This window comes from Pteronotus mesoamericanus, unplaced genomic scaffold, assembly GCF_021234165.1.
Source record: "Pteronotus mesoamericanus isolate MK-2021 breed Mesoamerican mustached bat unplaced genomic scaffold, CSHL_Meso_final contig_25, whole genome shotgun sequence".
Classification (NCBI taxonomy): Eukaryota; Metazoa; Chordata; class Mammalia; order Chiroptera; family Mormoopidae; genus Pteronotus; species Pteronotus mesoamericanus.
The window spans coordinates 20,588,059-20,660,147 of NW_026555105.1; the positions used below are offsets into that span (position 1 = coordinate 20,588,059).

Consider the following 72,089-nt stretch of genomic DNA (forward strand, 5'->3'; position numbering starts at 1 on the left):
GTCTGCGATTGATGTCTTTTAACAATATTTATCTTCTTATGCATGTCTTTACATTCTTGTGTGCTATAAACTGTATTTAAAAGAACTATAGAGAGTAGAATAATTATTGTTTTCACTCAGGGAGAGCATATCCTCTTCCCTCTGTTAGTTGATACTGGTTATTAATATACTTCTGAAAACCTAGACAACAAAAAGTTCTTAGTTCTTATAGGTGTCAGACAGATATGAGGTAAATTTTAAAATTCCAAAGTAATACTTTATTTGATAGTAATGAGGGTACAGAGCTTAATAATATAATTAAAGATAGCTTGTAAGAGCATAGTAGAATTACTGGGAGCAACCTGAGTTAATCTCTGCAAGTGAACATGTACATACTTTGAGCCTTCTACCTTAAAAAATTCTAGAAACATATGAATACATAAGTACACCTTTCATTAGCTGCCAGAACCATGGTATCATCATGTCATGTAGAGTCCTGAAAATTCCACTGCACTCTTGTGAGAGAGTGAGATTGAAAAACGTGAATAAGGTTTTATTGTTATTACGAAAATAGTTTTGACTTCACCAACTACCTGAAAGGGGAACTCCAGGGACCTGGAGTGGGAAGGAGGGGTAGACTGACAGACTAACATGGGAATCAGCTAGAGGGGTTTATGTTACTTTATTTTATTAAAATATTTTATTTATTTATTTATTTAGAGAGAAAGAGAGGGAGAGAAACATTGACATGAGAGGGAAACATCGGTTGCCTCTCGAACCCACCCAGCCAGGGATGGAACCACAACCCAGGCATGTACCTTGACCTGGAATTGAACCTGCGACCTTTCGCATTGCCGGAGGACATCCAACTGAGTCACACTAGTCAGTTTATTTTTAATTTTTTTCTTTTTTTATCCTTGCTCAAGGACATTTTTTTCATTGCTTTTACAGAGAGAGGAGAGAGAGAAACGTCGTTGTGAGAGAGAAGCACCAACTGGCTGCCTCCCATACTTGCCCAGACCAGGGATTGAACCCTCAGCCCAGGCATGTGCCCCAACCAGGAACCAAACCAAAACTTCTTGGCCACAGGATGACCCTCTAACCAATTGAATCACACTGGTCCAGGGCCAGAGGTGTTTATTGACGGAACTCAGGAACTCTAGAGCGTGGGGGAGTTAGACTCAGAATAGCCTCCTCTGCATTTTTATTATGGCTTTAGGCTTCAGAGAACTCAAAATGACCATGGCTTTGTTCTTTTTGGCTGGAACTTGAGCTTCACACAGCATGGCTTATTATTTGTGCAGTAAACATACATCTTTTCCTTCTTGGGGCATGTGCGGCGGCATTTGCCATGAAGATTCCAGCATTTTTGGGTGTCACCTGACACAAAAAAAGACAAAAGAATGGAGACAATGTCAGTCCTAAGAAGAGGTAGGTTCTGGATTTGAAAGGTCTATAAAAGGATTAAAACAGGTATGATATGGGATCCACTGTTTCCCTGGTCTTTCACCCCCGCCTTCTTTCTTCCCCTCTCTTTAAAAAAATTTTGGTAAAATACAAATAATATAAAATTTACCAGTTTAAGCATTTTTAAAGTGTACAGCTCAGGGTCATTAAGCACATTCACAGTGTTGTACCACCATCACCATCTAGTTCAAGAACTTGCAAAATCATCCCAAACAGAAACCATGCACCCCCATCTTCTCATTTCCTCCTCCCCCCGGCCTTGAGCAACCACCAATTTGCCCTCCTTTCTCTAGGTTTGCCTACTCTGGATATTTGATGCCAAAGGAATCATATATAATAAAATGTGACCTTTTGTGTCTTCTTTCACTTAGCATAATGTTTTAAAGGTTCATCCGTATTATTTTTTAAAAATATTTTTTTAATTTATTTTTTAGAGAGAGGGGAGAAGAGGGAGAAAGAGAGGAGAGAAACATCAATATGTGAGAGAAACACCGATCGGTTGCGTCTCGCACGTGCCCCGACTGGGGACCTGGCCCGCAACCCAGGCATGTGCCCTGACAGGGAATTGAACCGGTGAACTGGCAACCTTTCACTTCATGGGAGGATTCCCAACAAGCTGAGCCACACCTGTTAGGACTATACTGGGTTTTTAAAAAAAATTTTTTTGTTAACATTCCATCATAACTCTCTTCATAATTTTATGTTTATTTTATTTTGTTTTTGCCAAGGTCTCTCAAGACGGTGGCTATACCTAGGTTTTTTGTGTTTTTTGTTTGTTTGTTTGTTTGTTTTTGTTCTTTTACCTGTGGCAAAATACGCTTAACATAAATTTACCATCTTAACCATTTTTAAGTCTACAGTTTGGTGGTGTTAAATACATTGACATTGTTTTGCATCCACCATCACCATCTATATAACTTTTTTCATCTTGTAAAACTGAAACTCTATACCCATTAAACAATAATTTCCCATTCTCTCTTCCCTCAGCCCCGGGCAAGAACCCATCCACATTGTTCTTGAAACTTTTTCTGTCCCAGAATCTTGACTAACCGACAAACTAAAAGGCTTGCAAAAATAGCTTTTGAAAAAACTGTTCTGACAATTCTGGGGGTGGGATTGCACCATCGACACCAACCAAGAGGTACAAAGTCTGGAACAGTTCCCAACTATTCCAACCACAAGTTTTGCAGCAGTTAAAGAGCAGTTAAAATATCTGCTACTTGAGCCAGATAATGACATCACCCCCCCTTTCTTTATGCTATAGAAATTCCAGGCCTGCAAGGACTTGGGGTTGCAGGCGCTCCCTGATGTCCTTTAGCTGAAGAAAGACTGTGACCTCTACCTGTTCCAGTCAAACTACTTTCTGTAGACAGTTTGGCGCCACGACCATTCTTTATTTCAATAATTTGTAATTTATTCTTTGTTGTTTCCTTCTTTCTGTTCAAGATTCAGGCCAGGTTTATTTTGTGATCAGGAATAAGTTTTCTTTGAGATTATCTTGTGACCAACATGGGGAAAAATTTGCGCTCAGTGGAAAACTATTCATTGTCTGGAGCAGTCCTTTCAACTGGGGCGATTTAGATCCCCAGGGGATGTTTGGCAATGAAATATCTGGAGACACTTTCAGTTTTCACGGCTGGTGGAGGGGCGCTACAGCAATTACTGGGTGGAAGCCAAGGATTCGTCTAAACAACCTACCATGCACAGGCCAGTCACAACAGAGAATTACCCAGCCCAAGTGTCAGTAATTGCCAATAGTGTCAATAGTCCCTGGTCTAGATAGATTGCAACCTTTAGAGCTATCTGATTTTGATTATATGGGAATTATTTTGTGAACTTTTAATAAATGATAGTAATGCAAAATAATTATTTTCTACATCTATGTAAGTATGCTCTGCTCCACAGAGGTTCTATAGGCTTCCTCCTTCAGCATGGGGAGTGGGGAGCCAGTTTTTTAAAACCTATTTGTAAATTCATTTCAACATTCCTTTATTCCATATATACATTTGTGCTTTGACCCAGTTATAAAATCTGCCTTATACTGTCATTGTGGGTTACTAAAAAAATTTTTAACACATTAATTTTTAGATAGCTTATGAGACCCAGGCATTTACTTTAAAAAAAAAAATTACCTTTAAAAACTTCTTTGGAACCTTGAGCAAACTGAACCCATAGGCACTCCATTCTGAGAGATTAAACTGAGGGAAATGAGGGTGTTTGCTTCGATCAGATGTATTATGACACGTGTGTTTCTGGGCCGTCTGAAATGGGGCGGGGTGAAAAATCCAACCCGTCACAGTAAAGAAAACTTAGGGAGCTATTTTAAGGAAGCATTGGTGGAGAAGTTTTAATAGGATCATGAGGCTAGTTCCAGTATTTGTCCCACCCGCTATTTTAGTAACTCTGGAAGAACAGCGAAGTTGGCACGTGGAAAAGAACCACCAGCTCCCTCAATCTCAAGCATTTGAGTATTTACTTAAGAAGTAAATACTGAAACTCTATAGAAGTAAATACTGTCTGCCTTTTCTGTGAATGACTAGATGCTTTTCCTTGTTAGAAAGCAACAACAGCATGGCCTGTGGCTAAAAAAGAATTGTTGTTTGTAGTTCTAGAAAAGGCCAAACTAAAGTGACAGAATACAGACTAGTGGCTGCTGGTGGCTGGGGGGCTGGGGTGGTGACTGATTGCAAAAGGGCACAAGAAGTCTTTTTGGGGATGATAGAAATGAATTATACTGACTGTGGTGGTGGTTATATGAATGTATGCATTTGTTGAGGCTCATACTGTATACTTAAAATGTGGGCATTTATTTTCTATAAATTTTAACTCAGTAAAACTGATAAAAAGGAAATAATAAGAGAAAAATTCAATAGGAAGTGACAAATATTGAAGACAGGCAAAGGAGATTCAACATAGAGGCAAGAAGTTACCCTGAGGGTGGAAAAACAGAGCAAGATATCAGAAAAACACTCAAACTGCCAATTAAGAAGTTCTTTAAATAAAAGATGACTTGAAAATGGCAGAGTATATGGCGTATCTGAGAATGTTGGTGTGGAAGAAGGAAAATACAGAAAGGAAAATGAAATATTTTAAGTACCAATCCTATAGTCCAATAGAAAGTATCAATGTGAATTCATGAGTTATTTAATATACATTTAAATGTATTGATTTTCCCTCCTAGGTCTGTCTACTGAAAAGATAAAGAAAGGACCCATTTAGTAGCATTGGCTATCTCTAGCAACTAGATCCTAGTTCTGAAATACCATTTTCCTATTAAAAAAAATCAGCTTCTTAAAGAAATGGCTTTCGAGATCTGTGGCAGTAATTGCACAAGATGATCCAAGAATATCTTGTCACACCAGATAACCATATAAATGATAAAGACAAGAAAGGGATGAAGATGTAACAGTAAATTAAAAAACCTTAAGGGGTATCAGATTTTAAAAGTGGACATGACAAAAATAAGGTGCATATGGATGCATCCTTAGCAAGGAAACTATAAAGAAATGCAAAGAATTGATGGCTATAAAAGTCAAGCTATTGTGTAATTTGGGGAAGGGCGAGAGTTGTCATGGGAGGTAGGCGGGAGCTGGGGGTTTTTTTGGTGACTGTCAATGGTCTATTTACTGACCTTGACGACGGTTACAAGGTTGTGTGCTTTCTAACAATTCATTAGGCTGTGCATCTGTTTCATGTGACTTTCATAATCTGTAACGATGCATTTTATTTTACAAAAAAGAAAACGAAAAACCCTTCACCATTTAACGATAAAAGCTCGATTTTACATTCAGAGCGTCAAGATGAATTGCTGGTGAGAGCGAGAGAAAAGATGGTCTCATCCACCTTGTTTTTGCCTCTTTGGAGGCTACGTAGCAATGATTCACACATTTTAAAATCGGGTGCAGAATTTGCCTAGCAATTTTCATTCTAGGTGCCTCTCTTAGGGAAATATTCACATGCATAGACTGAGAATATAGTTGTATTGGAGATAAAATTAGAAACAAGTTAGAGGTAGACACTGCCCTCAGAGGCTTTCCAGTCTAGCGGTGGTGGAGGGCGGGGCAGGGGGCTGTAAAAGAAATAGCTTCCCAGATATTTGATTGACTAGAGTTAAAATGAGTGTTATAAATGAAGAACTGTGGGTGCTGTGTATGAGGACGTAAAATGGAAAATAGGTGACATGTCCCACCTAAGCCTAATACCTGTTGGGTTCTTGGGCTTCACACGTAAGTCCAGAATTTTGGCAATTAAAGTAACTTAAGTATTTTGAAGACATTAAAGTAATACATATTTTATTCCCCTTTAATTTTGGTTGCCAAAAAGCAGAATCAGGCTGCTTCTGGGCTTTCAGGAAATGGTAAAGAACAGTTTAAATGACAGTTATTGCTCAGTTTAAATGAGATGAGTTGTTTTAGTTTATAGCAAGACAATAATTTTTAAGAACTAAAATTTATCAAGAACAGTCCGGATTTCCAATCTCAAAGGGCTTCTGTACATATTACTAGGTGAGCCTTGTAGATTCAGATAAGACTACAGAAACTTCCATTCAATCTCTGTTACCACCATCACACCCAACAGGAAGTCGAAAGGAAACACTCTCCGTAGGGGAAACTGTGCAATTAAATCCACTTTCTGCAGCAACAGCAGCAGCTGCAGACCCGAGAGTTCCATTAGAACCTCATAATTCATCTTGGCCAACCAGGCTGATGGCGGACTCACCAGCAAACTAGGGACCAAGGCTTTCCACCCTTGCCTCACTACTGGCCTGCTGGTCGACCTAGGACATTGGCTAACTAACGTGAGAAAAACAGGGGCAAGAGAGTCTTTTCCTATGAACACCCAGATTGGCCTGGACAAACTGTTAGCATTGTACCCCTTGCCTCTTAGAGCATACAGAGCCCAGTAGTTGCTGACAGGACACAGAATATCATGGTGTCACCTGGAGGAGGATTATAAATGGCTGAGGGGCCCGGGGCAGTGTGGCTCCGTTGGTTGGAGTGCCATCCCAGACACTGAAGGGTTGTGGGTTTGATTCCTGGCCAGGGCACATGCCTGGGTTGCAGGTTCAATCCTTGGTCAGGGGGCCTACTGGAGGCAACCAATCATTGGTGTTTTTCTGTTACATCAGTGTTTCTCTCCTCGCCCCCCAACTCCTCTCTCTTGAAACAATGGAAAACTGTCCCCAGGTAAGGATAAAAAAAAGAGAGAGAGAAATGTCTGAGGCAAGTGGCTGAGCATCTCCCTCTGCCCCTCCTGTGGCATAAACTAGATCCAGAAGGTCCCTGAGTTTCCTGGGTCTCTGGTGGAGGAAGGAAAACCAGTGAGAAGCAAAAGGCCAGAAGGATTTGCCAAGAGTAGGCCCCCATGCATGAGACAGTGGGGAGGTGTGTGACAAGCCTAAACCTAAGGACCAGATGGAAGATTTGGCTGAAGAAAAGGGCTAAGTCAGTGGGGCTCTCAACAAGACTGACATTTCATTAGCCATGAGACCCAGTAGCAAGTGCCAGCAGGACACTCACTGACCACATATTGATATAATGAGGGACATTGTCCCAAAAGCTAGTGAAGGTCCAACACAGGGCCTTATCCCACTTCCTTATGCTCCTGCCCCAGGGCCTTTGCGCCTGATGTTTCCTTCAGCTTGAATGTTCTTCCCTGCAAATCCACATGGCTATCCCCTTATCCTCCCTCAGGTCACAAGGAGCCATTTCTGAGCACATCTTGAAAATGGCAAACCTACCCCCAATATTTGCCATCCCCTTTTCCTGTTTATTCTTCTCATTATGTTCATCATATGACATTCCATATGTTTCACTTATTTTAATTTTTTTCTGTCTCCCTCAATAGAATGCAAGCTCCAAGAGGACAGAGATTTTGCTTATGTTGTTTCATTCTGATGTGTTCACTGTTCTACCTCCTGCACCTGTCACAGTGCCTGGAACATGAAATCTGTTCAACCATGTTTACTGAACAAATCAAGTAATGAAATTATGATATATTAAGTTACTTTCTCTTAAACTCAGCTGCTATCCTGGGAAGGAAAAGGGGAGAGAAACAAAGGAAAAATGCTGAAAGACTGAATATTTATTTGAAAGAGACAGAATGAACTTGGTAACCATTTTAAACCAGAAAAAATGAAGATTTAACTGTTGAGTTTACACACAGTTCCTGTGTCCCACCCTTAAGGGTCCACAGCACCCTTTCCCCGATGAAAGTTCCTGGGGAAATTCAGATGAGCTCTACAAAATAGAGAGGTCATTTATATTTGTGCACCAAATTTTTAGTGTGTTCATTGTTTTCCCCTCAACCTGTTCTTGCTGTAACAGTTTGAGAAATGAGGAAACTGAAACTGAGCAGCCGAGCGGCCCACTGGAGGTCAGAGTCAGAAAATGCTGGGTTCGCTTCTAACCAGGGTTCTGGGGCTTCCTCTCTACCCCAAGAGAGCAGTTTCAGGCATTTCTCACCGGCAGATATGAGGGCTGAGGTCAGCTTGTTTAAGGAAATTCACACATTGACTCTGTGGAGAGGTTAGACGAAAGCCTGGGGGTGGGCAGAAACTTCTGGCAGTTGAGCAAGAGGGGCCAGGAAGCTCGTGTTGGAGCTGGTGGAACGGGCAGGTCTGACGCTGGTCCTTCTCCACTTGAGCTTGCCCATGGTCCCTCACCGGGCATTCAAGGCCCATCCTCCCCTTTGCCCCTTGCCGGGCCTCTGACCCACGCCCCTAGCCCACACTGCCATTTTGTGCTGAAGGCGCCATGATCTGTCCCACAGCTGGACCTTTGTGGAAGCTGACTTCTGCCTGGGACCCTGTTTCTATCCCCACCTCTTTTCCTTCCCCTTTAACTTCTACACACCTTTCGGGATGCCCAGTGTCCCCCTGGGAGGACTCCCCTGGCCCTCGGGCGGGCTGGTCCCGCCATGTGCACCCCAGCCTCCTGGCTCCCCTCTAGCACAGCTCGGGTCACCCTGGGTTGCAAACGTCATTTATCGTCTCCCCCAGGGCCATGTCATTTATCTCTGTGATCCCAGCTCCCAACACGGGGTCTGGCACAGAGGCAGCAACAGTGCATAGGGGCTTTTCTCTTCTATTAAGGTGGTTGTGACCTTTACCCAGGTTGGATTTTTTCTGGGGACTATTTTGCAAGAGGGTCACTGCTGTCCTCTCCTCTTCCTGCTTCTCTTGCCCACCTCTCCCATTCTTTCTCAGCGCCCTAGACCACCTGGGCATGCTCCCTGGGGGGGGGCATAGATAGGGTGGCTGGCCAGAAGTTCCGGATGTCATAGTTGGTACCTGAGATCTGGCACCTGCCGCTGGCAAGGATGCCCTCTCTTCAATGGCTTTGAAATGTGACCTGAGGCCTGGCAGCCCGTCCTTCCTACCCTTGGGATTCCATGACCAGGCCTCAGTCCCCAACCTCATCCCTTCCCTGAAGGGGTCCAGGTTACCTGGAGTGAGCTGGGACAAGAACAGCAGTGCAGTCAGAATCACCCAAAGGAGCTTCATGGCTGGGAGCGGCCCAAGGTAAAGTTGCAAGTCCGACGTGATGGCAAAGCTAATGAGAGCTGTCGCCTCTCTGGCGTGCACTCCCTTTGACCAATTGGAACATTTGCCACCCACACATACCCTCAGCTGCCCACGGGTACAGCCCCCGCACAGCCCACAGTGCGCAACCATGACTCCTCCTTTTGTCATTTAGGTCAGCTGGGAGAGGTCGGCCAACAAACAGGATCCGCGGTCCAAGACTTGTACACCTCCTTCCACCCAGCACTAAAAGGAGGAACCACAAGGGGGCGCTATGCACACAGAATCCACTGCGGGGGTAGGGTAGGGTAGAGTGAGTTGAGGTAGGGGACGGTGGGTGTAGACTTCACAGAGAAGGTGAAACTGAGCAGTTTTGAGGTATAAATACCAAAGCACCAGCCAGGTGAACCAACATGGTTTTCCAAAAAAAGGAATCTATGCAAAGGCACATGCTGGTGTTGAAAATGAGAAACGTGATGTAACTGGAAGGAAAACGATAGTGAGAGATGCAGCTCCCAGCACCAGCCTGGCTGTGCCCTCTCAGAGGTACCAGCAGCCACAGCCCCCTGCCGTCTGCGTGCTAACCATGCACTAGACAGGCCTTCCCCACAGGGTCCTGCCTTCTGGGCACCAAGGCTGCGCCCCTCTCAGAGATCCAAGAGCCAGCTATTTGGAGTTTCTCCTCTGAACTCTTAGGTGTTGAAAATCTACCCTCTTCCTTTTAGTTCCTGCAGTGGGAGGGGTACCCATCCCATAGTTACAAATTTCTGTTTCCTCAGGGTCCTATTTTTGCTCTTTCAGCTTTCCAACAACAATGTAACCCATTTTTTTAATATTAAGTATCCTGTGTGGCTTCCACCTCCTGCTTGATAGGGAGGTCAAGGATACAAGCCGGTTAGGATTTTTGAGACAAAATAACATTGAGAACCAGGTCTGTAGGTGCAGATAACATATTGAGGAGGTTGAAGACTGAGAGATGAGTGAAAGAGTGAGGTCACTGGGTGTCAACAATTCTAAAACCTTCAGCGTGAAAATGCGACAAAGGCTAGGAAGGGACTTGGGGCCGCCTGAGGCTGAGACATCTGCCCTACTGGGTGGTTCATTTCCCTGAAGGAGGCTCATTGTTTTCAAACATGTGTTAGCTAAAGCTCAATCAGAAAAGCCACTATCAGTACTATGGAATAAGGACTTTATTATAAGATTTAGACTCCATTCAACCGTGGAAGACCTGGGAGAGTAAAGATATATCCAGGGCTGCAGTGGTGAGGCAGGAGATAGTCGAAAAGCAGGAAACTCCAGAGGTGCCTCAGAGCTAAGATAAAGAACATGGGTAAAGGGCAGAGACTCTGTTCTAAGACTCGTAGTTTCTGCATCTGGAAAATCATTGAATCCTAGTGAATCAGGAATGCGCCTGTGCAGAAGATGCTACCTGACCCCTGCTTCATTATAATATCATTATAGTAAATTAGCATTGTGGGAGACCCACCCTAAGGAATAAAGGCCCTGTAGACCCTGAGTTTCAGGGCTGCTGCTGCTGCTGTTAGGCTCTGCTCTGCTCTTCTCTGCTCCACTCTGCTCCACTCTGCTCAGAGTTGGCCTGCTCCCATGTTCTGTGTGGCTTAATAAATCTTCTTTTTCTCACTTTCTGCTATAAATTCTGTGTGTTCGGTTCAATCTTCTGTCCGTGATCACCAAGAACCTGGTTACCTGTGCCCACCTGTGACAGTAGGGTTGCTGAGGTAGCTGACTTAGAAGTCTGAAAGGCTGGTGTTTCTTTAAGGCTTCTCCCTGTTTGAGCTCCTAGAGAAGGGTGTAGTGGTAACCCTAGGCCCCGGTGGCTCCTTAGGAGAGCTGACCAAGGGAAAATGGGAACCCAGAGAGATGGGTGGGGCCCTGAAGCTGCTTTTGCCCTGGGGGCATCTGCAAACGTGGTATTTTGATGGGCTTGAGGTGAGAGGAAGAGAATTCAAAAGCCAGGGGCCCCTCAGGGTAAAAGTTCAAGGAGGGATTCTGTCCTCACATTAAGCTGGGACCACAGAGGTCTAGACATTGAGAGAAAGGGGGAGCCACAAGTAAACCTGCCTACCCTACTCAGATGCTTTTCTTGCTGTTAAGCAGAGCAAGACAGAAAAGCCATGAGGGTGGTGTAATTACAAGCTAATTTCCCAGTGCTTTTGTGGCTCAAATACAGTATCATCTGAACTGTAAAGCAACAAAGGGAAATACAAAATTCCAAGCCTTTGAATTGTGAATTTATTTGAAAATGTTCCCAAACTGGTCATGTTCCAAGCCTCTGACAGAAGCAACACGAATGCTCTCTAAAGGAATGCACTCCTGTCTAGGCCCTGAAGAAATCACAGATAAATTCAAGGACAATTAATAGTACATATTCAAAGATCATGACACGCACAGAGAAACAAGGTGCCATCAATGAAAACGTAAGAGCCATGCTTCTGAAACTTCAGTTATGAGAACCATCAGATTGTGTGTGTGGGAGAGGTGTTTACTATAACATTTAATCATACTTCCAGAAGGAGTGGAGAGAGAGTGGTCCCAAGGTTATTTTGGAGAGTTAATGGCTGAGAACTTTATAGAACTGATGAAGTACATAAATTCACTGATTCAACAAGCTCCATGAATCTCAAGCAGAATAAGTAAAAAGAAGCCAACCTTCAGACCCACCATACTGAAACCTCAGAGTGTGCATGCACACATGATAAAAACACCTTAAAAGCAGACAGAGGGAAAAGGCAGATAACCCTCAGGAAGCAACAGTTACACTGACACTTGACTTTTAAAAAACAATAGTAATGGAACACAGAAGAGGGTAGAATGATAGTTTCAGTATGCTAAGATAAAGCATTTGTCTAGCTGGAGCTATATAACCAGAAAAAAAATCTTGTAAGAATCAGGGTAAAATAAAGACATTGCTCAGCAAACAAAAACTGATCAAGACTGGTACCAACACATCTTTACTAAAAGAAACATTAGAAGATGTGCTTTATGCAGAAGGAAAAATAATCTTGTGTGAATGGTCTTATGTTCAAGAAGAAATTTAGCAAATAAAATGATATGTTTAAGAATAAGCCTAAACTATATAAAAACAACCTCTGTGTCCATGAACAGAAAATTAGGTAAGGAAGATGCGGTGCATATATATACACAAGGGCATATTACCCAGCCATACAAAGAATGAAACTTTGCCATTTGCCACAATATGGGTGGACCGAGAGGATATTATTCTAAGTAAAAGAAATCAGAGAGAGAAGGACAAATACCTTATGATTTCACTTATAAGTGGAATCTAAAAAAAAGAAAACAACCAACCAACAAAACACAACTAAAACAGACTCAGAGAGAACAAACTGATGGCTGTCAGAAGAGAAGAAGGTGGGGGAATCTTAGACACAAAAAAGGCGCAATCTTAGAACATGGGCAAAGAAAATCAGGAAATATGTAAAAATGTTAACACTTTGTGACTAAATTGAGTTTAATCCAGGAATGCAGGTTTGATTTAAAATTAATAGTTTTGGGTTAAATATCAAATATAAAAATTAATAGCATTTTTAGACCTCAGAAGTAAAAAGAAAATATAATTAAAAAAAACACACTATGGAAATTTTGGGTAAAAATGGTGGGTAACATACACACATCTTTAATCGTTCACATCCAAAATCCCACCTAAAGTATAGCAACTACACAGTTTTTTAATGATTATGTAGATTTTATTATTTTAATTTTAAATTATTTATTCATTATTTTTTATTGAATTTATTGGGGTGACATTGGTTAATAAAATTATATGGGTTTCAAGTGTACAACTCTATAGCGCATCATCTGTATATTGTATTGTGTGTTCACACTCCAAGTCAAGTCTCCCTCTCTCGCCACGTATCCCCCCTTTACCGTCTTATACCTCCCTCTCTCTGCTTTCCTCTGGCAATCACCACAGATACTGTTACCTGTGCCTGTGATTTTCTTTTCTTAATTCTTTCACCATTTCCTCTTAGCCTTCAAACTCCTTCCCCTCTAACAGCCATCAGTCTGTTCTCTGTATCTATGAATCTATTTCTTTTTTGTTAGCTTACTTTATTCATTAGATTCCACATGTAGGTGAAATCGTATGGTATTTATCCTTCACTGACTGGCTTATTTCACTTAGCTTAATACTCTCCAGGTCCATCCATGCTGTTGCAAGGGGTAAGATTGCCTTCTTTTTTATAGCCGAGGAGTAGTCCATTTTATAGATGTACCACAGCTTTTTTATCCACTTATCTACTGCTGGCACTGGAGCTGCTTCCAAATCTTGGCTATTGTAAATAACACTGCAATGAACATAGGGTTGTATATATTCTTTTGAATCAGTGTTTCATGTTTCTTCAGATATATTCGCAGAAGAGCAATCACTGGGTAATAAGACAATTCCATTTTTAATTTTTTGAGGTAACTCTATACTGGTTTCCATAGTGGTTGCACAATCTGCATTCCCACCAACAGTGCACAAGGGCACCCTTTTCTCCACATCCTTGCCAACATTTGTTTTTTGTTGATTTATTGATCATGGCCATTCTGACAGGTGTGAGGTGGTATCTCATTGTAGTTTCAATTTGCATTTCTCTGATGATCAGTGACGTTGAGCATTTTGTCATATGTCTATTAGCCATCTGTATGTCTTTTTTGGAAAAGTGTCTATTCAGGTCCTTTGCTCATTTTTAATAGGATTTCTGTTGGGGGTTTTTTTGGTGTTGAGTTTTATTAGTTCTTTATAAATTTTGATATTAACCCCTTATCAGATGTATCATTGGTGATGATGTTCTCCCATTCAGTGGGTTGTATTTTCATTTTGTTGATGGTTATATTTTCATTTCATTTCCTTTGCTGTGCAAAACCTTTTTAATTTGGTGCAGCCCCATTTGTTTATTTTTATTTTCCCTTACCCAAGATGATATATCAGAAAAAATATTGCTATGAGAAATGTCCAAGATTTTACTAAGTTTTCTTCTAGGAATTTTATGGTTTTGAATCTTACATTTAAATCTTTAATCAATTTTTGAGTTTATTCTTTTTCAAAAAGACTTTTACTCATTTATTTTTAGAGAGGGAAAGGGAGGGAGAAAGAAAAAGAAACATCAATGTGTGGTTGCCTCCAACACGCCCTGCACTGGGGACCTGACCTGTAACCCAGGCATGTGCCCTGACTAGGAATCCACCTGGCGACCCTTTGCTTTGCAGTCTGGTGCTCAGTCCACTGAGCCACACCAGCCAGGGCTGCAGTAGCACACTCTTAAAGACGAGTACATATTTAAGGATCATTAGTCATGTGATCCTTGATAAGAGAAAAATATCTTATTTAAAAATAACCAACCAACAACTTATAGGATATAGATTACGCAGGGAGGAAAATATCATTGAAATCCTCAGAGAAATTAGGAAGGCTCCTACAATCATGAAACCAGATGCTATAAAAAGGAAAAGTCAAGGAATAAATAAGAACTCTTAGAACTTAAAAATACGATAGCACAAAATAGAAAATAAAAATTAATAGTAAGGTTGTAATATACATTTGTTAAAATTTCTCAATAACTAGAAGGAAAAAATCCAAAGGAGTGGAAAACAGGAGAGAAAATATTTAAAAAAATTAAAGAACCAGTCCAGGTAGCCCAAGAACTGAAAAACAAGAATTCCAGAAATAAGAAAGAGAAGAATAAAACAATGGAGAAGAAATACCAAAGAAATCTTGTAGAAAAGTGAACAAAAAAATGTAAACTGACAATTTACAAAAAGATAAAGGCTCTTAAACATATGGAAAAATGTTCAATTTCACTCCTAATGGGAAATTTAAAAAACCATCTATTGTGGGTCGAATTATATCTTCCCCGCCAAAAGATGTGTTCAAGTCCCGACGCCAAGTACTGGTGAATGTGACTTATCTGGAAATAGGATCTTACCATGTAAGAGCAGGGTCTTCTATGATTCCTCATTAGTATCCCATGAGCTCTATCCCGAAACAGCCTGGTGTGGTGAGACCCAGTCAAGGACCCTGGAGAGGATATTAAGGTTTTATAATAACCAGAGCAAATCTTTGTGTGTAGGCTGCACAAGGAGCAGGCCCAGAGTGGGACCGTGGTTGGCAAGTGCCATGGAGCGTATTGGATGTCAGCAGCGAGGGAAGAGGCCTCTGACCTCAGCGTGTAAAGGGAGTTGGACCCTGACGAGGGCAGCCTTGAGAATCGTTCGGTGTGAACTCAGTTAGCCTGGCTTGTGTTGGTGGGGAAAACGTGGAGGTCTGCAGCACTCCACGTTCTGTGCCTTTTCAGCATCCAGAGAACCATAACGTCCTACAGCCTCTCTGTGCCAGTCTGCTCACTGGTGAGGTCGAAAGCCCAGAGAGGGGAAGTGACTCTCCTAAGGTCACACAGTGAGTGGCACAGCCAGCAGGAGGAGATGAGTATTTTCAGCTTTTCCCTCTCTCACTCTCAATGACAAAATCCTTCCTGAAACTGAGTATTTTACATAGAAACAGCAGGGACTTTCCTCTTGGAGAGAAAATAATCAGATAGACACATCCTTTCCAAGGTCCAAATGAATGTCCTCCTTTCTCTACTCCTCCGCTCTCAAAACGGAATGTTGTATTTAAAAAAGGAGTTTGCTAACTTACACTTAAAGCACAATAATGGTGGCTCTCTAGACCAGATAAGGTAGGGCTTTGTAGGGCATAGTAAAGACTGCTTTTTTTTCCCCAATGTGTGACGTGAAGCCTTGGAGGGTTTTGAGCTATAATAGGGGCTGACCATCTTTTTTTAAAAATCCCTCTAGCTGTTGTATGACTTCTCCCTGCTGGTCCCTAAAAGCTGAAGGGAGGTAACGGGAGATGGATCAGCTCAGGGGTGAGATGGGTAGGTGCGGGGGCATCGGGACAGTGACTGAGAAGCGTGAGGGAGGCCGTGCTTCAGGGCAGGCTGTACCCGTGGGCAGCCGAGGGCACGTGCAGCGACTCAGTTGATTGCATCCCAGTTGATGAGAGCAAGCAGAGTCCAGAGCTTCCATCCACTCGCTTGTCTCCGCGCCAGACCTGAGACTGCTCCTCGGGCTACCTGAAGTCATGAAGCCTTTCTTGCTAACTTTGGCAGTGCTGGTGCTCTTATCCCAGGTCATTCCAGGTAACCTAGACCTCCCCCGGGGAGGGGTGGGCGTGGAGTGCAGGCCTTGGTCAGGGCATTCCAGGGCCTGGGGAGACGGGCTGGCAGGTGACAGTAACACCGCTCATCGGGGGAGGAGGGAAGAGCTCCCAGGTCCTGGGTCAGACCCTGCCCCACCATTTATTAGCTCTGTGATGTCCCAGAAAACAACTTGGCTCCAATTGGTTTCAACTTACCCATTTATCAATTTGAAGTAATAAATCAGGTTGGGGAATCAACGTGAACCCACTGGAGTTTTGGTGTGTCACAAATGTAGCTTCTTTATTTTCTAAGCTCACATAAGAAGGGACATGGCACATAGACAGCCATCTTCGCCAGATCTTAGGAACCGCCTGCAACGCCCAAGCCCTTCCCTCAGCTGCCCACCCCGACCCTGTTTCTTTGGTCAGCAGGAGGGATCAGAAACGGGGGGACTGGTGTGGGAGGTGGGTGGGGGTGGGCAGGGAAGATGGGAAAGGGGAGGAAATAGTGACCCTTTCTGCCAATAGTCCCTGGAATCACTTGGGTTTTACACTGTTCACAGCTGCCTTAGGGAAACAGGATCTCAAAATCGCTGTCACCTGTTTGTACAGCGCCTGCTCCAGAGCCACGGAAGAGTTTTAAGCAGAGAAGGGCTCTCATCATACTTGCCTAGGTCATGTCCTAGCACCAGCCCCTCCTCAGAGAGGAGCCCCCCGCCTCCCGGCCCAGACACCTCTCACCTTTCCGCAGGACAGAACGCGAGTGGATTGCTTGGAAACACGGTGCCCCACCTGGGAGGGCAGAGAAGAACCCCCAGACCTGGGGTTAGAACCTGCTCCATTTCGCGGCTCTGAGTTCCACTGGACTTGTTTCTCAATTTGAAATAGAATGTTAGCTTGAGGAGTCAACATCGAATACACTGAAATTTTTGGTGTGCAACAAATGTAGCTTCTCTATTTTCTGTAACTCATCTGAACTTTCCCAGGAATTTCCACCCTGCTGGTGGGAAAGCTGGAGGTTGCAAAGGGCACAGGGGCTGTCAATAAAGTCCACAGACAATTACAGCAACCTTTTCCGGTTTAACACGGTGTTTTAGATTAATTCATTTTGCTTTGGGTAAATGTTTAGTTCCTCAGGGTTTTTCCTTTCACCCCCTCCCCTTCTCCTTCCACTGATGGCAGCTGGCTTTAGGGGACAGCAGATATGTCACTGCTTAGTGAAATAATTCATTGATTCTGTAAATACTGCTGAGTGGATGCCATGCGCCAGGCGCTGTGGTAGATGCTGGAGATGGAGCCGTGCGCCAGCCCACCAGCCGACCACCCACCCACGCACTCACCCAGCCACCCAACCAAACACACACGAAAGTCTGGGGGGAGACTATGAGCAGAGTAAGCAGGAAAGGAAGAGCAAGTATCAGGAGAGATGGGTGTACAATTTTTTAAGGGAATAGCTCCCAGAAAAGGTGACATTTGAACAAAGACTTGGAGAAAGTGAGGGGGTGAGCCATGCAGATACATGGGGAAGAGCATTCACTTATCAGCTGAACTATTTATAAAAGAGACACTTCCCTTCATCTTCTACTTGGCTTTCTTGGGGTTTAGGAGCTTGGAAAGGAAAGGCAGGCTAAATGTTTGACTCTATCTGCACTTATCAGTTTGCAAGAGTTTGTTTTCTCTCAGTCTCTGAGGGTGAGCAATTAGGTTTTCCCTAAATATTATTTTAAACCCAATGGTTCTAAGCCATGAGCCCAATTTATTGCAATTAGCCCTGTTGAAGTAAACTTGTCTTGTTCTTGACCGATGGGAATTCTCCAGTTCGGGCTTCTGGTATGCCAGTGTTTTTGCACTCCCCTTGCACTTTCCTGTCCAAGCACTGAAATAAGCCTTATACCTCGGAGGCCCTGGTTTCTCGTATTTTCCTGGGAAATGGTGTTTTAAGAGAGCCATATGGGTGCTAGGGATACTAATGTCTATTGGTTGGTCAATGTTTCTAGGGTTTTTCAGTGACCAGAGTTGGAAAAAATTATCTACCTATCTAAAAACAAAATACCGGTGTACTTTCAATTTAAATTAAGAACTTAATTCAGAACCAAATTGTTCTACATCGCATCAATATTTTCTTTCTTGTACTGCAATTTCTGGTTCTCAAGGTCATAGAGCACGACAGAATTAGACTATCCCATAATTACTCATTTGATTTATTCCTCATTACATATACAATAGTTTTGGTATAATAGTACCAACACTTCCACAAAAATAGGATTATTCAAAGTAGCTAAAATAAGAATTTTGGGAGATTGACTATGGGAGCAGGGGGTGGGCGGGGCAGCGGGGAGCAACGGGGGAAGAGCTGGGACAACTGTAACGGAACAACAGGAAAAAATTTCAACATGAGTAATAAAAAATTTTATACACATGCTCTCACAATTTTTCTCCCATTTTCATATTGTATGGTCTCTATGTTGTCAGAATATGTATCTATTACATACTCTGTTCCCTCCTTTTTAACATTCATTTAATTCTAGTTCTATAAGTAACTCTCTATTTTACATTCATTACTCGCTTTTCTCATTTGTTGTCCAAAAAGAGCTCTTTCCCTAGTAGATTCCTTAGAAAGTGCTCATGGAAACAATGTTTCCTGCATTTCAATTTGTCCTTTGTACTTTGTCTTAAAAGTCAGCTTTGCTTTTTCCTTACTTTTTCTTTCCTTGAGTATCTTATGTATGAGACACCATTATTTTTCTGGCATGAAACAGTTGTTAAAATATCAAATTTATTTTTTTCTTCCATACCTCACTCTGTGTGTGTGTGTGTGTGTGTGTGTGTGTGTGTGTATTACCTAAATGTCCACGCATTTTTTCTTTTTCTTTGATTTTTACTAGAATATATCTTGTTTTGGGTCAATAGTCTCATGCATGCTGTATACTTTTTTCATGTGTGTTTTCAAATTTTGTTCTATTTTGGGAAAATTTAGTGAACACAATTTATAGTATTCTGTTGCCTTGATTTTGTTTTCTTCTTTAGGGCTTTCTGTTATTTGTATGTTGGAGTTCTTTTGCTTATCAACAATATTTGTAACTTTTTATTGATTTCTTTTTACCTCTTTGATGAAAGTATCCTCTTTCTCACCTTGTATTCCTCTTAAGTCATGATCTGTTGCACTTATTTGCTCATGTGTTCCTTCTAATTTAGTCTTTATGGGATGGGCTTTAAATTTTATAATTATTTTTGAGGTCCTGTCATGTCATATCTGAATTTACTTCATGGTTTTTTTATAGATCATTTCATTTAATCCCCACAACAACTCTCTGAGGCAGGTGCTATATCTTCTTTCTAGAAAAGAGGAAATTGCTACTCTGAGACAGTGGTAACCTGCTCAAGGTCTTCCATTTGCTTGTGGTGTAGACAGATTTCTAGTCCAGACATTTGAGTCCCAACCATCTGTGCTCCCAGCCATCATGTCCCACACAACCTGTGAGAGGAACATTCAGGAAGGGCTGGTGACTCCTCCATCTTCTGTGGCCCCCCTTTCGCCTGGCTGTTAGTCTTCTCAAACCAGGACGTGGGTCCCCTCAGGGCTGATTTTGGCTCCCTTCTTTTTTTTTCTCTTTGTATCAGGCACCACTGAAAAATGCTGGAATCTTCTTGGCTCCTGCCGTCAGAAATGCACCAAGAACGAACATGTCTACATTTTCTGCTTGAGCGGTAAACTTTGCTGCGTGAAGCCCAAGTTCCAGCAAAATATGTCACCGCAGCCAATTACAGGCTGAAGGCTGAGGGCACAAAAATGAAGATAACCTTGGCCTGAGTCTGACCTCGTAGATTCCTGAGTTTTATTAAAACACCTTTGGCTGGCTTCTGTGTTTGTTTCTTAGCGTACCTAATCAAAGTCAAGCAGAAGAGGTGCGGGTAAGGAAGGATTTATAGGAGACGAAACTGGACCTACACATATCACCTCATCCATTTCTTTCAACTAATCTGGGAGGGAAATGTTGTCATGAATTTTATGGATGAGGCTTTGACTGGTGAGGCAATTTATCCAATGTCACAAAACTAACCTGAGGGGGTGCTGGGATTAAATATCGGTCTGTATATAAACTTGCAATTAGCTCCTTGCCTCCTGGACTATTGCTAATATAAGTAGAAATATGTACTATGTTCATTTGAATCTCTCAAATGAAAAGCCAGGGGTAAACAGCATTATACTGGGGTCCTATTTTCTGGGATTGTTATAGAAGGTGAAAAATTAGGCAGAAAACTGTATTTATTCCTACGCCTAATTCTTACTCTGTTGTTTCTCTCTATGTATGTTATTTTAATTTCTCATATTTAGTTTACATTTTCATCAAAACAATACATCCGCATGGTTTTAAGGGTTAACTTTGAATAAATGAATATAATAAAGTATATGAGTTACCCATTTCCATTTTTCCATTTCTTGCTTTCTAAAGAAAACCATCTTCACATTTTTTGGTTTGTTTCTTTGGATTTTTCTTCCATACCTATAAATAATGAGCTCACTTAAACTTCTTAATTTTTGTTTCTAAGTTTTAGGCACTACCCATTACATTTCTACTATGGAAGATGAGAATTTGGCTTTTTCATCTCCTCTGAAATGTTCAGAATCATTAGGTACTTTATCCATTTTATCTTGTTGGAAAACTCTCTTTCTGGGCACTTGGAAGGCTCTACTCTGAACCGGTTATCTCTACACCTGCTGACCTGCTGCCACCTTGGATTTCCATTCACACCATCTGGCAGATTCTCTTTGATCTTCTCCTGAGGTAAATGCCTTGCTTTCTGGATCCCGGGTCTACTTGATATGCTCTGTTTTGTCAGAGCACCTCCTGGGAGCTTCCTGGAACTGGCTCATCTCAATGTACCAATCTCACAGTTAGTAGTTTTGTTGCTCATTCTGTATTGTAAATGATCTCCTCTCAGAATTTTGAGGTCATTGTTCTATTGTCTTTCAACATCTAGTGTCACTGTGGAGAAATCTAACGTCATTCTGAATCTTACCTCTTTGTACGTGACTTGGTATTTCTCTCTGAAAGCTTGTAAGATTTTTCTCTTTGTCTACAGGGTGTTAACCTATACACCCTGTGCTTAAATTTCCTGTAAGATTATTTTAATCAATTTCACTGAGCATTCAATGGGCCCTGCCAGCCTGGAAACTCATGTCCTTCAATTCCAGGACATTTTTTTTCTGGATGTATTTCTTTAATAATATCCTGCCTTTCGTTTATCCTGTTCCCTACTTCTGGAATTCATATTTTTCAACAATTGTGTTCCCTGACTTAGTCTCTAATTTTCTTATTCTTTCTCGACTGCTTTTATCTCTGTCATTTTATTCTAATCTCTAGAAATTTCATCTTTGTTCTTTTGTTCTCTAAAGTTTTTCTCATTCCTTATTTTCCTTCTTCTTCTTCCTCCTCCTCCTCCTCTTCTTCTCCTTCTCCTTCGCCTTCTCCTTCTTCTCCTTCTCCTTCTTCTTTTGGAAAATAGCATCCTGTTCTTATTTCATGGTTTCAATAGCTTCTTTTACTTTTCTGACAATTTTGATAGTTTTTCTGATGATATTATTCCCTGCATAATCTACATCATTTTAGGTGCTACCTCCTCCCCCCTCCCTGCCCTCTAATGTCAGAGCTTTCCTTATCTGATTACTAGTTCTTGGTTACATGCTTATATTTTGGAGCGGGCCATGACTAACTGGCTTATTTTATCAGGCAACATACAGTGCCTGTGTCTTCAGTTTTATTTTTCTTTTCCCTTGGACTGGCCAGATTTTTCTACAAACGTTTTATATTAAATGTTTGTGTCCCCCCAGAGTTATATGTTGAAATCTCAATTCCCAATGTATTAGGAGGTGGGGCTTTTGGGAGGTGCTTGGGTCATGAGGGTGGAGCCCTGCCAAAGGCGATCAGTGCCCTTCTTAAAAAGACCCCACAGAGCTCTCTTTCCTCTTCCAAAAAGTAACGACACAGTGAGAAGGTGAACCAGGAAGTGGGCTCTCACCAGACACTGAATCTGCTGGTCACGCAATCTTCGCAATCTTGGACTGGGCCCCAGAACTGTGAGAAATAAATGTTCAATGTTTAAGCCACCCAGTCTATGGTAGTTTATTATAGCAGCCCACACAGACGAAGATACCCTCTATCTGTGTCTTCAGGTGTTTCCCCTGAGATTGGTCAGATTTCCCTGGGAGGAACCCTCCGCAATCCTGCTTGTCGCTGTCCTCAAGCTGAGACAGGAAAGAAGGCTGGGTTTTAACATTAAGTATGCAAAACTTCACTTAACTCTCCTGTGTTCAATATAATACCCCTGCTCTCAATGGCATCCTGTCCCTTGTCCCCCTATCCAGAGACTCTGAATGAGCCTCCTCAGACAACAAAGCTCTGGTTATCTGCTGGGATAGGAGAGGGGTGGCCAAAGGAATCAATCCGCTGGGCTGGACAGCAGGAGGTCAGAGAGAGGTAGAGAAGCGAGGCAGAGCTTACAGCAACCAGTGTTCAGATCCTGGTGGACCACGTTCCTTATTGCCATGTAGCCTGGACAGAAATCTCAGCCATCAGCTCCACTCATCTGCAGAGCTGAACTGGTAACCCGCTCTGCCCAGGAAGCTCAGCTAGCAGATTTGGGTCCACAGACAGTGAGCTGTGAAGCCCATTTTATGGCTGCCCAGGCAGGGGAGCAAATTTGCAGTCCTGCTTAACTTTTGAGTATGGCTTACAGTCCTGTTGACCAGGAAGCCTGACCAGAGAAGCTGGGCAGCCACAGAGCTCATCCTGGCAACCAAGGCAATTGCCCTGCCCAGCTGTTAAGTACAGTCTCTGACCCTACATGACCAGAGCGCCCGAAAAGTGACCCTGGACAGCCTTGGAATTCGGCCTATGGTACTGCCCAGCGGTAGAGCCTATAGTTCTGCCCTGAAGCCTGGCCCAGCCTATGGCCTTGCCCAGTTGCTGAACACAGCCTGTGGCCTCACCCAGGCGGGGAATCCAGCTAATGCCCCCACCCCAAAATAGAGCAGAGCCTGTAGCCCCACAAGGGAGCCTGAGCAACAGCCGTACCAGACCGTGAAGTACTGTCTCCTGTCCCACCCAACCGCGGCATACACCTGGAGGCCTCTCCCTACCAGAGAGCTTGGTCAGAAATATCGCCCAACAGCGGAGCGAAGCCAGTGGGGTGCAGTCAGTGGCCTACCCGGTTGTGAAGTCCAGCCTACAGGTCCGCTGAACTTTGGGACATAGCCTTTGCTCCTGCATGACTGCAGGGCACAGCCTGAGGCCTCATTGGACTATGGAGCCTTGCCTGCAGCCTCACCTAAGCACAGAGCCCAGCTAGTGGCACCGCCTGGTTGGGGAGCACAGTCTGGGACCCCTACCTGGTCCAGAGCAAGTGCAGAGCATAGCCTGTAGTCATGCTCAATTGTGGAGTAAAACCAGTGGTACCACCCTGCCAAGGAATGCAGCCTGAGAGCTTGTGCAACCAGAGGGGCCTGCAGAGCCCTTTCGGTGGTCCCATCTGTGCATGGAGCCTGCTTGAATGCACAGCCCAGCCAGCAGGTCTACCCAGCCACGGAGTCCAGTCAGAAGTAACCCCCCAACCCAGACCGCCGAGCATGTCATACTCAGTTGTGAAAGGTTGAAAGCCTTCCTGCAAAGATCAGTAACAATACAAGGGTGCCCACATGTGCCATTTCTATTCAATGGAGTACTGGGAGTACAGACTCGGGCAATCTGGAAGGAAAAGAAATAAAAGGCATTCAAATTGCAAAAGAAGAGGTATAATTTTCAGGTGACATGAACTTATATATAAAAACTCTAAAGGCTCACCAAAATGTTGTTAGAACCAATAAACAAATTCAGCAAAGTTGCAACATACAAAAGTCAGTTGTGTTTTTATATATTAATAATGAATTATCTGAAAGAGAAATAAAGAAAAACAATCCAATTTACAATAGGATCAAAAGCAATAAAATACTTAGAAATAAATTTCTAAGGAGGTAAAAACCTGTACACTGAAATCTATAAGACTTTGTGATAGAAGAAGTGGAAGGAGACACAAATAAATGGAAAGATATCTTGTGTTCAGGGATCAGAAGAATTAGCATTGCAGAAGTGTCCACACTATCCAAAACCATCTACAGAGTCAATGTAATCCTATCAAGATTCCGATGACATTTAAAAAATATATACATTTATTGATTCCTGACAGAGAGAGAGGAAGGGAGAGAAACATTGATGTGAGAGAAACATCTATTGGTTGCCTCCCTCATGTGCCCCAACAAGGGATGGAACCTGCAACCTAGGTATGTGCCCTGACCAGGAATCAAACCTGCAAGCTTTCAGTGCATAGGACGATGCTCCAACCAACCGAGCCACACTGGCCAGGCTGAATGACATTTTTTACAGAAGTAGAAATTCACATGAAACCACAAAATATCCTAAATATTCAGAGCAATCCTAAGAAAGGACAAAGCTGGAGGCATCACACTTTGATTTCAAATGATATTACAAAGCTACAGTAATAAAAATAAGGTGATACTGGTATAAAAACAGACACATGGACCAACGGAACAGAATTAAGAGCCCAGAAATAAACCCACACAAAAATGGTTAACTAATATTTGACAAAAGGGCCAAGAATACTCAATGGAGGAAAGGCTGTCTGTGTTGGGAAAACTGGGTACTCAGATGCAGAAGAATAAAACTGACCATTGTCTTTCACCACTCACACAAGTTTACTCAGACGAGAGCAGGCACATTCAGGGTAGTATGCTTTTTGAATTTGTTTAATAGGACTTCTAATAAATTTAAAAAAATTAACTCTAAATGTATTGAAGACTTACATGTAAGACCTGAACCCCTGAAAATCCTAGAAGAAAACCTAAGGATAAATCTCCTTGACATTGGTCGTGACATTGATTTTATGGATATGATAGCAAAAGCACCGGCAACAAAAGTAAAAATTAGCAAGTGGGACTACATTAAACTAAAAAGCCTCTGCACAGCAAAAGAAATAATCAAGAAAATGAAAAGGCAACTTACAGAATAGGAGATGACTGAAGAGGATAATGCTTATCTTAAGTTAATATCAACAATGCTGTACAGAAAAAGCTCTGTTTCTTCTCTATGACTCATACGGCTTCACTTCTGGTCACCAAATGTGTGGGTTTCCCCCCACACTGACCAATTCTCCAACACCAGGTGGTGCCCTACAATTCAATTCTGGAGTTAGTGTAAGACTCCACACGGTAAGGGTTCAGGACCACAAGACTATGCACTTCAGGTACCAACTGCAAGTCCCAGGTTGCTGCCTGTACTTCTGACCAAATAGCTATAAATCGAGGTTCCCATGACTCTGTCTTTGGATTTGATAATTTGCTAGAATGGCTCACAGAACTCACTCAGGGTAACACCTACTTATACATTTACCAGTTTATCATGTAATAAAGGACACAGTAAAAGTGCAGATGAACAGCCAGAGGAAGAGATGCGTACGGCAAGGTCTGGAAGGACGCGGGGCGCGGGGACGTCTGTCCCCGTGGAGTTGTGGTATGCCGCCCTCTGTCCCGTGGATGTGCTCGCTAACCTGCACGTTCTCTGGACTCCATAGCTCAGGGATTTTTACGGAGGGTGCATCATGCTGTCATGATTGATTATTAACTCGATTTCCAGAATTCTTGCTAAACTTGGATATTGCAAAGACAAACACAGAAGGCCAAAATTTGAGACATAGTTGAAAAAGAGTTCAGGGCAGCCTGAATAGAGTTTGGTAAAGGAGAGAAGCTTTGCTAATTTATGTAATTGATACAATAACTGTTTGCAATGCATACGATTATTTTATTATCACCGTTGTCATTAGAAGTAGTGGATGCCTTGACCAGACTCCTACATGGGCCCGGACACCCATCCCCAGCCTTAGTGGGTGTTGCTGTTGGGGTCACAGCTGCCTCTTTTAATCCCCTGATTTTGACCCGAGAATCAAGTCTAAGTATCTTAGGTTTGCATTCAAGGACTTTAAAAACCTTGTCACTGTGCAGTTCTCCAACCTTATACGGTGCATGAACACCCAGCTGTAGCCATGCAGTATTTTCATTGTTTCTAAATGGTTTACAAACATTTCTCCCACCACTCCTCTATTCACGCTGCTCCCCTAACTGGAGTACGCTCTCACGCCTTCCCCTTCTTTGCCATTTCCCTGAAATCGATCTTCCTTCAAGGTTCAGAGAAGGTCCTCCATGCAGCCTTCTCAGATCCACCCTGACCTTTGGTGATTATCCCCACATTTCATTCTATTGCAATATGTTTTTTAATTCTGATTCATCACAGGCTACTTTGTGTTGTTTTTACTCACGTGGCTATTTGGCCTGACCACCGTGCTTGTGTATTTGGAGGTCATTAATACAATTCATCACATATTTCTGGCTTTCTGCGTGCTAGGCCTGCGGCAGAACAGCACTCCTTGGCCCTCTTGTGGTATAATGAGGCCATGTCACTGCAGTGGCCTCTGAGTTTCAAGTTACACGTGACTTCCAAGGTCAGGCCAGATATAACGGCCAGTTCAAGACCTTCCAGAGCTCTCTTTCCCTCTACCATGGTGATGAGCAACAATTGAGAGGCTATTGAGTCAGTCTGTGTTCCAGAATAAGAAGATAGGGAGCAGTGTCTCCAGCCAATCTGCAATGAATATGCAGCATGTGTGAAGGGTCTTATAACCCACTGAGATTCTTTGTTACTGCATCGTGACTTGGATGTCCTAATAGGGGACTGTATCCTATCATGTTCTATATTTCTGATGCTCAATAGAGCACCTTCACATAGTAGATACTTAAAAGATTTGATTTATTTAGCAAACATTTCCTGAGTGTTTTTGGAAGGATAAAAAGTTTATTTAAAAATGCTTGCTTTTTATTTTCCTAAGGAAGCTGTAAGCATTTTAAGGATTGAAACCCTTGTAGACAGTTCTTGGGCTACCACCTCTTGGGCACTTTCATCCTCAGTCCACAGGGAACTTAAAATGGCCTGGGTGGTTTTGGAAGTGGAGGGGGAGGCCAGAGAAGAACATTCTAGAAGGGATGAAAACATGACCAACACAGACAGAGCAGTGGTTGGTTCCTGGGAAAATAGACACATGAAAAGAAGGGTTCAGGGGGAAAAACAGCTTCTGGGACGTTTCGGCAACAGTGAAGATAAGAAGCTGGTGAAGACACCCTGGGAGGCACGAGGAGAGCTAGGAGCAGGGATAAGCTGGGAAACAGGCTCTGATAAATAGTTGGGAACCTTCTCTCTCATCTCGCGCCAGTGCTCAGGAGAGCTACACTGTGTACACTCCGGGCACAGAGGGGAGAGGCCTGCCCTTGAGCTTGCATTCTGGGTAAGCACTCTGCGTCTCAGGCTTGAGACCCAAGGTTTTGAAATTTTCCACCTTGATTTGAAAATACTCAGCAAGCAGAGAAGCCTCTCAATCACTGATGATCCTTGTCTCTTTTATTGAATATTGCTTACGTTAACATGGAAGGAGGGTCAGGAGAGCTTCAGGGAGGAAAGAGATCAGCAGTCAAAAGCTCCAAGAGTGAGGAAAGGTGAGAATCCATAGTAATAACAGTGGTTGCCACTGTTATTGGCAGCTACCGGTCTGTGTGCCTTACAAGCGTTGCCTCCTTTAACCACCACAGCACATCTCTGAGATCAGCAATGTTGTCTCCATATTAGAGAAGAGAAAACTGAGGTCCAGAGACAGTGACTTGTTCAGAGTCACTTGGTTAATGAGTAGCAAAGAGATGTTTTTAATCCAAATTTGTTCAGCTCCAAAGCCTATTGTCTTTGGTGATAGAACATTATTTCAAATAACTTGAAGCAGAAGCCTCAGCCTATCCACCATCATTGCTAATTGCAGCACCAGGAGCTGAGAGTGGGAATGCAACAGAAAGCCAGAAAAATCTCCAAGCTTATTTGGACCAGTAGTTTGGTCCTCTTTCCCCACCACGCTCCAATGTCCCCCACTCCCAAAGACTACAGGGAAGTGACATGTAGATGAGGTTCCTTTCCTTGCTGCTGTGCTGGAAGCAGAGAATCACCAGGGGTGGGTGGCAGAAGTCTGAGAGGGGAGTGGAAGGGAGCTGGCCAAGGTGGACTAAATCCCCTGGAAGCCTAAGAAAGTTCGTTTTCTAGGTGAGGTACCCTCCACCCAGGGTGGCTTATGGTCAACACTCAGTCAAAGCGAGAGCAATGGCGAGGCAGGGCACAGACTCGGCATTTTCTGAATATCAGATGCCATCCTACCTGCCTCTAGGCCAGAGATGATAGCGGTACCCACTTCGGGCCCAGGAAGAGGCAAACGGTGTTCAATGAAGGGCCATAGCACTACAGGAGCCTGTTTAAAGGGGCCAAGCACATTTGGCTGGCCTCAAGGGCAGGTTACTGAGTACACGGTCAGTTTTGGGACTCAGGGCTCCTGGTCACTTCACAAGGAAGTCCCTTCATCACTGCACACCCCTTTCTGCCGGAAGCCTCCAACCTTCCCACATCTCCAGATCATCTTCCTAAAGAGCTACTTGCAGACTCTTCCTTTCTAATTCTGTAATCTTGTCTGAAAAGCACACAGTCCCTCCTCAGTTCTTTGTTCCTTTCATATTTTTCTTGCTCTGCTTCCATAACTCCCTTTGCTCTTTTTGTTCACCCACTTATCCAGTTCATGTCTCATGTTTAGCAACAACAACAAAACAAAGCTCAAGTGTGCAGATATCAGTAGATTGTTCCATAGTTTTCTGTCTTTTTACAAAGGTTTACCTCTATTAGCCAATGAATCAGATTCTTTTTAGCCCATTATATTGTTTTCTTTGAGAGCTTTCAATGAGAGCCATGACAAAACAGTTGACTATCAGTAGAAGTGCAATGGAGGAGGAGATGCTAACTGTTAAGACACCCCAAAGGTGCAGATCAATATAGTCAAGTGTGTGGGAAGCCCTTTTTAGCTTATAGAGAAATCAGGGTATTTGTCTTGCAGCACCTTCTGTCAGAGGGGTAGGAGTTTCCTCTACTATTTAAAACCATTGTTGATTCTGCAAAATACTGCACAGAATGGAATCAGACCCTCCCTTCCTTAGCCCACCTTATTCTGGTAATTAGCGCCCACAAGAAGAAACAGGCAGAACTGTGACGGGGTCTGTGCTGGAGGAGAAGTAGATCTCCGAACAGGAGTTCAGTGTGGGAGGGTCTTGGTGCTACTGAGGGTTCCTTGGATGTGCAAATGGCTGTGTGCTCTTCAGGTTTGTTTTCTGCAGCCCTTTCTGGAAGGAGAGGAAACGAGTTCCAATCCAGAGGGCTGGCTTCCTCACTAGCAATTCTTAGAAGTGAGCCCCTTGTCAATAGAACACTTTGTTTTCTTTCTTTTTAGTCTTCTTTAGTCAATGATTGAGTTAATTATTTATGGCAAATTTGTCTTCATTGGTCTGATGCAAAGCCTTTTTCTTATTTTATTTTACTGATTTATTGATTTTTATCCCTATAATCAACTCCCGTCCATAACCCATCCCACATAGACAGCTCTTCCAATGTTTTAAGTTGTACCTTTTAATGTGTGTTTTTATTTTATATAAGTTGTTTTATGTTGTATACCTCATTCTGTTGCTTAATTTTTAAAAATTAACACTAGTTTTTAAGGAAGTCAACTTTATTGTGATATAGTTTACATAAAATGCACCCATTTTAAGGTATAAATTTTGATGAGTTTTGACATCTGTGTATAGAACATTTTCATCACCTGAAAAGTTCTAACAGTCCAAAAGTGAGTATTTATTTTAAATGAGCTAAGAAACAACAATAGATTGCTGGGATCTCTTAAGGCAATTTACCTGAAATGCTCTCTTACTATTGTTTCCTGATTGCAGTGTGGTTTCCTCTCCTTACTTAGAACATTCCAGAATTCCTAGCACTTAGAAGAGTCCAAGCAAGTGAGGAACCTTGAGCCTTCATGCAATTCACAGCCATTATGCTCCTGATCTATATACCCCACCAGGAGTACATGAGTATTTCTCTATCCTCATTTTCCTGATATCATTTGGCATTATTCAGATTTTTAATGCTTGCCAGTCTAGATTTGGCCTGAGCCTGATTTTGTATGGCCTGGGAGCTAAGAATATTATTTACATTTTTAAATAGTTGCAAAAAAACCCCCCAAAAGAATAATAATTAGTGACATGTGAAAATTATATAGAAATTCCAATTTCAGTGTCTGTTGAAGTTTGGGTGGAACACGGCCATATCATACATGTGTTATGTGCTGTCTATGGTGCATTCATGCTACAGATGCAGAGCTGAGCAGCCGTGACAGAGACTGCATGACCTGCAAACCCTAAAATATTTAATATCTGGGTATTTACAGAAAAAGTCAGATGACTCTTGGTACAGAGCATTAATTTTTCTTGGAGACAATAATCTTCTTCTATATCAGGAATAAGATATTCCTCCTGCTAGTATGCTTTTGTTTTGGCCCATTTTGGAATAACAGGCCTTGCCATTATTGTGCTCAAAAAGCATCTGGCTCTTTTCTGCTCTACCTGCTGGTTTCAGGTATGAGTAAGCCACTGCAATGGAACATTCCACTCCAGAACTCAGTGGCTTAAAATAGCAATGCTTCATTGTTGCTCAGGTGTCAGCAGGTGAACTAGAGTCTGGCTGCATCGCTGTTTGAGGCTGGGGTGTCGGGGGCAAGTCTGTCTCTCACTGTCAACCTGCGGGTCATCTGGGAGGGCTCTGCTCCATGTATCTCTCCTTGTCTTTGCACCACTGGGTGCATGGGGGGTGGCGAGGGCACAAACGGGCAGATGAAAACAGTTGTCACCTCTTAAAGCCTATGCTCAGAACTGGCATGCTATCACTTCCGTCACTTCTGCCCATACATCATTGGCTAAAGGAAGTCACACAGCCAAGACAAAAAGTGAAGAAGCAGTGAAGGACATTCCTCCTAGGATGAGATAGTGGCCAAAATGTGGATTCCAGTAGGGGTGAAGAACTGGGGTCCATAATGCAGTCTACCATACATTTCAAGAAATGCCACAATGGTAGTAAAAGGTTTTCCCTTTACCATCGAGGAGGATGCTACTTGTTTGTAATAAGCATGCGCTATGAAAAGTAAGGTCTGTGGCCTCCCTGCTCGTCTGACTTCACAAATGCTGTTATCAGTTTCCAGTGGTGACGGCTATGGAGCTATCGAAGTGTTTTCTTCTGCTTCTGCTCTATAGTTTTCTTAGGATGAACCACCAACATTTGGGGTGACCTAAGATGTCCTTACTGCTGGAAAGAATAAAAGGAACAGAGGAGTATCATCTCTTTCTTCCTCTCTCTCTTTCTCTCTCCTTATTTACCAGATATGAATTAATAATAAACACATTTTCCCCCTTCTTGGCCCTCTAGTTGTATTATAAAACTCTTCAAAGATATCGCTGTGTTTTCTCTTTGATCCCTCCTCTTCCCCCACTCCCCGCCTCCTCTGGAAGTGCAGAAGAGGGTGAGGTATCCGGATATTAGCCATTCAACAAGTGCGGTTGATTACTCGCCTGCCCATCTAATCTTAAATGACCGTTTGCTTTCTGGTTCACTAATCATGGCTGTACCAGGCTCCTTGGGACAATAAATGCCAGTCTGGACTGCCTGGAGTGGAGACCCCTTCCTAACTTGCCAGCCCAGGAGATTCCTATCTTCTCCCATCATTCATGAAGCTCGTTCTTCTGGCTTTGACTGTTACCCTGCCACTGGCACAGGTCGCGAAAGGTAACTAGGTTCTCTCCCAGTGGGTAGTAGGTCAGGGAGCCTAATGTCTTTTCAGGGAATGCTGGGGGCTCTCACAGCTTGGGCTGGGGCAAAGGCCTGGCAGGCTCCCCAGAGACCTTGGGATCTCTCTCTAGCCAAGGGGAAGTTTGAGTTCTGGTACCGACAGTTTTTTCTGGGGCCATTACTCGACCATCCTGAACTGCCCTCCCTGGTTGGCTTCGAAAAAGTTGAACATGACCTGGGGACCAGGGTACAAGGAGAAGGAAGATATGGGCATGGAGTATAGAGAAACTGGGAGCTTTTCCAAAACACTCCTCAGAGGATTTGAACTTTGATCTCTTATTGCCTCATGAAAATGGTTCCTGAATTTCTGATTGTTTGAGGCTTCTGATTCTACCCTCTTACGCGGCCTCAATTTATCTGGGCTCCTTCAGGTAGTGCGTTCCCCAGAACAATTGTTCTTAATTATCTTGGCTGCTAAGACCAGCAAAAAGCCCTAGGGTGCTGTGGAGAAGCAAGTATGATATTCTGGGGAGCTTTATAGATACCCTAGAAGACTGGCCAATGTCCAGATGGGTATATTTCAGGTTCCTGTCCTTTTTCATTGACAGGGTCAGAAAGGGTATTCAGGACAAAGGGAAAAGGTAACTAGTTGATACTGGATACCTGGGTACATTATAATATAGGAGAGGTGAAACCCTGGAGAGAGGGGGACGTCTTACCTCATCCGAGGCAGCTGGCCAGGGGAAGCTGCCTAGTGGTTCTAAGCCACTGAGTTGGGGAGGACTTTGAGATTGTGACTGGGGATGCAAGTGGGAAAAGAAAGGATAGTGGCCTATAATTGCTCCTAAACGTGGAAGATGCCTTACAAGGGCTTCTACCTCTCATGTCTCTTTATTTCTCTTACTACTTCTCTACTTTGGCCTCCCGCTTCCCCAGCCCTCTGCTTTATTTCAAGACTGAGCTTTCTCCCTCCTTTCCTTTTAATTTCAGTCAAGAAGTGTTGGGGTCAGTTGGGAAGTTGCAGAATCATGTGTAAAGAGAGCGAAGTATTCTACATATTATGCAATGCTGAGACTAAGTGCTGTGTGAATCCAAAGCACGTGCCGGTCAACACTAAACCCTCAAACTCAACTGAAAGCCTGAGATAACCTTCTGCAGTATGGCAGCTCTTATCCAACCTTGAGTGTAACATCGCTGGGTCCTGCAGTTCTATTAAATCATTCTTGGCTGTACCTTGTTTGTGTCTGGAAGTTCCACCAAGTTGCATTTAGAAACACATAAGAAGGAAGAAAGGTGTACGGGGGTATTAAGGAGAACAGGATGGATCAGTGGGTGGTAATAATCTCAGTCTTGCACACAGCTCCTAGCCTGCTGCCCCTCCTCCCCGCACTGGTCCCAGGTGATATAAATAAAAAAAGTTCATTCTATCCATTTGATTCTTGTTTTCTAGACGAGTACAATAGAACTTTCTGCAACGATGGAAGTGTTCCACATCTGTGTTGTCCTGTATGGCAACCACTAACCACGTGTGGTTATTGAGCACTTGAAATGTGGCCAGTATGACAGGAAAACTGAATTTTTAATTTAATTTAATTTACATTTAAATTTATACAGCTAAATGTGGCTAGGGTTATTGTATTGGACAGTGTAGGTTTACAGCCTAGAGCTATAAGGCTGAGACAGGTTATAAGGTTCAATGTCTGGGTATTTCATGGGAAGTCAAGAAAGCAAGATAGCCTGTGTGATGAACACAAGAACCCATTAGCTTGCTGCTTCTCTTTCTCTACTTTCACAATGAAGGCTGTGGCACTCCCATAGCAATACCTGCAGCTCTGTCTTGTTAGAAACTCCAGGTTGGTGTCTCCTAAGTTCTCTTGGAGAGAACTGGCATCGGACCCTGTGTGGACTCCTGCTCCATCTCTTTTTTTCCCCTCTAGCTGGGCTGTATCAGACTGAACTGTTGGCTAGTCCTTTTCCAGGGTAGATCCTGAAATGGAACAACAGGATTTTACCATCACTAGCCCCATGATTGTGGTTGTGGACCCAAGTATCCCCAACCCTTGCTACTTATCCAACTAATCAAAAAGAACTTGATTCAGCCCTGGCTGGTGTGGCCCAGTGGATTGAGCACCAGCCTGCAAACCAAAGGGTCACTGGTTTGATTCCCAGTTAGGGCACATGCCTGGGTTGTGGGCCAGGTCCCCAGTAAGGGGGATGTAAGGGGCAACCACATATTGATGTTTCTTTCCCTCTCTTTCTCCCTCCCTTCTCCCTCTATAAAAATAAATAAATAAAATCTTTAAAAAAAAAAGAACTTGATTCATTACCCTGAGTTTGTTCAGAGTCACCTGCTTACTATTCAGTCCCTTCAAATGAAAACACTGAACCTTGTGTCTTGACTTAGTCATTCCCAGCACAAATTTTTGATGAACACTTCCAGTCTCAGAGTCTAAGTACCACTGAAGCGGTCAAAAGGAAGAACATTAAACTCAGGATCAGAAGCTCTGGGTTGATAACGTGCTTGATCACACATCAACGGCATGACCCTAGACAAGCCATGTAATCCTCACTGCCTTATTTTCTCATCCATAAAATGAGGATGTGTCTCACCCAAGGCACAGGGTCTTCATAAGGATTAAATGAAATAACAGACAGGAAAGCGCTTGGTACAGTCTTGCACACATCCAATTCCTGATAAATGTAAGTTGGATCTAGATTGATCTCACTCCCTAATTTCCTCCTTTTAGACACTGACTGTAAAAAATTAAGATACTCCTTTCCACTTTGCTCCAACTCCTACTCCTCAGTTACTTGTTCTTAAAATTGAAATGAAGCCCTTGATCCCACTGCTTTTCCACTAATCGCCTCAACCTCCCGATTCCACTTCCCTCTGTGCTCAGCCTGGACAGCATGAGCCAGCCCCGTAATAGTTCTCTGCGGACAGCCTCAGTTTCCATGTTCCACACTGCACGGTATCTGTCTGTCAAAGTCCCACCCTGGTAGAATGCTTGCCTTCTCCGTTTGCACACTTCAGAAGCTGATTATTCTCAGAGGAAATTAGCTAACTGGCCTCATGGAGCTCACTGGAAATTCAGGGCCTCAAACCTCAAACAGCATTCAGCACGGCCCAGCTGATCTCCTGTTTTCTTCCTAGAAGCTTGATTCCTTACTCCCTGAAATGACTATTGCATGCTGTCTCTGCTCTCATTAATCTTCTATCACTTCCCCTCACTAAAATAGCACTCCTTGCCTCATATTTCAAAAGACAGAAACCATCAGAAACAACTCCACTTCTCTTTACTAAGTGTACATGCTCCTCCATCTGGTCCTACGATGCCTGTCTTCCTTTTGTTTACACAGGGATAGGTGCCTACGCCAGAGAAACCAGCCCCTCCACTCATCCATATCCTTGCTCCTCTCCTCTACTCAAGGACTTTATCTTCAATTATTCTTTTCATTCTCCCCTTCTCTACTGGATCATTTTTATTATTATGCAAACATGCTCTAGTACCTCCCATCTTAAAAGAAAAACATCCCTAATTCCACATCCTTCTTTGGACAATGTTCCATTTCTTTGCAATTCTTCAAAGAAAAATTTCTCAAAATGTTGTCTTCCTTCACTTTCTCCATTTCTCATTTCCTACCATTTTTCTATTCAATTCAATTTGGCTTTGACCCTGCCATTGAAACTTCTCTGGTAAAGGTCACCAACTGTCCCCAATATTGCCAAACCCAAGAGAGAACCCCAATTTTCCTCTTACTAATTTCTGAGCAGTATTTGATATAGGGCCACTAACTTCTCATTAAATGCTTTCTTCTCTTGACTTCTAAATTATCAGACACTCATAGTTTTCCTCTGATTGGCAAGACCACTCTCTTCTAGTTTCTATCCAGGCTCTTCCTTCCTTTCTCAATCACCAGGGCTTGTTTTTAGGTTCTTTTCTCTCTATTTTTTTTTCACTAGATGCTTTGAACAAATTCAGTCTCTAACCCCAGATTTTCTCAAACCTATAGACTGATACATTCACCTTCTTAAGTGACATCTCCTTTTGGATGTCTAATATATTCAGGATGGAACTCCTGGTGGAAACCTTATTTCCCCAAGCCTTGTTCCTACTTTATGGTTACCCTTTTCAGAAAACAGTAGCAACAAGAACCCAGTTGCTCCAAACCTAGAAGTCATCTTTAGTTCCTTACTTCACCTCACTCCATTCAATCTAGCAGCATGTCCCGTGACCGTGTTCTCAAAATATACCTCAAGACCATCCATTTCTTTCCATCAAATTCAAGCCACTGTCATCTTAATCTAAAATCTCACAACAGTCTCCTGATTGGTTTCTCATTTAATCCCCTGACTGATTTCCCACACAGCAGTCAAAAGGTAATTTATGTCTTATCGCTGCTCTGTTTAACAGCCAATATTGGCTTCCTGTTTCACCAAGAATAAAGTCTACATTCCCTGCCATGACCAGTGAGACGCTGACCAGCCTGGCCTTGTTTACCTCTGTGGCATCTTCCTTCCTCCTTATACACAAGTCACATCCACCTCCTTCCTTTTCCTTTGGGTCAACAGCCTCTTTCTTGCTTTGGGTCATTGCTACATGCTATTCCTGCTGCCTAGGAGGGCTCTTCCTCTGGTATCTGTATGGTTGTTTTGTCCCATCCTTCAGGCCTTAATTTAAATGCCATCCTTGATTATCACATCTAACAAAGTTCTTTATATTGCTCTGCCAACTTCTTTCTTAGCACTTTTCAAAAATCAGTAATTATTTTGTTAATTTACTTATTTGTTGTCCCTCTGCCCAGCAGAGATTGAGTTTCATGACAGCAGGATCATTGTCAGCTCTGCTCACCATCCCACCCTTGGTTCCTGGAGCAGAGTGGGAATGTAGTACAGACTTGCTAACTCCATGGATATTTAAAGTCCAAGAATGTTACTTTCCCACTCAAGCAGGTCTCTTTCCCAAATGCTCCCACTTTACCATTGTCTGACATATAAGGCTTTATGAAACTTTCCTCCAACACTTCCTGTATCTATCAGAAATTACTTTAAATGTAAATGAATTAAGTACTCTAATCAAAAGACATAGGGTGGACTTCTGGTCAAGATGGCGGCATAAGTAAACACGGCACACCTCCTCGCATACCCACATCAAAATCACAATTAAAATATAGAACAACCATCACTCAGAACCATCAGAAATCGAGTTGAATGGAAGTGTGACAACTATGGAATTAAAGAAATCACATCCATCCAGGCTGGTAGGAGGGGCAGAGATGCAGAATGGGCTGTGCCCATATCCATTTGTGGTAGATAAAAATTCAGGAGGGATATCTCAGGAGCAAGGCATCCCAGCTCACATCAAGCCTCCCAGAGCAGGGTTCCAGTACCAGGAAGATAAATCCTCATAATTTCTGGTTGCAAAAACTAGTGAACATTAAGTTGGTGGAAGAACTGCTGAAGTCCCAAGCAGTCCCTCTTAAAGAACCCATACATGACTTACCCAGATTCACTCCCTCTAAGCTCCAGTACCAGGGTAGCAGCTTGAAAGGCACCAGTGGCATATAGGGAGAAACCAAAGTGTCTGGCATCAAGATAAGAGCTGGGGAACAGCTTTCTCCCAGACGGAAAGGCGGGCAAGGCCATTATCCCTTTTCTGAACCCTCCCCCACAGAGTCACAAAACCAGCAGGTAGGTGCCATATCTGAGACTCCATCAACCTGGCTTACACTGTTTGCCCTGCCCTGGAGATCCCCAGAGACTCCACCCTACCCAATTTATGGGCCCACCAAAGCTGCTTTTCCGTATGACTGGCTGGTCTTGATTCGTGCTTCACACCTATGTCCTCTCAAAAAAGCAACAGCTGGCCTCAGTGAGCCCCCCACCCCCCACACCTTTTGCTGTGTGGCCCCAGACCCAGCACTAGTAACAACCGGCCTAGATTCACAGCTTGGTTTCACTTGGGAATCTCCAAGCCCAGCACAAGTAGCAACTGTCTCATATTGCTTTATAGCTCGGGCAGGGTGGTCCTGGGCAAAACACAAGTCAGGACTGACCTTGGCCTGTACCACCCAGGAAACCCCAGAACCTGTGCACCCAGTGGACAGCTACAGACCATGTAGCAACACCACCACCCTGCCCCCATGCAGCTGATCTTCCACAGAGGGTGGAGATTGGTGATCCATGGTCATAGCCAATCCTTGCAGCTGACTGGCATGGGTAAATCTCTTCCATTGACCTCCAATGGAAAACAAGGCTGAACTACAAGAGGAGGGTGTACTCAGTGCACATGAAGAGTACACCTAGAGTACCCAGCTTGGGTGATAGGGAAGGCTGTGCCACTAGGCCCTCACTATCAAGACAAAGAGTCATAGCAGCTCTACCTAATACATAGAAACAAACATAGGAAGGCTGACAAAATGAGGATACAAAGAAATATGGCCCAAATGGAGGAACAGATCAAAACTCCAGAAAAAGAACTAAATAAAATGTAAATAAGCGATCTATCAGATGCAGAGTTCAAAACACTGGTTATAAGAATGCTCAAGAAACTTAGTGAGGACCTCAACAGCAGAAAAAAGATCCAGTCAGGAGTAAAGGAAACACTAACTGAAATAAAGAACAATTTACAGGGAAACAACAGTAGTGTAGATGAAGCCAAGAATAAAATCAATGATTTGAAACATAAGGAAGCAAGAAGCAACCATTCAGAACAACAACAAGAAAAAAGAATCCAAAACAATGAGGATAGTGTAAGAAGCCTCTGGGACAACTTCAAGAGGTCCAACATTTACCTCATAAGGGTGCCAAAAGGAGAAGAGAAAGAGCAAGAAATTGGAAATCTGTTTGAAAAAATAATGAAAGAAAACTTCCCTACTTTGGTGAAGGAAATAGACATGCAAGTCCAGGAAGCACAGACAGTCCCCAACAAGATGGATGCAAAGAGGCCCACTCCAAGACACATCATAATTAAAAAGCTAAAGGTTAAAGATAAAGAATCTTAAAAGCAGCAAGAGAAAAGCAGCCAGTTACCTACGGGGAAATTCCCATAGGAATGTCAGCTGATTTCTCAAAAGAAATTGTGCAGGCAAGAAGGGATTGGCAAGAAAAAGTCAAAGTCATGAAGAGCAAGGACCTACAGCCAAAATTGCTTTACCCAGCAAAGCTATCATTTAGAGTCAAAAGGCAGATAAAGAGCTTCCTAGACAAGAAAAACTAAAGGAATTCATCATCACCAAACCATTATTATATGAAATGTTAAAGGGACATTTTTAAGAAAAGATCAAAACAATGAACAATATAATGCCAGTAAATGCATATCTATCAATAATTGAATCTAAAAAACAAATTAAGCAAATAAGAAGGAGAGAGACAGAATCATGAATATGGAGAACATTTCAATGGTTGTGAGATGGGAGGGATGTATGGGGGAGTGGGTGAAGAGGGGAGGTGATTAAGAAGTACAAATAGGTAGTTACAGAATAGCCAAGGGGATGTAAAATAATGGTAAACAAAATGGAGTAGCCAAAGACCTACACATGACCCTTGGACATGAATAATAGTATGGGGATTGCCTGAGGTAGTGGGGGAGCTGAGTCCTAAGTGACCATCAATAGATAAATGAATAAGGAAGAAGTGGTGCATATATACAATAGAATATTACTCAGCAATGAAAAAGAATGAACTCTTGCCATCTGCAACAACATGGATGGACCGAGAAGGTATCATGCTGAATAAAGTAAGTCAGACAGAGAAAGACAAATATCATATGATTTCACTAATACATGGTATCTTAAAAAGAAATAAAGGAACAAAAAAAAACAGAAACAAGTTAATAAATATAGAAAATATCTTAATGGTTGCCAGATAGGAAGGGGTAGGAGGAACGAATGAAAAAGGTGAAGGGATTTAGAAGTACAAATGGGTAGTTACAAAATAGAGGATGTAAAGTATTGTTTAGGGAATATAGTCAATAATATTATAATAACTATGTATGGTGTCACACAGGTACTAAACTTATCAGAGTGATCACTTCAAGAAGTATATAAATGTCGTATCACTCTGCTGTACACCTGAATCTAATATAAAAATATTTTTAAAAAGCCATATGCATGACATTAAATCATCATTAACTGATGTTACCCCAATAAATTTTATTTAAAAAATTAAAATTACCTGGCCTGGGTGGGGCCACCTGGGAACCTGACACCCAGTTTCTGACCCCACTGTGGAGTTCACACTGCAGAGAGTGAGCGGCCCCTTAGGAACTTAAAAATGCAACTGCACAGTTTTCAGGGGGTGGATGCTGTTGGTGTTAGAGAACTGGCCAGGCCTGGCTGTACCCACGTAGGAGGCATTACAAAGGCGGAGGTTACAGTCTCTTCCAGTCTTTGTGGGTCTCAGGAGATAATAACGAGGGTACAACCTGGCTCTCAGACCAAAGCCTGCCGCTTTCCCTGTCTCTTGGCCTCCTCTAACACTGCGGCTTCTGCTTACTGGCCACCTTAGCAGCTCCTGTTCCCTGCTCCCTGCTCCCCTTCGGGTGCTTCCCTTAGCTTTGGGCCAGATCTCCCCGCATAACAGAAAAATCAGCACACAACTAACTTGTTCCAGAGTCATAGAATGTAGGGACTCGAGGGAAACAAAGGAACTGAACTGGACAGAACTCCAGGTTGTGGCATTTGATGATCTAAGGACAAAAACACATATAACTATGTACTCAAAAATATGCAGACACATACCCATGCACTAATACATGTCTATACACAGCTACATGCAAGTATAAACATACTTACACATATACATACAAATACATACACAAAATACTACAAATAACACATATACACAAAATATACAAAAAATGCACAAAATTTGAGCATATACAAATGTGCAACAATTTACACATATGCAAATATAAACCCAGGCACTGAAACATAAATGTTCTGTAGCAATTAAACCATCTTTTTCAATTTTCCCTTATCTCAGTCAAGGGCATTTCTCACTTCTTGGGCAATCTGTGGATATAAGGATTATGTAAAAGGGCTTATGAAATATTGCAAAGAGTTGTAGTTAGAAAGGGCCTGAAATCTCCACTTTTGTGGGGTCTGTTGCAGTAACAGCAGCAAACACTTGAATTGCAGTCACTCTGTGTCCGGGGTTGTTCTAAGTGCTTCCTGTGTATTTAGTCAGAGAACCCTCATTAGCAACCTTATGAAGGAAGTACTATAATTACCCCCATAATATACCTGAGGAAACAGGCTCAGAGTTAATTAAATTTTCCAAAGTAACAAAGGTAGGAGACTAACTTCAAAATACAAGCCTGCTAACATTCTGCTATGTTGTCTCATTCGATGCTGAGTCCTGCAGACGCTGCATGACATAGCTGAGGACACGTGGCTCCCCCAACCCTGGACCAAACCAAACACCTGGCACCTCCATGGCACTGCTGGGCAGTGCCCCCCAAGCTCCCTCATCCTGATCAGCAGTCCTCAGAAACACCTTGAGTCAGTGACTTTCACACAGAGAGGTTCATGGTCTTACCCCAGCAGAATTCAAAATAAAACAACACTCAATTCTGAAATAAAATTTCAGCTGTGAAATGATACAAAACATTCTTGTAGGCTGAAATTAAAATGGGTTCTTGGGATTTTTCTGATTTTAGCTTTGACCCACCCCTTGCTGGGGCCCTGAGCACACACGCGATCAGGTATCTAATTGGGCCATCCAGCCCCAATCACAGGTTCCGCCCTCTCAGATCTGTGTCTGGTGATTCTCTTGTGTCACCCATAGTGGCTTTTCTAGACTGTCCATTTTCTCCAAGCCCCATCCCCCTGACCCAACAGAGGAACTTAGTTCCACTTTCACTGAGACAGTAGAGGCTGAACCCAATCAAGGTTCCCATTCCCTTCACTCACCCTTTAAAACAAAGAAAGTGTAACTCAAGTGAATTGAGCAGTGACTACCAGCCAGGCACTGTGCCAATCATAGGACAGACATTTTGTTTTCACTTAAAGGTCATAAGAAATCATGAGGCAGATATTATTATTATCCCCCAAATTAAACAACTTGGCCGTGGTCACTGTATCAATTTGAGTTCTTAGCAAACAAACCTGTTGGCCGTTTGGAAGCTCAGGGAATGCATAGTTAGGCTTTAAAAAATGGGTTGAGAGGTGGGGTGGGTAGAGCCAGCGTGAAAAATCGCCCTAAGACCCAGCTCAGGGCGGATACAGCTCCCACTGAACCCCACTGCTTGGGACCCTGAGCGCCGCTCCTGCTTGCTCGGCTTCTCTGCTGTCCCTGGACACTGGATGCCGCTGTGGGTTCTTTTGCTGAAATAAACCCTCCACGTTCCTGCTTCCTGGAATCATAGGCCCCTGATTCAAAAAACAGGAGGGCATCTGATTGGCTGAGGCTCTGTCATGTGCTCACATCCCAGCTGCAAGAGAGGCGGGAAAATAAGTGCTGGTGTTTGAACTTTAGGAGCTGGCACTGCCACTCCCCAAGGCTGTGGTGAGGGGACTTCCCCAAAATGGGAAGGTGGGCACAGGTGGTAGACAGACAACAAAACAAAATGAAACAAAACAAATAAATATCTACAGCAGCCACGTAAGTAACAGAGGCAGGATTTGAATTCAGTTCTGTTTGACATAAAAGCTTGAGGCTTTAAGGACAGCACTATGCAGTCATTCTACAAAACCCCCTTCCTCTCAAAGGGAGCTCTCTCTGCTCCCTCTTTTTTATTTTCAAAAGTCCAGTGTTTCCATGTAATTCTTGGACTCCACTTCCTCTGCTCCCCTTGGATTTTACTCTATCAATAAGCCCCTCCCTCTTTTTTATTTTCACTATCTCCAATTATACAATGTATTTCTCCTCAGCTTCAATAATGTTACATCTCTCCCATCTTAACAAACACATTTCCTCCGAACCTTCTCCTTGGTCTGGGCCCAGAGAGTCCTGGGTTTGAATCCTGACCCCCATCAGTGACCCTGGGTCAGTCATTTCTGAGCCACGGTTTCCTCGTTAGTCATACATATCTCCTTGTGAGGATTAACCCCAGACAATGGTCAGTGCATAGTCGATGGTGTTATCATAAACATTGGTTTCATTACAGCGAGGAGTGGGAATGGGTAGTGACTACAAACTTGTACGGGGGATACTTTTGGGGTGATGGGAATGTTCCAAGATTAGACTGTAATGGTGGTGGTGCAACTCTGTAGGTTTACTAAAACTCATTGCATTATACACTTAATGAGTGGGTTTTATGGCATGTAAATTATACTTCAATAAAGCTGTTATAAAATAACGAAGGGCACCAAACAGTGTTACTCTAGTCTTACCACCCCCTTCTCTTTGTAGAGACCCCTCAAATTTTCGTAGGCAAGAATCCCCAGAGGCTTCCTTCAGGCTGCCTTCCTCACGCTGCTGGGGCCCTGCCGTCCCAAGTCTGAAGAAACATAGGAGACAGAGCTGTGAGTAGAAGTGCCATAACTGGGAGCCAGTCAGACCTGGGCTCAAATCCTGGATTCCGCGTGTGGTCATCTGGGCAAAAGGTTAACTTCAGAACTTCCGTTTTCAAATCAGTACAATGGGGGAAAGAAAACGCTTTCTGGTCGTGAGGATAAAAGGAGACTATACTGTGGAATACTTGTCACTAAACCTAGCAGAGAGTCAACGCTCATTAGCTGGTTACTAGGGCTCCTTTCCACAGCCTGGGGAGGGCTCCCTTCTGAGGGGCCCAGCTTTTAGCGATGCTTTTCTTCTCTCACATTCTTTTCATATGCTCTCTCAGCTACAAAGCAGGCCCTGCAATATCTCCCGCGAGAGAAACAGCCTCCTTACTAACCATCTTCTCTCACGTGCCTCTGCCCCGGTAATTATCTTCAGCACCAGCGATCAGAGTGATTTTTCGAGGTAAAAATAAAAATCTGGCCACCAGGGTTCCCTCTACAAGAACTTCCTGTACTCCCAGTTTCTTACAGGATGGACTCCAAAGCCTGAGCAAGCGTTGATGCCCCCTCCTCCCTTGAGGATTTGCTGTCTGCCTCACCTGCCTCGATGTCTCCCCCTTCTGTCGCAAATAGTCACAGCTACAGCTGTTTACTGACCATTCTCCTGACCTTCCTCTGTGGAAATCTGCTTTCTATTCTCCATTCTTCTCCCTGCCAGGAAGCTCTTGAGCAGTTTGCTTCACCTAAGTCTTAGTTTTATCATATGTGAGTTGAAGGTTTATGATTTCCACTTCCAAGAATTGTTCTGAAGGTAATGATAAATACGAGGATGACAATAACAAAAATGAAAAACAACAATAATAATTCATAAGTATTCAGCACCAGCTATGTGTCAGGTACTAAGCAATTTACAGAAATTATCCCATTTTATTAAATCAGGTACAATTATGATATGTATTTTATCATAGGACGCTCAAAAAATTTGCCTTATTCAAGATCAATAGTTACTAAGTGTCGGGGCCAACACTCAAATCCAAATCTGTGTGATACCAAAACCTATTCTCTAATCCTAGTACTTTAGGGTTCTAGAATTCTCTTCTTTCTTTGTCTTCCCTCAAAGTCTCTTAAGTTCTGCCCGAGGCCCAGCCCTTAGTCAGCTCCTTCAGAAGTTCAGCTGAAGGGGCACAGTTCACGTGCTTTCTCTACACTCTGGAAGGACTTGGGTTGCCTCCCCGTTAGATCACTTCTCTTAGCCTTACTAAATGTATGTTACTTATCCAGCCTGCACGTACTTCCTAAGTACCTGCACTGTCCCAGATGTGTCAGAGACTTCTAGCTGTCCTTCAGGGGCTGTCTTCCTCTTCTTAGTAAGATCACCCCTGGATTTCAGCTAGCCATGGCTACCCAGAATAAAGAAAATATTTCCAGCCTACCTTGCAGCTAGGCATGGCCCTCCAGATGAGCCCTAGCAAACGGCCTGGAGTGGAAGCAATGTGTGCGGGTTCTGAGTGGGGTCCTCGGGAGGGCAAGGTGTGCACTTCATTTCCTTCTTTCTCCTCCCCCGATGGCTGCAATGGGGACTCGATGGTGAGAAATGGAGCAGCTCTCCTGGGTCATCAAATGAAGCTGCCTGTTGACAATGGCGGAGCATCCAGCCAGAATGATTCTTGCTCCTGCTGAATAGTGAAGCTGCTGCAGGTAACTGATTGTCCAGACAAGAAAGAAAAGAAAGAAAGAAAGAAAGAAAGAAAGAAAGAAAGAAAGAAAGAAAGAAAGAAAGAAAGAAAGGAAGAAAGAAAGAAACCAAAGTCTGCCTTTTGGAATTATTGTTTGGGGGAAAATATTTGTTAAAATAATTGAATTACTATTTTAATTATATTCTAATTACATTTAATTACACCAGCTGATGTGATGGGCACTGGGGTTCCAATGCAAAGGTCTGACATTCTAATGGGAGACAAACATCTAAAGACTAAACATGTAAAATTAAATTTAGAAAGAACTAAAAAATCTGTGCAGGTCACAGGATAGTTTATTATGATACAGAGTGACTGCAGCTGGGAGTACCACTGTCTAGGGCGACCAGAAAAAGCCTGTCCAAGGAGGTGACATTTGGGATGAGACTGAATGGTGAGCAGAAGCCAGCCATGGGAGGGTCTGAAGGAGGAACTTTGCAGGAAGAACAAATTTCCTGAACTGGGAGTTGGTTGACAAGCTCAAGGTTCAGAAAGGATACATGTGTTTTTTTGTTTCTTAAATTAAATGTTTCTTTATATATGTTTATGTATTAATTAAATCATTTGCTTGTCATTCTCAAAAAGCTAAATGGCTTTAATCCGCCTGTCTCCTTACCAGGAGGGAAGGCCCCTTGGGCCCGAGTGCTGGCCAGTCTCCCACACACTTGTCTTAAGCTTTGCTGCCTCATCTGCTACACACTGTCCTTTGGCCTGGCTGAGCTCATATAAATCCTCGCCTGCTATACTTCACTGCCCACAGCCCTGCCAATAAAAGCAAGGCTCATCCCGACTGCGGAGAGCTCTGTTTCTATCCCTGGCAACACAGCCACCTTCTTCAGTGACCTGCCAGCCATGAAGCCTCTATTCTTGATGCTTGCCATTCTTCTGGCCATTGAACCGGTGATGTCAGGTAACTCCGGTCTCTCAAGTATCTGGGATCCCAGTCACGAACGTCTCCTCTCCCCTTTCCTCCTCGCTCTGGGCAGCATCTGAAGCTTTTCCCCATTTCACGTGGCTTTGGGAGGTTTTCCCATAATCACCCCATGTCCACATCTCTCCCTGGTGCTTACTTGCCAAGGTGGTGGGATGGAAGATGTTTGGAGCATCGGGCCCTTGAGGGCAGGATAGTGTTCTGGTGGGATCTTGGGAGTGGACTTAGGGGTAAAGTTTGGGTTCTTAGGGGTAACGGTTGGGGGCTTTTGAGGGCCTTGGGAGATAAGATTGAAGTCTGGGGGTGAATTGTGAGGAGAGAGAAAGACCTTAGGGTCAGAGTGAGGGAGGGAGGATTTGGATGAGCTGGAGGTGAGGAGCTGGGCTTCATTGATGGTTTGGGGTGGGCTGGAGAGGGGATGGGATTTTGGGTGAGTGAAGCTGGTGTTGGGGATTAGGTTGGGGGTTTGGCTGAAGCTGGGGGTTGATAGTGGATGCTTCGGGGTGTTTATTAGAGGTTCAGTTTGGTGAGGGACTACTGCTCAGAACTAAGGTTGGTGATTTGATTAGATTTGGGTTTGGCTTGGAGTTGGGGCTCAAGGGGCATTGAGCTGGGTGAGGCTGGGAGTTCTAATTAAGACTGGAGAGGCCTTTGAATTTGAATTAGGTGAATATGGGGTTAAGGAGAATTAGAGATTGGGCTGGAGCTGGAGCTGGGGTTTGTTGGGCTTAAGTTAGATAGGGCCCAGCTATTGATAAAGCGGCTGCTCTGTTGAAATGTGGCTGAGTCCCCGTCATCTCCTTATATTATAGGGTGTTGTTTGTTCTTTCCCCATTATTCCTAAGCTTCATTAGGTTTGAGTTTCAATGGTAGCAATTAAGCCTAAACTTAGAAGTAGGAGGTTGGGGGATAGGAAGACAGAAAGGTGGGACATCTGAAAAAAGCTTTTTAAAAAGCCTTGGTGTTCACAATTTTGGAACAATTGTCTCAGTCTTTTCCTTCTCAAGGTTTCTTCTCTCTTTTCCTGGGACTGGCTCCAGCATTACTGACTCAATCTTCTCTCTCTCCCCTGTCTCCCTGCTCCTTTTTTGCTTCCTCTTATCTCCCCCCTTCCCACCCTGAGGGATACTAACATGGTTGTTCCTATACTCAATAGTATCCTGTTGGATGAATGGACAATGCCGGTTGGTGTGCAAAAATGATGAAGAGAACGTCATACGCTGCTCAAATCGTAAACGGTGCTGTGTCCTTAGCCGTTACTTAACAATCGAACCAGTAACAATCGATGGAATACTCCCCTGGACCACTCCTCGGCCTACTAGACAAGTAAAACATAAGGCCAGACCTGGCCACTGAGTTGCAAGATAAGAGGAAATCATGGCTAGAAATGACTTTGCTTCAAGTTTCTTAGTTTCCACATCCCACTAAAACTCACAGATCTTGTGCCTGTCAATCATGAGGAATGATGCTCCAGAAGGATTGAGGGCGAGGAGATGGCAAGATAAGGGTTAATTGGTAGCAGAGAGAAATCCCTGAGGCTGGGCCACAGCAATGGACTGATGGTTACAGTCTTGAAGATAGTTCCTCATCCTCCAGCTGCAGGAAAGGCTATTGGGTCAGGAGTGGACTGAGAAGCACACGTGAAAAGCTGAGCTTGAAAGGCACAGCTGATGCCTAGAGAGTGGGAGAACTCTTGGGCCGGGAGCTTTGGTTTACCTTGGGGGTGATTGGATTAAGGGTGAACAGGGACTGAGTAGAGCCCAAACCCTTGGGTTTCTGGGTAAGTTGACTGAGATGCCTTTTGAAGCTCAAGAGCTCACACTTCCAAGGATCAGAAAGTTTCCAAGTACTAAAAAAAGATAAAATACATGAATTTACTAATTTATAAATGAATTTATTATTCATTTTCTACATTCTTTCATGGATTCAGTTATTCATTCAGTCACCTTGGCTCTGCCACTCACCACTGTCAGACTGTATGTACATACACTTCTCAGAACGCCAGCCTCCCTATTTGCAAAACTGGAATAATAGGCTCTGTCTCAGGATGGGGTAAGAATGAAATGGGAACATGTAGAGCATAGTGCCCAGCACATAGTAAGCTCTCAATAAATGCTAGTCGTTGCTCTTGCTCATTGATTTATTCAAGCATTTAAGGAATATGTGCTGTGCGTCTTCCAATTGTGTTAGTCTCTGAGGGACAGAGAAGCCTGTTGCATTTGAACTATAACTTAGCCTGGGAGAAGGCTCACCCATGGGGAATGTTCAAGAATTCTGATTGGGAATATAGGGGATTCTAGAGGTATCTTCCCAGGCATTGTTATCTTAAACCCCATTCTCTAGACTTTATTTATCCAACGCAAGAGGACAACACTGTGTTCTATGCAGCGAGGTCAGGAACAGTGTTCTATAGAGCACGGTGCAGGACACAGAGACAGATAGAAGGAATTCACTCTGATCTATGCAGATAATTTGTTCTCATATCACTATTTCCACCCTCAGGCTCTGGGAAGAGAACCACCCTCCTTCTTTAATCCTGATTGAAGAATCCTGATTTAATCCTAGGCTTCCCCTGGCTGAGTCTCTTCCCATGTGGTGAGGGGTTGATGGGGGCAAGGAAGATATTTTATTCCCCTAGAAAATGTGGCCTCCCTACATCCCCACCCCACTTTGTAGATTATGCTTTGAATAGCTGGGACCTGCAATTTCCTGCCCAAAGAATCCTAGTGCCTGCTTCCAGGGACTGTGGGAGGCCTTTCTGAGGCCCGCCCCTGGAGGGTGGGCTCACTGAGTGTGCATTCCTAGGCAGGAGGGGTGTCAGGGGCTGTGGCAGAGCTTGGATGGTCAGGCTGGCGTGTCCCTGTCTGTGCCTACGAAACTCCTCGCTGCCTGGGGTAGAGCTGGGCATGGGCGCGAGGAGAGGCAGGCTGGGGCTGCGCCAGCCCCCTCGGGCTTCCACGTTCCTGCATGGAACTCTGAAGAATCCAACAAACATAAATTCAGACCTGACCCTTTGGGCGATTGTGAAAGGATATTTCATTAAGGGTGATTAGGATATATCTTATTTATCTTGTGTGTTAGCTTGTTAGTTTATTAGTTCTGTATTCACAGCTGTTAAATATTCAGACATATAATGTATGAGCCTCCATTTGTACTTGCCCCAGGACCCACAGATGTTAGGGCTGTGCCAGGAATCTGGGTCCTGCCCTGGCTCACAACCCATCCCCAAACCCATGTCAGAGGCAAGATACGGGTAACCTGTGCTTTCAGCCTCAGTGCCTGTCTGCGCCTGGGGCCCCTCAGGCTGTTGCTACCTGTGCCTGAGGCCCTGGGCGAGACCAGAATACTTCCTCACCGGCCTCCCCGCCTCCAGATTTCCTTTGCATTAGTCTCTGTTATCAGAGGGATTCTTTCTAGGAAGCTCAACTGACCCTGTTGCTCTCTGCTTATCTCCCATGACTGCCACTCACAGACTTTCTCTTCAGCTACACCGACCTTCTGACCACCCCTTCCTGCCCTTACCATTGTCATTATTCATGGTCCTCCTCCGCCTTGGCTCATCCCTGTGACGGACTCCTTCTTACCCTTCAAAGCCCAGCCAATGCCCATACCCATGAAAGCCTTCACATAAGCTCCCTATTTTTTAAAATTGCAATAACAGTTCTCATGGACACTTGTGTGTCAGGCACTGTGCGTGGTGTTTAGGCCTGAAATCATTCCATTTTTACAACAGCCCTCGTATTATCCCATTCTTATTGATGAAGCAACTGAGATCTAGAGAGGTGGTATAATTAGCCAAGGTCACACAACAGTAAGATAGAGCAGGGATTCAAAGTGAGTTCTGACTGGCTTCACCAAGTATCATTCTTAAGAAGGTATGGCTCAGATCAAGTTATTGTGTAATTATTTCAGGCACTGATCGCTTCCCACTAATCCCCCAGATACTCACATAGCAGGCATCTTATTTACATCCACATGCCTGATGTCACGGCCCGTGCTTGGCACAGATGCTATTTAGAGAGTGTTTCTTGAGTGAGTGAAGAGATGGACGATGAATTCATGTCTGAGAGCATGAGTGGATTGGGGAGTGGGTACAAGTGGCGAATGTATCAGGCATGAATCGGGGTGGGACCCTTCCTGGGCTGCAGGGATCGGAGGGCCCCAGCCTCAGGTATACTGGCTCTGGCTGGCTCCGTGAGGAAAGACGCAGAGCAGCTCCTGGGCCTTGCTCAAGTTGGTTCTTACTCATCAGTTTGCTTTTAAAACATGGATTTCACAGCGTGGGAGGTGTCCAAGGAGAGTCTAAAGGTTCTTCAATACCTGAGGCCTGGTGTTAACCTCTCCACACATAGCCGTTCATACCCTCACCAAGTTAATTCATACGAGGGCCTACCTATTCACTTGGCCAGCAACATTTATTATGAATCTCGCACGTTTCACACAGGGCACACAGAGACAGCTCTGGCAGGTGATGTAATGATGAGGTGAGAAAGGGCTTGGAACTCACCACTGAGACATGGTAAGCTTTCAGAAGACATTTAACCCTGTGTCTGAATCTCTGAACTTGGGGCCCAGGCATGTGAAATTTTGAGAATTCCCTCAATTGTTCCTTTGGGAGATAAGACCCCATCCCCTAATTTCCCTTCTAGACTTTTTTCATTCCTGATAGCCCTCAAACTCTGAGAATCTTTGATCTAGGCAACTATCCCTTGTCTTCCCATGTCACAGATGGGGAGACTGAGGCCCAAGGAGGAAAAGTGGCCTATGTTCATAAGTAGGTTCAAGATAATGCTGAGATTAAGCAGGTTTTCTCTGAGGGAATACTGAAGATGATATTAAGTCAATATGGGTAATAACAGTGAGCGTTGATGCGGATCAATATGGGGTCGACAGGAAGGCAGGTGTTAGGAGCTGCAAAGCCCCTGACAAAAGCTTTGGGGTTAGGCTGAGTGCCTTTGAATCCCCTTTTTGTGGAAGCCACGGCCATTCCCCAGGGGGAAGGTTGGAAGGTTTGAGGCCTGCTCCTCCATCTCAGCTGTGCACTTCTGCACACCCTTCTCTTGGAAACAAATCTCACACTGGTCTTCCTTCTCAGGGAAGATGGGAAAGGACCTCACGTCCAGGGTATGTGAAGGAAAGGGCATGGTATTTGTTGCAGCAAGGCTTCCTTGAATATCTCTTTTCTTCCTCATAAGCTGAGGGGTGATGAAAGTGGGTAGAAACGTTGGCAGTAAATAGCAAGCCTGTCTGGGTGGGAGTTTAGCCTGACAGTTATAGAAGTAGTATGACCCCAAAGCAGAGTAGACTGGGCACTGCCCTGGACATTTTTTGGGATGTGTACACAAGTCTGCTGGTGTAGATAAAGCTCAATTCAGCCTCTGTTCTGTACACCAGTACCCATAATCTAAGTTATAATTGATACTTAGATGAAGAATTCATCTTTGATTCTTATCCAAGGTCCACAGGAATACAAATATTTTCTCCTTATCTCTCCTCATCCTTGCTTAGGCAACATATGCTCTCTGTGCAAAATAAAATAAAGATCCCTTTTATTCAATGCAAGGACTTAGGATATCATTGCGTGTGTGCACATGTACGTTAGATTTTGTATTAAGCCTGTTTGGATATAGGAGACCCTACGTGCCCAGCACCAAGGACAAATTCTAGTGAAGATTGGGAGCTGATAACCATTTGTGGAATGACTATCAGGCTCTTGATTGCCAGGGTCAGAAGTTTGGGCTTAAAAGATTGACCTAAGAGTCAGGAACTACTATTGTTCACACAGATGAGAAAAGAGTAGGGACAATACAGAAATTTGTTTACACTACAAATAAAGCAGGAGCTGGGATTTGAACCTAGAGTCTTGATCTCAGATCCTGTTCTATTAAACACTCTATAACTCTGTAAGTTATTTATTTGTATTTTAATTAATTAATTTGAGCTTTATTGACATATAAAAGTGTAACATAGTTAAAGTGGCCATTTTCATGATTTGATATACATATACATTGTGAAAATTCCCCTCTCTGGTTAATTAACACACCCATCACCTCACACATTTATTTATTTATTGTTTTGAAAAGAAGAATAAAGTTAGAGGAATCATTCTAACACATTTCAAGATTTATTTAACTAAACTAATCAAGACAAGGTGGTATTGGTGGAAGGGACAGGAAACCTAAAGACAGCCCCACACAAGTACAACCCAAACTGCCCAAAGCAATTCAATGGAAGAAAGATGTTCTTTTAAATAAGTGGTGCTGGAGCAATTGGGATTTGTAGGCAAAACAAACAAACAAATTAAACAAACACACACACACAAACAAAAAACCACAAACACCTCAATTTAAACAACAAAACTTATAAAAAATTATATCAAAATAGACCATAGATTTAAATATTCTAAAAGAAAACATAGAAAAAAAACTTTCAGGTATAGGGCTAGGTAAAAAGCCCTTAGATGTGAAAAGTATAATTCATAAAAGAAAAAACCCATTAATTGGACTTAATCAAAATTTAAAACTTTCACTCTAAAAGAGGCCCAATGAAAAGAATAGATGAAAAGACAAACTATAGACTGGGAGAAATATTTGCAAACCACTTATTTGACAAAAGACTTGTATCTAGACTATAGGAGCAACTCATAACTCACAAACAATCCAATTAGGAAAAGGTCATGAAAAGACATTTCATTGAAGAAGATATACAGAAGGCAAATGAGCACACGAAAAGATGTTCAATACCATTGTAATTAAAGAAATGCAAATTAAGGCCACAATGAGATTTGACTACATGCTTATTAGGATAACTAAGATTGAAAATAACAACACCACCAAATGTTGGCAAGGATGCAGAGAAACTGGATCTTTTATACATTGCTGGTGAGAATGTTAAATGATACAACCACTCTGGGAAATCGATTGGTGGTTTCTACACACACACACACACCCACACACACACACACACACCCACAATACTACCCAGAAAATGCACTGAACTCTTGGTCATTTATTCCAGAGAAATGAAAAATTTAGTGTCAAAATTGTAGATAAATGTTCATAGCAGTGTAATTTATTTTTAAGGGATTCCTTTTTTAAGAAGATACTATCTTTTCAGACTGGTTTTAGGTTCATAACAAAATTGAGAGGAAGGCACAGAAGACTTCTCATGTACTTTCTCCTCCTACTCAATAGCCTCCCCTATTATCAACATCTCCCACTAGAGTGTAGGTTTGGTACAATTGATAAACCTACCTCAACACATCATAATCACTCAATCATTCCAAGCCCATTGTTTACATTATGGCTTGCTCTTGGTCTTGTACAATCTATGGGTTTGGACAAATGTATAATGGCATGAATCCATGATTGTAACATCATGGAGAGTATCTTCACTGCTACACAAATCCTCTGTGCTCTACATATTCATCTCTCCCCCACCCCAACCCACGACGACAGCTGATCTTTTTATTATCTCCATAGTTTTTCCTTTTCCGGAATACTATATAGTTGGAATCATATAGTATGTGGCCTTTTCAGACTGGCTTCTTTCACTTAGTAATTGCATTTAAGCTTCCTCCGTGTCTGTTTGGGACTTGATAGATTATTTCTTTTTAGTGCTGAATAATATTCCATTGTCTGGAGGTACCAGAGTTTATCCATTTATCTACTGAAGGACATCTTGGTGGCTTCCAAATTTTGGGAATTACGAGCAAAGCTACTGTAAACATCTGTGTGCAGACTTTTGTGTGGACATCAGCTCTCAAGTCCTTTGGGTAAATACCAAGGAATGCAATTGTTGGTTTGTTCGGTAAGGGTATGTCTAGTTTTGCAAGAAACCACCAAACCACCTTCCAAAGTGCCTGTACCACTTTCCATTCCCACCAGGAACATATGAGAGTTCCAGTTGCTTCACATTCTTGCCAGCATTTGGTGTTTACAGTGTTCTAGAGTTTGGTCATTCTAATAGGTGTACAGTGGTGTATCATTACGGTTTTAGCCCTTTAGGTTTTACTACGCTCCCTGACTCATCATGTCTATGTTACTGCTAAGAGGAAATAAAGTATTTGTTATTTTTGTTTTTGCTTTTTTGGCCAGGTAAACATCGCATCCTTCGATGCATGGGTGACAAGGGAACCTGCAGACCTTCTTGCAAAAGGACTGAACATTCCTACCTCTATTGCAGAAATTATCAACCATGCTGCCTCCAGTCCTACATGAGGATAAACATTTTAAACCCAGAGTTAAAAAATGACTGGAGCTGAGAGAAACACTGGCCAAAAAATATCCTGAGAGCTGGTGATCACCATACTCACTCAACCTGCTGTCAATACCCCTCATTAAAATTCATGCACTTGACTCCCTTGTCTTTCATCCCTTGCAAATCACAGAGAGTGAGTCTTGCATGATGAGGTATCTGTCCTCTTCTGGATCCAGTCCTGTGAGAGAGAAAGGTAAAATATGAATGACAAGAAGAGAAAGAATCTATGCAAATCAGGGAAGATAGGGAGGGAATGAATGTACTTGAGTCCATTGAAGGAAGGCTGAGGGCTTAGGCAGAGCCGTGGCTTCATCCATGCCATGTAGGGTTCAGAGGTGGACCAGAACTAGTGGGCTACATCCATAGGACAGTGGGTGAAGACCTGGTAGACAAAGATGCCTTAGCTCTCAGAAGAACTTCCTAACTGGCCACTGTAATAAAGAATAAGGTGTCTTGTCAAAATTTCAAGTTAGATGACTATTGGGGAAGGAACTGGAATATTGAATGTTGTTCTTTTTGATGAGTATTAAGATCTTCTAATTCCTGAAAATATAGGAAGTTTGTGCCACCAATGATAACCAACACTAGTTTTTAAGGTAACATTCTAATTTTACTTTTTATGTCTTCCCTCCACTAATATCTTTTTTCCGTCTTGATCTTTACTTCCAAATTTTGTCAAAAGGAAAGTACCTACACTTGCCAATTGCCTTTCTTTATTTCTGTGCCTCCCTGCAACTTGGTACAATTTGTTTTTGTGCTTATTGTTTTATTGAACTGGCTCTGGCCAAGGTCACCAAATGGGCTCCTTTTGGGAAGTTTCATGGATATTGCTCCACTGGTATCTCACTCTGCCTTTTGGAAGTATTTTCAACCATAGTTCATTCCCTTCCTGAAAACCTTAACTTGGTTGGCTTCTGTGACTTCTTTGTTTTCTTCCTCACTTTTGGGCTGCTCCTTCTCCATTATCTTTTGGAATTCCTCTGTTATTTGCCTCATTACATTCCCCCCAAATTTCTCTTCTCTTGTGAGAATAAAAACTCTTCACATTCCTAGGAAAAGGCTGACAGTTCTAGTGCCATGAAAACAAGCAAATTCTTTGAATGGTTTTAAACCTTCCTCCTACATCAGTGGCAACTTGCTTCGGTGAACACACTTCTGAAAACCAAATTGTCAGTGACAGCCACATGTGCCTTGACAGTCAGCCAGTGGGCCCTGGATTCCCCTCGGTGTACACCCTTCCAAGCTGTCAGCAACCCCTCCCCACATCTGGGACCAACACCATTCCTCTAAGATGCTGCCTTCAAAAGCTATGTAAGTGCAGCTCCTCGCTCTGTGTAATGAGCCTAGGCCTGACCAGCGTGGCTCTCTTTTATTTAAGAAAGCGATCATTTCATCATTTTGGTTTCAGACACTGAGTGACAATTTTATCCCTTGACAATCACCTTCTTTTCTCCTGGACTCAGTGCTGCCACCGGTCCTCTCATGACAACAGAATTTATAATCTACAGAACAGCATTGGTTCTGGGCCTTTGTCTCCAGCAGAGCAATGGTCTAAAAACCTAAACTAACCCTCCTACTGAAAACATCTAAAATAATTTATTTAAATTACACCAAAAAAGAAAAAACTTCATAAGCAACCTTGACCTTGTAGAAAGAGTAAAGAATATGATGGTCAAGTGAAACCATGTGCTTTTCTGAAGACAGCAACTGAAGCATATGCTGAATCAGGTGAACTTGAGCTTCAGTTTCCATGGCTTTGGCCAGGAGAGTGGGCGGAGGCGGGGGAGAGGGGACAGTGCCCTAGGGCCTGAACAACTGCCCGTCTGATAGGAGACTCCTGCATAAATTTCCGTCCTGATAGTGTTACATATGTTATGCAAGGACAAAACAGATACAACGGCCCTCCTTCTCCACATGTTTTAAGGGCAATTGCCTGGTCTTGAAACTTTGTACTCAGTATGCAGAAAAGAAGTCTCCACTAAGAATTTAAAACCACAAGCTGGCTCTAGCATGGTCTCAGCCTGAACTCATAACATATAGATGGCCTGAGAAAAAAATCCAGCTGACAATTTAGCTTAAAGTTGCCCCAGACTATTAGTGCCAAACATGTCTGACAGAGGTAAATGAAGAGGTAGATCTTTACGTTAGGACTCAATTAATTTACTAAGATAAAGTTCCAAGAAAATGTACAGATCAGAGTCCCAAATCACAAAACACGCAAGGCAATAAGGCACAGTGAATTAAGGCCAGCAGAAATCACAGACCAGAGATTCAGACTTCTAAAGACTTCAAATATTCCAATTATCAAAATATTAATTTTAATAATCAGTTGAAAAAATAAATTCATGAGATTTGAATTCCCCATCAGTTGAGTACTATCTGACCCCTGTCAAAAAGCATTCCAACGTTAGATGGAAATGATACCGTTCAAAACTGAGACTTAAGGCCCGGAAAGCAAAAAATACACTGTAGGAACAAGTGGCTCAGATGCCTACGGACCTGCTTTATTGCCTGTCGTTCATGACACCTTTTGGCGGTTGATGGTGTCACAAGGAGTCCTTACGGTTAGCGGACAGAGGAGGAAAACACAAGAGTGTGGGTTTGTGAAGCAGCTTATGTAATATGGTGGCGCCAGCCGGAAGTGCTGTGTTAGAGCCTGATTTAGAAGTGACCCTGAGATTTGACAGCAAACAAGGAAATCTTTTCCATAGAAGGAGGGATGGCCTAGAGTGTGGCTCCACAGCAATTCACAGACTGTGATAATAGGTCCTCTGGTGGGTTGGTCAGTGTCTCAGAAAGGGCAGGATGAAAGGGGTTACAGCAGTACGGTGTATGGGAGAGCTATGTGGATGGATCTCTCCGAAAGGGCATGGGGTGTGAAGATATTTAATTTTTAAATTAAAAAAATTTTCAATTACAGTTGACATTCAATATTATTTTATGTGAGTTTCAGGTGTATGGCATAGTGGTTAGGTGTTTATAATTTATAAAGTAACCCCCCTGATAAGTCTAGTACCCACCTGACACCATACAAAGTTATTACAGTGTAATTGACTATATTTCCCATGCTGTACTTTACATTCCCATGACTATTCTGTAAAAAACAATTTGTACTTGATATTTTGATGCCATCAGAGACAAAATGAAGCTCTCAGTAACCAGGTGGACAAAATGGCCCATCCCTCTTCCACAATTAAAAGGCCCCCCTTTGGATGTCTGTGTGTGATCAAGGCCTGCCCAAGGAAATGTGCCTATGAAACCAGCCTTTCAATAGTTTCTAGTCCAACCTTGAAGCAACTGGGGCAAAAGGAGGCCTTAGAGCTCATTCATACCCGGGCCAGACCATTTCCTGTGGTGAGTGACAATGTAGGGCTTTGGAGCTGAAGCTTGTAGTAAAATAGATGCTTTCACCTGAGGTGCCTGCTGTTATCAAGAAAGCTTTTAGCGTTCTACAAGCTACTCTCACAAATGCAAGGCCTTAAAGATTTTGTTTATTTATTTATTTATTTTTAGAGAGAGGGGAAGGGATGGAGAGAGACAGAGGGAGAGAAACACCGATGTGAGAGAGAAACACCAACTGGTTGCATCTTGCACACCCCCAATCCGCGACCTGGCCCACAACCCGGGGGTGTGCCCCGACTAGGAATCAAACGGCCACCTTTTGGTTTGCGGGAAGACGCCCAACCTACTGAGCCACACTGGTCAGGGCTCATAAATGCAAGGATTTAAAATTTTAATTGTGACAACATATGCTGCCATCAAGAGGCAAGACTGACTCAAGGGACGCCTCTGGTATCCCAAACCACTTGTTAAGAAGACAGAAGGACAAATGGAAAGATTAGTGTTGGAACACTTAACTAAGCAATTAAGGTTGTGCAAAGAGCACCAGCAAACAAGAGACACTAAAAATGAATTAAAATTTGTCATGGAAAGAATTGAACATTTCAAGAACAGTACTGAGGAATTTATCATTTACAGTGTTGGGAATTTTTGAACTTCGTTGCACAGTTGTTTTTTAATCTAGAATTACACATTGATGGAGGTCAGAGTGTCACTGTTGTATTTTCAGTACTTTACACGCCTTGGCCCATCACTCTGAGGACAGGAGTGGGTGACAGCTCATGGGGGATCAGGGGGAAGTCATGAGCTTTGATGAACTGGTGGGGAAGACGTGGCGGTTTCCAGTAGCTGGTCGAACATTCCGTTTTCTGTTTGCATCATGGCCATTTCAAAGTCGGAAGAATCGGGTGGTGCTGTTACAATGAAATCCAAAGGACTTAGGCTAAAGTCATATGCTGGTGTGGAAAAAGTCTTAGGCACTTCCTTGTGGGAGACTTTTGTCCTGTCGCCTTTACTTCTTGGAACGCAGCAGACGCGACGATAACTACATGTCGTTTTTACCTCTTCATTAGCTTTGCAGTATTTCCTGCACTGTCCCAATTTTTGCCTGCATTTTCTTTGACCAAAAGCTGAGTAACAAAAGGAAAGACCACTGATTTTAGGTTATGGATGCCCTCCATTTTACACGCACGACTGTATATCTGGCATCCCATAACAACTTCATGGGTTATAATGAGACACGGCTTCGAGGCTCTCAAGCTCAGGGCTGGTAAAATACCATCCATGTTTCTAAAAATATCTATTCCCAACCTCCTCGCTGATGATATTTTAAATCGTCTGAAAGTGAGATGAATTTTACCGTAAACGAAAAGAAACTTGCTAGTCCCAAGAAATGGGAACTAATTATAGTGAAGCTACTTGGGCCTGTGTGAAGCTACCCACAAAAGTTCATCTTGTTGTCACTGTGATTGAATTATTGGCATTGGTCATACCCCATGTAGTTAAATTTCTCTGAAGACATTCTATGGCAAAATACACATTCAAATGAGTATATTAAACAAACCTGTATAGTTAAAAATAATAATAAATTGTGTACCCATGCACCTGCATTCTGATTAAGAAATAGAACATTACTAGGACCTGAGAGTAGCGTAGGTATTCCTACCTGAGAGGCTTCATTTGTTCAGGTATTAGGCCAGTACTGCTTAGGCCAGTAATGTGCAAGGGAATCATGTAGAGATCTTGTTAAAATGCAGATACTGATTCAGTAGGTTAGGGTAGGGGGGTCTGATTTTCTGCTTTTTAAAAATTCTCTGGGTGAAGTCAATGATTCTAGTCCATGGACTACATTTTAGGTAGAAAGGTTTCAGGACATAAAAAGAAATCTCACTAAGCTCCATGTGTTTAATACCATACATTCTATGTTTTCCAGTAAAATGCAATATAATTAGAATGAAAAATTCCATGTACTTGGAAATTAAATAAGAGGATAAAAATAAAATTAGATTAGAAAAGTAGCAAGAAAGTCAGAAATAATGAAGTCAGAAGTAATGAACTCAGAAAACTTCTGGAAAGGCTAATTAAAAAAATGAAAAATAAAGATGACATCCATAGTGAAATGGTAAAATAAAAAATACATACCATATTAAAAATAAATAACAGAAGAGAATTATCAACAGCTGTACACAAATAAAATTGAAAAGCTAGATGAAATGTGTAAATTTCTAAAAATATCCCAGAATGGAAAATACAAACTTAAATAAATCAATAAGTATTTGGAAATTGAAATGGAAGGAAAAAACCTTCCTCTTTTGGGAAGACTCAGTGCTGAATGATTTTTAGAATTTTGGTAAAATAAATATAAATTAAAGTTACCATTTTAAAGCAAATAGTTCAGGGACATCATGTTCATCTACACTGTTACGTTAGTTACCATGACCACCAGCCATCCACAGAACTCTTTTCATCTTGTGCACTGAAACTCCACCTGTTAAAAAAATAGCCCTTCTCATACCCCGGGCAATCCCCATTCTACTTTGTGTGTCTTTGAATCTGACTATTCTAAGTGACTCATGGGTGAGATCATATGGTACTTGTCCTTTTGTAATTGTCTTATCTTACTTGGCATTAGATCTTCCATGTTTATCCACAAAGGCTAAATAATATTCTATTGAATGTATATACCACATTTTGTTTATCCAGTCCTTGCTCAGTGGACCTTTAGATTGCTTCCATGCTGGGCTATTGCGAATAATGCTGTCACCCTAGATGCGTTTAAAGGTACGTTCTACTACTTTCAAAGAAGATCTGAGAGCTATCATGCACAAAATGTTCCAGGAAACAGCCACGAGGGTTGGGAGGATGTGGAGGAAAGCTCTCTGGGTCATTTTTTATGAGGCTAATGTATTTCGTTCTAAAACCAAAAAATTATAGGTCCATTTTCTTTATAAATATAAAATTTAAATATTCTAAATAAAGCATTAGCCAACTGAATTCAACAGCGTATTAAAATGCCTCATGATCAAGTAGGGTTTAACTCCAAATATATAGACTATCATCCAACATTAGAAAATCTTTTAATGATTCACCATCTGTATAGAATTAAGGAGTTAAATAACAGAATTATGTTATTTAATGCAGAAAAATGATTTGATAAAGTTCAATGCTTATTTATGATGAAAACTCTAAACTCTAGACAAAGCAGGAAAGCAGTAGCTTCCTCAATTTGGTCAAGGTTACATATCAAATTGTAAAGCTAACACTATCTAACCCCAATATCCAATGAGGTCAGGAAACAAAAATATTCTTTAGTATTGATACTGTTTAAAATACTAGTGGTGGACCTGGTCAGTGTTTAAAGGAAAACAAAAAAAGGAAATAACAGTGTGAAGGTTGGAAGGAAAGTGATAAAACTGTTATCTCATTCTAGCAGTTATGATAATAATATAAAAAAGGAATTAACAAACTATTATTCAATAGTACTTCTTAAAATCAACAATATATAACTAGAAAATAAAATATATAACATAACCATGAAGTATCTAATTTAAACTAAGGATATCTAAGACCTCCATGGGATATATTTTAAAACTCTTAACAGAAAAATTTGATCTTGGATGGAATGTCTTAATTATTATATAGATTCACTTTCCCCTAAATTAATCCATAAATCTAATGCAATCCTAATCAAAATATCAATGGCATTTTTTGGAGACTTTATTATTTTATTTTAAAATGTATCATGAAGAATAAAAACTACTGATAACTAAGATTACTTTTTAAAAAGCAAGACAAAGACTTATCCTTCTAGACACTGACAGACTATAAAGTCATGGTATTACAAAAAAGAAAGCATTGTTATGAGAACAGATAGATCAATAGAACAGAACAGACATCTTGAAACAGATCTATGCTTAAATGGGGAACTTAATATGCAGTAATGATGGCACCATGAATCAATGGAGAAATTATTTAGCATACAGTGTTGGGATTACTTGCTCACTCCATGAGAAAAATAAAAGTGGATTTACACATTCCGGTTGGTGGCTTGAAGATCTAAAGTTGAAATTCAAAGCTAAAAACTTATTGAAAAATAATGTCAGCGATTTCCCTTGAGACATAAGAATGGGGAAGAACTTCAACAACGTCACCAAGCACAGCCCACAGGGCAAAATATTGTTGAATTTGACTAGACCAGAATTAAGTATTTTTGTTCAATGAAGGACACATCATGGTCAAAGTTCATAGACAGTTCATGACAGATTGGGGGATAATATGCCCAGTGACTAAAGCTGACTAAAGGATAATATAAAACATAAAGAACTCCTAATATCAACAAGAAGGCATTGCCTACCCAGTAGAAACAATGGGCAAAAGATATAAATAACAATTAACAGAAGTGGAAGGAGTCACTTGTTTAATTATTCAACAAATATTTGTCATCAGTTTGGGTCCAATAAATTCTTATCACAAATATTTGTTGAGTGTTGACTATATACCACATGCTATTCAAGATGCAGGAGGATACATCCGTTAAGAAAATAAACTCAACTTGCCACTCTTATGGAGATTTCAGTCTTTTTAGGAAACAATGTAAGAGATGATAAGAGAAGAAAACAAGACATTCTTTGTGTTCAGTACGGGCAGATAGATTAAAAGCATTATGGAAAATAGTGAAACAGGGAAGGGTGTACAAAGCTTGTGATCAGAAGGGAAGTAATGAAAGGTCTCACTGAGAAGGAAGTGAGTGAGCTAGGAGAGTAACTGGGGGAAGAGCGTACCAGACAGAGAAAGCCACAAGTGCAAAGGCCCAGAGGCAAGATCTGTCCCAAAGCTTTTGAACAATTGCAAGGTGGCTATGGTGAGTGTACAATAAGTTAGGTGGAGAATAATTGGAGAAATGTAATGGAGGTTGAGATCACAGAGGGTCTTGCAAGTCATTGAAGGAAAGCCATTCAGATAGTTTGATCATAGGATTAGATGAAATGCAAAGTAAAACAATAGTGTGATATTTTACAGCCATCAGACTTGTAAAAATGCTGAGTTTTGGAGGATTATGGTGCCATGGTGAGTCTTAGGCACTAGTGCTAAGAGGTGTGGAGATTTCCCTGTCCCTATAAATGTCATTGATTTTTATTCTTCTTCCTTACGTGTGGGGGCTGTTCAAGATAAAACATGAAGGTTTTATGCTTCTTTCATCGCCTCACTACGCCCTCCAAAGGGCTTGCCCCGAATTGAAATCTCTTACCAGAACACTCAGACTTGAAACCCCAGAACATGTAATGTATCCTTTGCTACCAACACACTCTTAGTGTCCATGATTCATGGGTTGCTTTTGCAAAATCTTGCACTTCTCTCTCTTTCCTAGTCTAAACACCCCTATTAGAACTGAAAGCAGACACAACCAGTCCCCTGTAGACCAGAATTATCCCTGATTGAGTCTGGAATTGCAACTGAAAAATCACTCCAAACCGCAATAGCTAGCACCTTCTACTGACCATATCTTGGAGGGTACATAAGGGAAGACTTAAAGAAATAAAACATTTTACACTTACATTTAACTTGGCCTTTTGACCTCAAGAAATCTATTCTATTTAAATCCTTGTCCTAATATGTAAAGATACTTGTACAAGTATGTTAACTGATGTGTTGTTAGAAAATTACAAAATTCTTAAATGGCTGTACGTTAAATTGTCATACAGTGGAATTTTACAAAGAATGAGGCAGATCTTTATGTGGTGACTTGGAAAGGTGCTCACAAAATATTAAGTGAAAGAAGAATGCTGCATAACCATGTATATAGTGTGTTACTTTTTTTTTAATAAAACAGGAACATATAGATTCATTTTTATATGACTTTTTTCATATATTGAAATGTATCTTGAGAGATACACAGGGTACTTTGAATAAGAAAATATTCAGGTCCACATCAGCAGCAATTTCAAAGGTCTGGTCATAACTTTAGATATACTTTAAAAAGCAGTGATTATTAAAACTCTAGACTTTCACAGTTATTTTTTCAGTACAGCTCTACAGAAATTTTTTGACCTGTTTGCCAAATTCCAGAACATGTAAAAAGAGACATCACTTAAAGTTATAACAGGACTTTTAGGGCCAAGAAAACAGACAAGTGGGCTTTGGGAATCATTTTCCAGAGCTGACACAAGCTGGAAGGAGCTGAAGTGGATCAAATTTTCATCCAGTTCCTTAGGTGGTAACTTGCAATTCAGACCAAGGACAACTCTGGATGTTGGAGTTGTCCCTGTCTATTGAGGACGGGCTTGTCCTACCCTTAGGTTCTATGCCTGCCAGGGACACAGTCCCAAGGGGGAACCATGCAGCTGCCCACGTTAAGGGGTACAGTAACACACTGGAATTTCCATGGGCCAGAATCCCTTCTACCTCCATTTCTGCAGCTTCCCAGGGTTCTTATTACCTGGGGTCACTTGTGGTAGGAGCACAAAGAGAGTGAGAGTCAGAAGCAGGAGTTTCATGGTCCTTGGGAAGTAGGTGGCAATGTATCCAGGAGTTCAGAACACTTTGTACAGTGTGAATCTGAACTAGAGTTTTATTGGCCTCTCTGGGGTGGAGGCAGAGGGATGGGGCACTGAACTGGACAGATTAGTAAAAGCTAATCCATGCGGAGCGTTAGTCTATTGGCTAGCACCTCGACTGAACATCTGATGCAGGCACTGGAGGTCAAGCAGATGATTACAAGTCACAGGAATTTAAGGGGTGTTTGGAGATATGGCGGGGGTGGGGGCTGGCATGCCAGGACACCTTCCCTGGTTTCCCCAGGCCTCTCCTCAGAGTCCTGCCTTCTCTGCTTACCGTCCCTCTTGTTCCGGCATAAGCCTGCTTCGAAACTGGCTCTTTACCTGTGTGTTTTCTCCCCCTGGACTGAAACTCCTGAGAATAAGGACTGTATCTCTCATTTGTGAACCCCAAGGCACAAAACACATTCTCAGGGAAGGTTTGTGGAAACGAAGGTAATGAACACATGCCAATCTATAATCCAAATCCCCTCACACATGGGTCCACCAAGGGATGCGACTTGCCCGAGTTAATAAAGAGATAATAAAATAGAGAGAGAATTTGTAACAGGAACCAGAGAGGGATGTTATCCAATGTCATCAGAAACGCTCTCTACCCACAGTAGCTCCCTAATAACTTGGGACGTTACTTTTGACAGGGGCACCTTAGAGGCCACTGAAGGTCTGGGATGTCTGTGAAGGCCTTGCCATTGAGACCTGCCTGTGGGACGCAGAGCCTTAATGTGACCTCTAGACTCAGCCCAGACTTGTCTTGTTGTCATCATATTTTCACCCTGTATTGACTCTTGCTTCCTTCTTTCTCACGGCTGATTAACACTTCGTTGTATACTTATACCGCATTTTCTTTATCTATCAGTTCCGCCCTGGTAGGTTGTTTCCATATATTGGCTGTTGTGGATAATGTTGCAATAAACATGGAAGTGCACATATCTCTTTGATAGCCTGTTTTCATTTCTTTTGGGTATATTCCCAGAAGTGAAATTGCTGAACCATATGGTGGTTTTGTTTTTAATTTTTTGAGGACCCTTATTGTGTTTTCCATAGTGGCTGAACCAATTTACATTCTTGCTAACAGTGCACAAGGGTTCCCTTTCCTCCACATTCTCAACAACCCTTGTTATTTTTTTTTTTTTTTTGTCTTCTTGATAATAACCATTCTAATACGTGTGTGGTCTAATATCTCATTGTGGTTTTTATTTAAATTCCCCTAAAGATTAGTGATGTTGAGCACCTTTCCATGTACATGCTGACCCTTTGTATATCTTTGGGAAAAATTCTATTCAAGTTCTTTGGCCATTTCTTAGTCGGATTATTTATTTACTTGCTATTGAATTGTATGAGTTCCTTGAATATTCTGGGGACTAACAAAAACTCAGTGAGTTTATTTACCATAAGTTTTCTCCTGGGAGTTTTTTACCATAATTTTCTCCTAGGAGTTTTATGGTTTCTCTTAAATTTAAGTCTTTCATCCATTTTGAGTTAGTTTTTGTGAGTTTTGGAAGATAGGAGTCCGATTTAATTTTTCGGTGTGTGGTTATCCAGTTTTCTCAATACCATTTGTTGAAGGGACTATTGTTTCTCCACCGAATATTTTTTGCTCCCTTGTCAAATATTAGTTGAACGTACATGCAGGGGGTTAACTCTGGGCTGTGTATTATTGGTCTGTGTCAAACACAAGTTTACAACCAAACATGAGTTTGTAATAAATGCAATGAATGCATTTACCTGAGGTGTCTTCTGTTCTATAAACACTTAATGTCCTGGTACCTACTGATCAAAAAGTCAAGGAGCTACTGTGTTGAATCAGAAGATGAGTATAAAACAAGGAATTTCCCAGGGGCCTCCCAAACTGTTTTCGGAAAGACAAAGGCCCGGATGGATAAAATAGTGCAACTAGTATGGGACACTAGGAAAGCAGGTGCAAAAGAAATGCAGAGGTGTTTTTCTTGGGTGAAGTAATTTGATACTTGATGTTACAAAAAATTTTTTTGAGAATATTTTCATGGGAAACACTGGAAGTTTTCTGGATTTCCTTCTCACTATTTAATTAGTTTTCCTTTTTTAAAAAAAGTTATATATAGGTGGGGCGGGACACCCTGGTATATTTAGTATGTGGGGCACCTCAAGGTCTTAATCCAGCCTTGTGAGGACAGCAGAGAGGAGGTCACGTGCTTTAATGAACCCACAGAAAAGAGACTGGAGTTCACAATCCCCAGACTGAGAAGCCCCCAGTTTTCCTGCTTCACTCTAAGTTCTTGCTGACCTCATGACAATTACTGGTATATTCTCCCAAAGATCATTTTTTTCCAAATAATTATTAGAAGTCTGGGACTTCCTGAAAGCTGCTGGTGTCGGTCCATGTGGGTGAGAATCTGTCATGCTTGGGACGCAGCAATAATCCCCATTTTTACATGGCTTTTTCATCTGTTCACTGGGTTTGCACTCTTTCCTGCAGTGTCCTTTGATGAGACAGCAAGATATTCGGCCCCTGCAGACTGAAATGAGTAAAGAAAGGCAAGCATCTCAAGATATTGATGCTCATAGTCATAAAAATTAGGGCAAACTTATCTATAATCTTCACAATAACTCAGTGTTTATTAAGGAAGATTATGTAAGCAAAGCAAAGTTTGGTATAAACTATATTTCTAAGCATCTTCTCATCGATGTCAAAGGAACTTGCTATCCAGCAGGAACTGAGGTTATTTGGTAAGTTGTGTAATTATGTGAAATGACCTGAGCAGAGTGAGTTAATCTAATTGTTATACTAATTAGTTTAGGTATAGGAATTTCTTTTATACTAATTACTAAAGTTAATTTATTCAATTAATATATATTGAATATTTATGCATACTCTTTATTATACTTAGTATTGGGGGATGCATCAATATAAAAGTTTTTTGAAGACTTGTGCCTACATAATTTTTGGTGAATAACAAACAAATGGTATATCTTTCCCAATTAAAAGTCAGGCAAAGCTATAAGTTAGAGTTATATAGTGACAAAAGACCTGATGAAAATCATAAATGGACTTTATTCCATACTATTTAGAAGTATACCATTATTTTTCATATGATTAAGTTTCAAATTCCAATGACATGTTCATAAAGTTAATAATGGATGAACTTTTATCTCTATATCATAAAACAGACTTAGAATTTTAGTAATTATGTTTAATAATTTAAGTATTACTGAAAAAACTTTAAGAATATTTTATCACTTGTGTTGGAAGCATAGCAGCAACTTTTTTAAAATTAAAGCTGTACTTGATTTTGAGACAAATCAGTCTCACATACTTTTGAAAGAGTGTGTCACCATAAATTATGACAAGGTTAGATGGTTTAATCTATTTTTATGCCACATTAGCACTACCAACAAGTATTTAGGTTTCTTTTGTGAACTTGAGAAGGAGTGACTATACAACAGAATATAGCAAAATAATTTTATATTATAAAATAAAAAGCAACCTTAAAACTGTTTAATTGAAGGCAGAAAATAACCTGTTATACAAAACATGGTTAAAGGTATAGGAATTTCAACTTGAATTGGACACACAAAAGTCACAAAAATGATTGTTGTAAAAGGCAACAATGAAATAAAATTAATGTCTTAGTTGGAGTCCTCAGAAACACAGCTATGATAGATCATTCCCATTTCTCACACTTGAGCAGACATCACAGTCCTCCAGGGGGCTTGTTAAGACACAGATTGCTGGTCCCACCTCCAGAGCTTCCAATTTAGTGTGTCTGGGATGGGACTTGAAAATTGGTATTTCTAAAAGTGACAAGACCTCGATGAAAGAAATTGAAGAAGAGATAAGTAAATGGAATAAAATCCCATATTCAGAGATCGGAAGAATTAATATTGTTACAATGCTCATGCTGCCCCCCAAAATTTCTGTAGAGCTGTACTGAAAAAATAACAGATTCAATGCAATCGCTATTAAAAGTCCAATGGTGTTTTTCAGAGAAATAGAAAAAATAATTCTAAAATTCCTATGGAGCCACAAAAGACCCCAAATAGCAAAGTAATCTCGAGAAAAAAGAACAAAGCTGAAGTCATCATGTTTCCTGATTTGAAATTATGTTACAAAGCTATAGTAATCAACACAGTATGATGCTAGCATAAAAACAGAAATATAGACCAACAGAATACCATACTTTGAAATAGACATTGATTATTTATGTGCAACTGGATGAATCATCACAGAGAAAATTACTCATGTGACCAACACTAGAAGACCCTTTCATGTCTTCAAACAGTCATTAATGTTCCTCCTCCCCTCCAAGGTAATCCCACACTGACTGTAAAAAAAGGTCTCAAATATCCACCCCTTTGTAGATCTACGTCCTTTGCTGTATAATTTTTGATGCTCTCCATTGTGGTTGAAGAGATGTGCCCCACAATTTGACTCTGGCATATTTATGTGACTTACTTGTTAGCAAATGTAATTTCTTGTTTAGATCAAAGTTTATTTAACAACATGTTGTTTAGTTTCCAAATATATGAATTCTTTGATATTCTTTTATGACTAATTTATAAGTTTATTGATTATTTTGGGAAATATCTTTATGATATTATTTGTAGCTTTCTTTGCAGTCTTGTGGGATATTTTTGTAAATTTTTGATGTCTGCTGAAAAGAATGCTTATTCTCTGTTGGGTATATAAATATCCTTATTTAAATATCTATAACTATCTCTATCTATCTATTTACCTATCTACCTACCAATTAGCTTAAGCTTATTCCATACATTGGTCAGATTTTCAGTGTGTTGTTATTAATCAAGTATTAAAATTAGTTTAAAGATCTCCAAACACTTGCTAACTTCATTATTTTGTCACTTGTTGTTATTCAAATTTGGAAGGTGAAATTGTAGGTATTAATAGGTTCTTGCAGCTCAATTATTTCTTTTGCCGATACATAACTCATTTCTTCAATTATTATATTTTTGCTTCAAATTACTTTTTGTCACACATTAAAATGACTACTTCAGCTTTCTTTTAGTTTATATTTGCCTATTATGGCACTTCATTATTTTAATGTTTTCATATTCTTCTATATCAAGCATGCCTGTGTCTTTCTAGACAAGATATTGTTTGCCTTTTCTCATCTGAGAGCCAAAACCTTTACTTAGTAAGTCTAATCCATTTATTTTAATTGTTATTACAATTAGATTTGGACTTATTTCTGCCGTCTTATTGTACATTCTGAATTTATTGTAATTTTTAACTTACTGGCTTTAATTAGATGAATAAAGTTTTTTCCCACCTAGTTTAAAATATACTCATTTTATTTTTATTCTTATACAATTAATCCTTGTCCATGAGCATCTATCTTTATCGACTTCTGAAACTTTGCTGTAATTATATCTCACTCCTTAACAGGGCGAGTGCCTTAGCAGTGCTCTCACGCTCCGCGGCCTCTGCTCCAGCGAGGCCTGGTCTTCCCTGCTCGAGTCATGTTGATTGTCTAAAATTTATGGAAATTATGAAAGTATTTTCTCTTTGTCTATTACCCCCCAGTCTAGTTTCTTTTAAGTCAATTACAAAATTATAAATTAATGATCATTCTTACCTCTCATATCATTCCCAACATCCTTCTGCATTTTTTCCCTCTTTTTACTTTAGTTTTCCTTCAAGAGTGTTTTCAGAGTGTGTCTTTGTATATAGCAAATGCTCTGAGGCCCTCTATGCTTGAGAGTATTTTTATTATACTCCTATACATAAACAGCAGTGTAAATGGACACACAACTCTGGGCTCAGAGTTCTTTTCCCTCACTATGTATTTATTTTTTTATATCAATGTTACAGTTAAGAAGTTGCCACAACCCTCTTTTTTTTTTTTGTTTTATGTAAAGAATGTCCACTTGGATTTTCTAAAGCTCCTTTGCCATGAAAGACAAGTGATTTCTCCTGGCTGTCTGATCCAAAGGAGACATAGAATGCTCACAAAAACCAAAATTATAAACTTAGCCTACCAAGCAAGTTGACCTCTAGGAATTTATTCAGAAACTTTTGTCCATGGAAGTAAATATATATGTACAGAAAGCCAGTTACCATTTATTTTTGGTTTTATCAAAGATCTGGAAAGATTACATTTTACCCTCAATAAGGATTAGATGTACAAATTATGATCTATTCATACGATGAATAATATGTGACTTCTAGAAGCAATGAAGTCAATTTTATGTGTTCACAAGGAAGATGTCTTCCATACATTGTTCAATTAAAAAACAGTTTAGAACAACAGAGAGTTTTTTTGGTTAAAAATCTATAGGCACATACATATTTCTACACATTTACATATGCATGAAAATAAAAGGTTTCAAACGCCAGGCAGATGAAGGGAATGGTATCTTGTCTAAAAATTATTCAGGCTTTCATAAACAGTATTTTCAAAGCTCATATTTGTGAAGTCTTACTATAAATCATTAACAAAATCACAGTCTGTTGTAGCTGGAAAGGAGCAGAAAAGACTTTGCTCTCTTCCACATGACCGCTCTGCAGATTTTCTCATCCCAGACTAGGAGAACAGGGACTTCTTATGAAGGGCTATTAGAACTTCGTATTTAAGAAAGACCTAAGGACTCATGATCTGGTAGAGATTGGAAAGACAGTCAAAGTGAGGCACCTGTTCAGTTGGGTCCTTGGGACACTGATTGGTGCAAAGCGCCAAAGGTAATTTGGATGCAGAGGTTACACCTTAGTATGAGAAGGGCTTCTTGGAAGATGCCCTGCCCTGCTCCGTGGCTCTATGGGTTCTAGCCAGAAAGGCATTCCCAATGTGGGGCCTCGGGTTTGTCCCTGGAGGAGAACATTCTGATAAGATCAAGCAGATTTCAAGTACCCTTAAAAACCCTGTCTGAATTGGCAGAAAGATATTAAACCTTCCATGGGCAGCTCCCCATCTTAGCTCTTTTTTCCTTCTTTTTTTGGTTCTGGTTACCTGGCAACATCTGGAACAGGATGAAAAATATGGTAAGGGTCAGGAGCAAGAATTTCATGATCTTTGAGAAGGTTGTGGCAGATCCAGGAGTCCAGAACATACTGCAGTGGGGCTCTGGACTCAGGTTTTTATTTACTTCCATGGGGCGGGGTTCAGGGGGTGGCTCATGAAACAAAGAGAGGTATAAAAGGACATTGATCCTTTGACCAGTGGCATTAATTGACTACTCGCTACTCAGAGCCCTGTACTAGGTACACTGAGGGGAGGCAGAAGAATAAAAGAGCAGGTGAAAAGATCGTGGAAGTATATAAAGAGAAAATCACACCCCAGGGAGTCTCCCCAGGCCCCTACCCCACCCACCCCACTCGGGGGCCTGTTCCAACTTCTCGGCTCAGAGTCCCTGCCCTCCTCTCTGACTCCGCATCACCCTGCCCCGGGGCCAACTGTTAGCGTCGTGAGGGCAGAAATTTTCCCTGTACTGTCTTTCCAGGGCCAGGGGTTTAAATTAAGAAAACATTATTTTAGTGAAGTAAATAAACACATTTTTATACACTACATGAAATCCTGAGGACTCTTACAGTCAGGATCTTTGGGATCCGTAAGTTAGGCTTCACTGTTTTACAGATGCAATGCTGAGATCAAGAGACAAAGGGATGATTTCCATCCTGGGTGGGACGGAGCCGGACGGTGTGAGATTTCATCGTGCTGCTTAGAACGGCATGCAATTTAAAACTTATGAGTTGCTCATGTCTGAAATTTTCCATTTAATATTTACAGACCATAGTTGACCCCGGGTAACTGAAACTTGGGAAAGCAAAACCACAGATTGGGGGGGGGGGGGCGGCTACTGTAATGATTTTTTTCTGCCAGTGAACTGTGTTCTTTAGTATAATCTAGGATAACACCCTCTATTAAATTAAGCTTTTTTACTCTCTTCATCAAATTCCAATATTCTTAATTTCTATT

At 41.9% G+C, this 72,089-nt stretch overlaps 3 protein-coding genes across 3 annotated transcripts; 2 read left to right on the forward strand and 1 right to left on the reverse strand.

The window, feature by feature from the left end:
- Positions 1–1,210: 1,210 nt before the first annotated feature.
- DEFB123 (defensin beta 123) lies at positions 1,211–8,950 on the reverse strand. Its single transcript, XM_054573452.1, has 2 exons — positions 8,893–8,950; positions 1,211–1,359 (listed from the first exon to the last, which is right to left on the reverse strand). Exons 1-2 carry the CDS (start codon positions 8,948–8,950, stop codon positions 1,211–1,213), a joined length of 207 nt encoding a protein of 68 aa, XP_054429427.1.
- Positions 8,951–31,851: 22,901 nt separating this feature from the next.
- On the forward strand, positions 31,852–33,060 carry DEFB121 (defensin beta 121). The gene is made up of 2 exons (XM_054574158.1): positions 31,852–31,909; positions 32,903–33,060. The coding sequence occupies exons 1-2, from the start codon at positions 31,852–31,854 to the stop codon at positions 33,058–33,060; spliced, it is 216 nt and encodes a 71-aa protein (XP_054430133.1).
- Positions 33,061–45,948: 12,888 nt separating this feature from the next.
- LOC129070933 (beta-defensin 121-like) lies at positions 45,949–54,246 on the forward strand. Its single transcript, XM_054574159.1, has 3 exons — positions 45,949–46,006; positions 47,184–47,353; positions 54,124–54,246. The coding sequence occupies exons 1-3, from the start codon at positions 45,949–45,951 to the stop codon at positions 54,244–54,246; spliced, it is 351 nt and encodes a 116-aa protein (XP_054430134.1).
- Positions 54,247–72,089: the final 17,843 nt, after the last annotated feature.

Excerpts from the sequence above, each read along its gene's own strand:
- DEFB123 (XM_054573452.1), bottom strand. The coding sequence starts at position 8,950 with ATGAAGCTCCTTTGGGTGATTCTGACTGCACTGCTGTTCTTGTCCCAG. Across the intron at positions 1,360-8,892 it reads CTTGTCCCAGCTCACTCCAG|GTGACACCCAAAAATGCTGG; the intron begins GTAACCTGGACC and ends TTTTTGTGTCAG.
- LOC129070933 (XM_054574159.1), top strand. The coding sequence starts at position 45,949 with ATGAAGCCTCTATTCTTGATGCTTGCCATTCTTCTGGCCATTGAACCG. Across the intron at positions 46,007-47,183 it reads CATTGAACCGGTGATGTCAG|TATCCTGTTGGATGAATGGA; the intron begins GTAACTCCGGTC and ends TATACTCAATAG. Across the intron at positions 47,354-54,123 it reads CTCCTCGGCCTACTAGACAA|GTAAACATCGCATCCTTCGA; the intron begins GTAAAACATAAG and ends TTTTTTGGCCAG.
- DEFB121 (XM_054574158.1), top strand. The coding sequence starts at position 31,852 with ATGAAGCTCGTTCTTCTGGCTTTGACTGTTACCCTGCCACTGGCACAG. Across the intron at positions 31,910-32,902 it reads ACTGGCACAGGTCGCGAAAG|TCAAGAAGTGTTGGGGTCAG; the intron begins GTAACTAGGTTC and ends TTTTAATTTCAG.